This window comes from Coenobita brevimanus, chromosome 105 (genome assembly GCF_032717465.1).
Source record: "Coenobita brevimanus isolate Jiangsu-jjx chromosome 105, ASM3271746v2, whole genome shotgun sequence".
Taxonomy (NCBI): domain Eukaryota; kingdom Metazoa; phylum Arthropoda; class Malacostraca; order Decapoda; family Coenobitidae; genus Coenobita; species Coenobita brevimanus.
This window is the reverse complement of record NC_137058.1, coordinates 5,842,167-5,914,255: the sequence shown is the minus strand read 5'-3', so window position 1 is coordinate 5,914,255 and position 72,089 is coordinate 5,842,167.

Sequence of the window (72,089 nt, the reverse complement as noted above, 5' to 3'; positions counted from 1 at the left end):
CTAGAAAAATTCCGTTTCAGTAAGGAAATCGGTAGAAATTGGTTTGGTAATAGAGTAGTAGACGAATGGAATAAGCTACCTAGTAAAGTAGTTGCTGCCTCTTCCATTGAGAGTTTCAAGCATAGGCTAGATAAGCATATGACAAATAAGGGGTGGATATAGAATAAAGAAAATCTTATAACCAATACTAATTCATAATTTTTTTCTTTTCAGGTTACACTATGGTAGTCTCTATTCTCCTTTCACACTTTCCTGTAAAATGTCCACGCCAGTTTTTCTATACGGCGTGGTGTTCTTTCTGACTTTTTCCTGCCGGCTTCGGCTGGAGGGTTTGGAGGGCGGGGGAGAGCCTTCTTCTTTGCTATCCTTATCTCATTCTAGTACTTCAGTTACTCTTCTAGGAGCTGCCTAGCATGGGCCAACCGGCCTACTGCAGTTATCCTCTCATGTTCTTATATCGTCCCCATATACTGTACAGTATCATAAATACTAATGTAGTGCCAACAGCACAGTCGAAGTCCATCAACGAATATTATTGCTATTAAACGAGATGAATCCAATAACAGTGTCACGGCACCAAAAAAAAAAAAAAAAAAAAAAAAAAAAATATTGGCATGATCTTAAGCCCGGTATTGCAGGGCATGTATACTGGCTATGTTTTGGGTGGTCAGCAGCAGTGGAGTACAGCACACACGTGCACGTTGGGATTTCACGCAACTCATCGAATCTGTCTGACTCCACCTCTAGCAAAACTTAACACACTCTTTCTCAAAGTTGACACGCCTTACCACTCGTACCTCAGCACCCTGGGGCAGTGAAGGAGGAATGTGTGTGTGTGTGTGTGTGTGTGTGTGTTTATGTGTGCTTGTGTGTTTGCACGTGTTTTTGTGTGTGTGTTTGTGTCCTTGTGTGTGTGTTTGTGTATTCGTATTTGCGTGTGTTTGTGTATGTGTATTTCTGTGTTTGTTTTTGGGTGTTTGTGTTTATGGTTTGTATGTTTCTGTGTACATGTGTTTGTGTTTCTGTGTGCTTGTGTGTGTTTGTATTTGTGTTTGTGTTTCCGTGTGTGTTTGTCTTTGGGTGTTTGTGTTTCCGTGTGTGTTTGTCTTTGGGTGTTTGTGTTTGCGTGTGTGTTTGTCTTTGGGTGTTTGTGTTTGTGTCTTTGTGTTTGAGTGTGTGACTGTATTTGCGTGTTTGTGTTTGTGTTTGCGTGTGGGTTTGTGTTTATGTGGGTTTAGGTGTGTTCGTGTTTAAGTTTGCGTGTCTGATAAATTACCAATATGCTGGGAATCGAACCCGGGACTCTCAGGTGAGAGCCAGGCAGCATACCACTACACCACGACCAGGTAAAAGTTAACTCACGTTGTCACAATCTTGTAACCAACGTCCCTCCGCCCCCACTGTGGGCATCAAGAGGATGAGTTAACCCCCTGGCACTCGGGCAAGTAGATGCTTTTAATCTATCCCAAGCACTTACGGCAAGTCAGAATGGTGTAGTGGTATGCTGCCTGACTCTCACCTGAGAGTCCCTGGTTCGATTCCCAGCATGTTGGTAATTTATCAGATGATTTTTCCTGTGTACAGTACAGGTTTCCCTCTTCAAGTTTGCGTGTGTTTGTTTGTGTATGCGTTTTTGTGTTTTTTGTGTGTGATAACTTTACTGCTGTTTGTACGAGTATAACTGTCGTACTGGAGGACAGTGCAACAGAAAATGAGAAGTACGTGAGGTAGTAATACCAGCTGCATGTTGCCACGCCAGGATCCCGCAGACACCTTGCATGATCCTTGCAGTGTACAGCGGATTCTTTGTTATGCACTGATTTCAGGTTTTGCAGTCACTCTATTACACTACAGTATGTGATCCTTTCTCCCGGAAGTAATAAGCTGCAATACATTCCTTAAGCATATAAAGGACTGGCATCCACTTCTTCCTGCTGTTGCTTTTCCATCCGTACCTCCCTGCCAACCTACCTTTCTACTTCCCTGCCTAACTTCATAGCTACTTACTTCTGTGCTGATCTCCCTGTCTACCGTACCTTCCTTCTTGCCTACCCACCTACATACCTACCCACCAATCCGACTCATTACCCGTCTCTCTGTCTACCTCCTTCCCTCCCTCCCTGTCTACCGATCTACCTGCATACCTACCTTTCTACCCACCTCCCTATCTGCTCAGCTACACACCTCTCTGGTAAACCTAACCACCTCCCTACCTACCCTGTATTCATATTTACCTTATTTATAGATCGTTTTCTTCAGTTCCTTAATTCATCATGTATATGTCAACTATGTATCCTCGTCATAGTCCTACTAATTCATTGTCCATTATTCATTTCCTAATTTCCTTTCTAGTAGCATATCACTTTATCAATACAAGGGGAATAGTAACTATAGATTTTCCAAAGCTCTAGAAGGTTCTCTCCACTTGGCGCAATATCCTTTAGTTAGCACTTGTTCCCACGAGTGAAGCTGGTGAAGAAGGCATCCTTGCTTGGGGTGACGTGTGGAGAGGACATATCACACACTATTGTTCCAGCAACATACAGCAGGATCATCCATCCATCCATCATCCAATCCTACGTTGCCCCATGAGGACCGTAGGAGCCCGGGTCTAGGCAGTTGGTCCTAACATTTAAGATGAGAGTGACCAGCCTCACTCATCCCTGAGTGGCATTACGTGAGCGATCAACCTCAACCGTCCCTTGGATATAAACCTTCACCGACTTAATCCGACTGGAGAGCAATAATTACCCACTAAACCACAAGGCATCATAATTTGGTTATATGGTTACCACCCAGCGTAGTAAATGGTTTCCTGGTGTACAGGAAACCATTTGGATTGTCACTCAGTGTAGAGTCACCCATAGGCATAAGGAAGAGGAAAGAATGAAGGAAAGAAAGACGGAAGAGGGAGTGTAAAGACACCCGTAGGCAGAAAGACGAGGAAAGAATGAAGAAAAGAAGGACAGAAGAGGATGGAAGGAAAGAAGGATGGAGGAGAGGAAAGGGCAGACACCCGAGAGCAGCACTACATCGAGTGAGTCGATGGTGATCGCCCCCACCTACCACAAACAGCAAGATCAACAGTACGAAATGTATGGAATCGTGAATATTGTAAAGTATATGTTTCTCAGTGGTCGTATGCTTAACTTTCATGATAAATCTTGACTATTCATTCACAGTGCATAAAAACATCATCATCATCATCATCATCAGGTCTGAATCAGTTCACTGCAAGACAAAGGTCTCTTCTTTTTTTTTTTTTTTTTCTTACTCTGAGCAATTGAGTTAGCCAATTTCATCTCGCCACTCGTCCTCTGTCTGCTTCCTCCCCTCAGTCCATCTCTGAGCTGCCATTCAGTTTCCGTGGTTGTCCACCTGTTATGTTCTACGATGATGCGAAGGACGTGACCTACCACATCCATTTATGCTTTAAATTGTAGAGATATCCCCTACTATCGTCTGTTTCCTTATCCAGGTAGCTCTTTTTTTATCTCTTTAAGTGACTCCCAACATTATCTTTTTCATTCCTCTCTGAGCACTCCAAAGTTTACGTTTCAAGGACTTTGTTAGGCTCCAAGTTTCCAATCCGTATGTTAGAACATGAAGGACAAACTGATTAACTAACCGTTTCCTTTGGCATAATGGTCATTGCTTAACATTCATGTAGTTATTTAGTTTGCCAAAAGCTGTCCATCCCATTCCTGTTCTTCACTTGATTTCATTGTCAAGGAATAAGTCTACCAGATATGCCTGCCCCGGGTATATGTACTCCTTAACACATTATTGTTCTTCATCTCCTATTTTTAATGGACGGGAATAAACATGTCTGTTAAACAGATTCTTCTTTCTCATATCCATTCTCAAGCCTACCTTCAGACTCTCCCTTTTCAGGTTACCTATCATTACTTGTAGTTCCTCTCCTGATTCACTGAAAAGGACCATGTCGTCTGCAAATCTAAGACTGTTCAATCGCTCATCGTTTATGTAAATTACTTTGTCATGCCAGTCGAAATTTCTGAAAATGTCCTCTAGACAGGAAGTATATAACCTTGGTGAAGTTCTTTCTCCTTTTCTAACGCATTTCTTTATTGGTCTTTTCTGGTTATCCCTATGGAGTTTTATGATAGCCGTGGCATCTCTATAATTATCTTCCACTTTAACATTGGTTTCCTCTGCACCTAGTCCCCAATTCACTCTCGTCACTGCAGTTACTTCTACTAATGCAAATGCTTTCCCTTAATCAACAGATACCATTCACAAAGGTTTCTTGTATTACGAAGTTTTCTCAATCACCTGATGGGTAACTTGAATATGGTCGTCCATCGAGTGAAAAGGTAAGGGTGGAGACAGATGCCATGAGGCGGTTAGCCACGGTGCTTATCTCCATAACATGGGACTTTAGGCCTGTTGCGGGTTATTCATCTGGGATACAAGGCCACTGCATCATCCAGGTTACCACAATTACCTCCCCTGGGCATTACTCTAGGTATTCACTTTTCCTACCAAAAAAAATGCTGGATGGACACCTGAGTCGAGTGACGCAAGCTGCCCGCACCAAGATTCCAATCCTGGCGCTAATGGACAGACAACTTACCAATCACCAACGCTGACCACTCAGCCATCGCGGCGAGTGACCACTTCGAAATCCCGCCTGTTCCCTTGGCCGGTTTGCTTCCAAGGTGAGGCTAATTCGATTTCCTAGAAAAAAAAAAATATGCAACAGGGAGAATACTAACCGGACGGTAGTTCTTTAGGTCTTCAATGCCACTTTCTTGAGGCAAAATAATGGACGCATTTTTCCAAGAACTATCTACAGTGTTGACTTATAGACATTTTGTAAATACCTTTGACATTCAGTTTAATGCAAAGTTACCAGTCTTTACAGAATCATCAGTGATACTATCATCACCTCCTGCCTTACCCCTCTTCATCCCACTCAAAGTTTTTTTTTACTTCATTTGATGTCATCCTGGGGACGACTGTGTCTACTACTGTTCTAACCCCAACTGATTCTTCTGTCACGCTGCTGCTATTGTAAAGGATCGTCATCATCATCATCATCTAATCTTGTGTTGCCCCATGAGGAGCGTAGGAGCCCGGAGCTAGACTAGTTGGTCCTTACATTTACGATGAGTGACCAGCCTCACTCATCCCTGAGTGCATTACGTGTGCAATAAACCCCAACCACCCCTTAGATATAAACCTGCACAGGCTCAATCCGATTAGAGCGCCTAAATTACCCACTAAACCACAAGGCATCATAATTTGGTTATATGGTTACCATCCAGTGTAGGAAATATTTTCCTGGAGTAGAGGAAAGAATTTGGCTTGTCACTCAGTGTACAGTCATCCGCTGACAGAAGGAAGAGGCGAGGAAAGACAGATGAGGAAGGAAGGAAAGAAGGAAGGAAGAGAGGAAAGGGCAGTCATCCGAGAGCAGCACTAAATCGACTAAGTGGATGGTAAGCGCCCCCACCTACCACCTACTGTAAATCTTTGCATAAAATTCCGCCATCCTGACCGCGTCATTTCTGATGTATGTTGCTTCTCGCTTACAGGATACATTTTATTTCTTCCTATACCAACCCTCCGTTTGGTTACCTTCAGCCTTCCTCCATTCCTTAATAGTTTTTGCAATCCTGTTCATGATAAAATTTCGAATATCTTGATTTTTTTCTTGATGAATACTTTTTTTTAGTTCAGTTGCATCAGTGTGATCTTATTGTCCTTACAGTCAAGTTACGCCTTTTCAGCAGAAGCTCCTTTGTACTCTCTGAGAGCTTGCTGTTGCTGTTTCCGGGTTACTCACTTCCTATTTCGAGAGCTGCTTCGTTTACTGTTCTCGTGAAGTTTCATTCATTTGTTCTGTGTCGGTATTTACGCCATCCATCAATTGTGAGTATATATTCTGAATTAACAAGCTAAATATTGCTGCCTTCTCCATCACTGCTACAAGGTTAGTCTGTTTCCTTCGAATCAACCTCTTCCTCTCTCTCCGGAGGTCAAGTATTACTTGACGTTTCAGCATTCAGTGGTAGCTTCCTACATTTACTATGTTCAGTGCAGTTATGTTCACTGTACCGGCATGAGATTTGTCAGTGAGGATGAAATCCATTCCATTTTTTGTTTGACTATTTGGTCTCTTCATAGACCACATCCTGCTATGTTTGTTTCTTTTAGAGGAACGTGTTCATCATGCATTATAATGTATATCTATCTATTTATCTATCTATCTATCTATCTATCTATCTATCTATCTATATATATATATATATATATATCTATCTATCTATCTATCTATCTATCTATCTATATATATATATATATATATAATTTCATTCATTCATTATCCAATCCTACGTTGTCCCATGAGGAGCATAGGAGCCCGGGGTTAGGAAAGTTGGTCCTGACATTTAAGATGAGAGTGACCAGCCTCACTAATCCCAGAGTGGCATTACGTGAGCAATCAACCCCAACCACCCCCTGGATATAAACCTTCACCGGCTCAATCCGATTGGAGCGCCCTAATTACCCACTAAACCACCAGGTGCCAAAATCTGGTTATATGGTTACCACCCAGCGTAGTAAATGGTTTCCTGGTGTACAGGAAACCATTTGGCTTGTCACTCAGTGTAGAGTCACACATTGGCAGAAGGAAGAGGAAAGAATGAAGGAAAGAAAGAGAGAAGAGGGAGTGTAAAGACACCCGTAGGCAGAAGGACGAGGAAAGAATGAAGGAAAGAAAGACAGAAGAGGATGGAAGGAAAAAAGGATGGAGGAGAGGAAAGGGCAGACACCCGAGAACAGCACTACAACGAGTGAGTGGATGGTGAGCACCCCCACCTCCACTAATATATATATATATATATATATATATATATATATCCACGTCAGGTATCCAGGTCCTTTAGTCTTCAGTCTCCAGGCCAGGCGATCCTTGATAGTTTAGGATACACACAAATACAACCCCCGTGCCTGTTGTAATAGGAGAACGCAAGACGTAATAGGTTACTGCGTATGATTCGAGACCTGGAAGGCGTAAATTTCTTGGTGAACACTCATCGTGACATGGATTTCATGTACCGGAAATCATCACCTGCCTTGGAGTCAGTGCATCATGTCATCTTGCACACATCCCATGGACCGCACTTCGTTAAGAAGTTGTATGCTTTGATGTAAAAGAAAAGTTGAAGTGTATGCCTATCATGAAATTAATATCTTTCCTAAGTTAGCCGTAACTGAACTAATCTCAAAATTTTATGGATGATATTCTAAAATTGGCCCGGGGTTGGAGGGGGTGGCACCAACCCCCCCCCCCCTCAAAACTTGGAGATCTGCCTGGCTGAAGTAATAAATATCAGTTGTTTGAAAACCGTTTGTGTGTGTGTGTGTGTGTGTGTGTGTGTGTGTGTGTGTGTGTGTGTGTGAAAATAATTTACACTCAAGTTTGGGAATATTGTGAATATTTTAGCTTTACATGCTTAAATTTATTTTGCATTTATCACAACAAAATCTACAGGTATTTACCGATCTTTTTGCCATACAAACTACAGATTTTCCAAAACTTTTAATGGCAACATTGTTCTAAATTCGCATATTCACAGAAATGCTAACAATATTATTTTTCACATTAAGCTCGCAATAAAAAACACAAATAAGGGGAAAAGCTGTTTAAGAATACCTTACAGTAGTGCTGCAAATTGGAGGTTAACACAAGTCTTATGGGATCTCAAAGTATAGCGCTCAGGGGGCGGATGCACTAACGCGTCCCCGTAAGGTTACCGTAAGGGCGCCACTGCTACGGCCCCCCTACGATGGTCGGTGTTTTGGTACTAACATTTCTCCCACCATCGTACGGTGACCGCAAGGCTAAGGGCGGGGAAGAACTCGCTGTATTTTGGGGGAATTTTTCCCCGTTCAGCGGATGATGTCTTTAGCCAATCACAACGCTCAGCCAATCATCGTGTTTGGAAACACTCTCTCAGGTGACGAGAACTCAAAAACAAAACAAGGGACAGGCCCTCTCACTTGTGAATGAAATATATCAAATGTTTATCAGTTTGGAAAGTGCAGAGTGAGCAGAAAACATTACTTACATTATTACCAGCACAACTACTGCTCCATGATGTGCAGCAGTACTGTACATTACTATTACTGTACAACTATACAACGATGTACATTACTTTCAGTGTAGTGTACACACTAAATTTCTCGTATATTTAACATTACAGCTATACAACACTACTACGACATTAATGTGTACATAACTAAACTGACACTACACTGTACACAACACTACGTGACAGTATATGTGGAAAAAATGCCCCTGGTACAGAACCCCCTGGGATAAAAGCTTCAGCAAGGAAAATAAGTTTTGTGTATTATTTCCTGTATTTATTTAACAACAGCCTATCCTGACCTAAAAACCGAAAATAACCTGGCCTAAGGTAAAGGCGTGGCTCGATCGGTAGAGTGGTGGCCTGCAGTCCTAACGGACCCGGGTTCAAATCCCGCTGGGGCAGGGAACAGTTTAAGGATTTGAATTTCATAAAAGTCAGACTTTACTGATCTACAAGAAAACCCTCCGACATGTCGTAAAAATACCCCCGCTAATACCAATACGCCAGCCCTGTATGACACAGCCCTACCATGTATTCAGTATGGAGGGTGGGTGTTAGCGCCAAAGTGGTGACATGTAGAGGTGTGCGGTACGTAGGAGGACTACTGGGCCTTGAAAGTAGGTTGTGAAGCCTATGCCCAGAGTCGGACACATAAAAAAAAAAAAAATAAAAAAAAAACATGCTAAGCTATGCTAACCTACCCTAACCTTAACCGAACCTAACCTTAATCGAACAACCTAACCTTACCTAACTAAATTATCTAACCTAACATAAATAACTTAGCTCAATAAACATAACAACCAGCAGAGCAAGCTAACCTACGCTACCAGAACAAGCTAATCTTAACCTGACATAACAAGCTAAATTATCTTATCAAACCTTAACCTTGGCCAATGACTCGCATACTATTCTTGGTCATTCCCTACTTTTGCCATAAAATACTGTTTGATTACTCTCTAACTCCCTAAGGGGGATGGAATCTCCCCTTGGGAGTTATTTTAAATTAATAAATGATCTAGAGTTAATTCTAAAATTTAATAGCATGGAATTTTGTGGTGTTGTGGAAATTTATAGTATGTTCTGGTATGTTATGAAGATTTTGTACTTTTATGTGGCATGACAATTCTCACTCATCATATATGTCAGGACCAACTTGCTAGCCCTGGGCTCCTACGTTCCTCATGGGGCAACATAGGATTGGATGATGGGTGGACGGATGGACAATTATTTGAGGACCCAAATTCTGTCCTTACTCTTAAAAAGCATAAATTAGAAGCAAAAAAACATCAAATCTAAAACCAACACACATAAAGGCTTTTATGACCATTTTGGCTTTTTCTACTTATTTCCCCCTTGGAATGTGCAGATTCCCCCTGCCCCCTTCCCCTAACTTAAACTAACATAAACTAACTCAACATTACCCTAAACTAAAGTTAGTGTAACTTAACAAATTAAGCTAACGTTAACCTACCCCATCCCCAAAATACACCGACAGTCTAAATAACTCATTTAAAATAATCGAATCTAACCTAAGACTAACCAACGCTTAACCTAACCTAGCCCAATTCTTTAACTAATCTCACCCAACATTAACCCAACCTAAATTAACCTAACCAAAGTTTCACAAAGCTAACCTTACTATAACCCAATCCAAAAATAAATCAACCTAACAAAAATTTACCTAATCTAACCTAAACAAACCTAACCTAATATAATTCTTAAACTAATAAAATCTAACTTAGCACTAAACCTTAAACTGGCCTAAACAAAGTTAAACTTAGCTAGGCTAATCATAACCCAGTCAAAAGATAAACAAACTTAACCTAACAAAAATTTGCCTAATCTAACCTAAACTTAAACTAACCTAATCTAACCTTGATCTTAAATTAACTTACCTTGAAACAGTACCTTAAAAAGGGACTTTTGTTCTAGGCTTGGCGTATTAGGCTATTCTCCCAGGGTATTTCGTCCCGACAGTGTACACTAGGGCGGATCGAAAAGGAACCAACTTAGGGCTGCCAGGCTGAAACATAGTCAGAATGGTGCTCCTTTATAATGACAATAACACGACGAAAAAAATGTTTCGATATATACGTGTCCATTCCAGCAACTTGGATCTAAAAGTAGAGTTTTTTCTCAAAAAAAAATTAGGAACACATGCTATTTTTTCGGATGAACTAAAATGCAGTTTCTGTGTTCAATTTCAGTTTTAAAAATAAAAGTAACATTTGAAATAAATGTATTCAAATCATATAAAAGGCATTACTTCATGAAAAGGAAAAAGAACAGTACAAATGGCATGAACAGCTAAACACATCAAAAGTCTTGTTTACTTTCACGCTTCGGGAACAAGCTGCGAGATCGCTTACACTGGACGAGCATACCATGACGTGATTCATTCCCAAATACTTTACTTGTGGTGGATGTAACGTCCTGGACGCAGCGTTCCACTCCTGGGAATGACAAGGGTACGCGTCCAGTACAATGGGTTGGCTTTCGTCCATTCGGTCCAATCTAGTCTTCAGCAATGGAGGAACTGTGGCAGAAGAAAACTCTACCAGCTCAGTGTGCTTCTTGGCATCGAAGTTTATCTTCAGTGCCGATTTTTCAAATATTCTAACTGAAGCTGGGTCATCATTCTCATTCATCTGTGCTTGTTTCATCAACTTGATCGCCATCGAGCTTACGCCGACATCTTCATCAGCAACAGCCGACAACAGGATGTTCTCTGGGTGACAGAAGTAGATGTTATTGGCAAGCACAGGGCGAATGATCGCCTGATCCTCCAACGGCAGCTTTTGAAGGAGCTCCACCATGAAGAAAAAGTTTTTGGCTCCATCCTTACACGGGCTGTTGGCTTTCACCCTGAACCACACAGGAGCATGGTAGTTCACAATGAATGAAATGAGACGTTTTAGGGTTGGTGACGGTTGCTCCTTTGACAGGTAAAGTCACAGTACGCGATTAGCTTTCGTAAGCCACCTGGCATGATTTAGCGGTCCTGTTTGTGCAGATGGTCCCACACCTTCATTAGTATCTCCACTTGGCAACTGCACTGCCAAACATGCACGGTACGGTACAGGTAGCCGTGATCTTTGCTGATATCATTTACAATTCCTTCTGGTAAAATCCAAGGTTTTCCAGCAGCACGTTCATAACCAACAACTGGAAGATCTTTTGGGTCAAATTCAAGGGACTGACCTACTTCTCCTCTGCAGCCTCGTGGACCTGTTGTCGAACAATCAACTGCCTCGAAATACCTTCGGAAAATCATTTCAACAAGAATGCAACAAACAAACAAGCCACTGTAGTGGTCTGCAAAGCTATGTTTCGAGCTCACGGATCACTCCATTTCTCTTTCCAATATTGACATTTCTCCCAACACAGACAATAGCCTGCAACGAATCTGTTGAATCTGTTTCTCGAATGACAGACGTGACTTCCTTGGCAATATCTGCTGCTCTTCCACTTTCGAAAGAAACATAGTCGATGTAAACGGCGTCAGGAAAAGTAACTGCTGTGTAGGCTACTGATCTTCCTTCATGATTCTCTGGCCATCTGGGGTTTTCTTGAGCGTCTGATCGATTTTTCCATCGAAACCGATGTAAATGATCTCCTTCAAGTCATTTTTATGCTGTTGCAACGTGACACCTCTCCAGTATTTTCTCTGACGGCGGAGTTTACTGGGATTCATATCTTTCAGTGCTGCTTTCACAATGGAGCAGACGTCTGTTTGCTAACTTGACATCGATCAGCAACACGACTCAGCTCAGGATAGACTAATGTGTTCTGACTGTTTACTTCCATCTACTTCTGCAGTATCATCATCAACATACAGTATTGATCATATTGTTCATCACAGGCATCACTTTCGTCAACACATGCTGTCATTATATCTTCATTATTTTGCTTGGTATCTCTAGTGGACTCTTCATAGAGCTTCCTTTTCATCACTCTATTTGCTGCACACTTATTTTGTGCTGTCTTCTTCCGGTGTCTTCCACCAATGTACATTTTTCTGCAAGTATTTTGGTCAACCTAGAAAGGCCACTCCTCAGGTGATATCTTGTCTGCTCTAGCGCATTGACACTCCAACCTCTCACGTGCATTGAAGTTTTTGAAACATTTGCAACACTAATGTCAAATATGGTGTCAAAGCTGGCGAGTTTCTCTATGTAGCTGTTGGAAGTCCTTTTGCTCACTGGATATTTCCTAAGCTCCTGTGCCTTTGCTATCAGGCGTTTCACACGAATAACATTCATTCATTCATCATCCAATCCTGTGTTGCCCCATGAGGAGCGTAGGAGCCCGGGGCTAGGCAAGTTGGTCATGACATTTAAGATGAGAATAACCAGCCTCACTCATCCCTGAGTGGCATTACGTGAGCAATATACCCCAACCACCCCTTGGATATAAACCTGCACAGGCTCAATCCGATTGGAGTACCTTAATTACCCACTAAACCACCAGGCGCCATAATTTGGTTATATGGTTACCACCCAGCGTAGTAAATGGTTTCCTAGCGTACAGGAAGCCATTTGGCTTGTCACTCAGTGTAAAGTCACTCATAGGCAGAAGAAAGAGGAAAGAATGAAGGAAATACAGACAGAAGAGGGAGTGTAAAGTCACCCGTAAGGAGCACTACATTGAGTGAGTGGATGATGAGTGCCCCCACCTACCACATAAAACTGGGGTAATCAATAGTTGAGATGGAAACTTTCTCGTAATTTCCTGCTACTTCAAGTGCAACAGTTTCCGCATAGGCTTGGGTGCTTAATGACGGATTTGTGGATTTATGTTCCAATTATGCCCATATGACATCAGAGCTAGTAGGCAACTGATTTACCAGAAGACTGCGTGATGAGCCGAAAACAGTCTTTTGTCCTTTCTCGTGTGCTGCAGCTGGCCATGATTCCAGTAAAATTCGCAAACTCATACAAAATTCAAAACTGTAAACCAGTACCAGTTCGTGTAGTTGGTAACAGAAATGCAAAACAATGGGATATCATTGGCAGAGTTGCCAGTCACAGGTAATCACTCAATGCTTGGAGCGTCAGTGCCGTAAAAAACAATCTGAAAGTTGCTGGAGTACCACTGACTCATTTTTAAAAATACAGTTAGTTCATGTGAAAACATACTATAGGTCATCAAAATAGCCATGTTTTGTCGATTTTTAAATTTTTGAACCACCCTAGTGTACACTACTGTACAACGTGACACATTATACTACTGTACAACACCACACCTTACAGTATTACACACTAACATTATACTACTGTAGGCTACAACATTAAAGCACACTATTATTTTGTACAACACTAAAGCATACTTTAATACTGTAAAATACTAATGTACACTATAGTACTACACAGCATTAATATACACTAAAATATTGTACAAAACTAATGTACACATGATACAGTAAAGACTAACGTACACTAATACTGAAACAACTAATTTACACTATTGTACAATATACCGCACTGTATAATGTTGTATAGCACTTCTACATACTACCCAATATAGTCAAATAATTCGTTTACATAAGAAAGAATGCTTAATTCAGTTTATTTCCGGGTGAGTGAAAGATACGGGAGACATAAGGGTAGTCGGTCCCACCCACGGCGATCTTAACTCCGGCTCCCCTAAGGTCTGCGAAAGTGTTAGTGCATTCTAACATCCGACGCCGCTCTCGTTTCCCCCCAATCGTAGCGAATTACGGGACCGCGACTGCGATAGTGCATCCTGCCCCAGATTTACTTTTCTCATTTTAAAAAATCTTAATTTTACAACAATCCAAATATAATTAAAAGAACAATACAAATAATTGTTTCTCCAGTTTATCAAATTTTCTCTTAAATTTAATTACACAGACGTTCCGCTAAAATTTAATGAAGCTCGCCCACGCAATGAATTTCCTGGATATGGGTCTGACGCCGAAGTTATTTGTTGCTCACCGGCATTTCTCAGTATGACCGCATTAATGGGCACAGATTTAATTAGGTGAATACCATTTTTAAAAGTAGTTATCTGTCATATTATACTCAGTGTTCAGAACTTGAGGATTTATGAATCACTATAGGAAAAATATAATACCCATTTAGTTCCCGATTTTTTTATATTAAGAGAAAGTGGGTATGAAAAGGTATGGGCATAACAAATAAATGAAAAAAACAAATCGATGTTTATTTGTTTATATTTTTAAAGGACAGCTAACGAGGCGATTAGAGAAAGGGTGAGGGGGTGTTGCGTCATGCGAAGACCCTCCCCCTCTAGCTCTGTTGTCTCATTTCATTTCCTCTTCATCTTTCCCTCCCAGTCTTTCTACTTCCACCCTTCTCTCCTATTCTCTCTCGTTCCATCCTTCTTCCTATCATTCCCTATTCATTTCCACCTATTTTTCCTTTATTCTCATCTTCCTTCTTTCCTGCCATCACCTCTTTCACTTGACTCCTTGATCCCTTCCTCTCTTATTCCCTCCCACTCTCCGTTCCACACTCATTCCCGCCCACACTCTCCCCTTCCTTTCTTCTGATTCACCCTATCCTTTTTAGGCCAGTCAATAGGGGGTTGAATAAGGAAGAAAATCATGGAAAGCTGGAATAAGCTTTATTGTCTTCGTAATAGGGTACTTATTAACATATTAATTTTGCACCCCTCTACCGCACCGGATTTGGTCGCCATCTTGAAAAAATGGCGGCGAAAAAGTTTTTTGCAAATATCTTGCTTGGGACTCACTTTAGCTGAGTGTACAGTTTGCTTTCTGTCTTTCCTTTGCCTGGTTTTAAGATGTATATATTTGTCTTTGATCCATCCAAGGCTGTAAGGATAATATTAAGAGGTCTACATCTTCTCCTACTATTGTTACTGATTCAGCCTTGGTAGACTCTTCAATAGCAGTAGCAACAATCAGTGTGTCTGCATCTTCAGTAGCCTGTTTTACAGTAAAACCCTCATTGATCAATCTAGTGATGAGCATTGTGATAAGCCGGCTCTTATTTCTCTCGTTTGAAAGAAATTTACTTTGGCTTGTTGTTGCTGGCATTGTTTCATCAAACATGTGTCTCTGGTAGAATAAATCATTCGACGAGCACGCTCAGCACATTTTGTACTTTTTTCTGCTAGATTTTCTGGATATCCATGAAATACAACAATGGCATTTCTCTTGTAGTGCTTCTTTACATACTCAGTGTACCTGTTTAGAATTGCTGAAAATATCTCTCCTTTTTGCCAAACAACTCGATGAATCAAAAATCCTCCATCCATAACATAAACTGTATCTCCAACAATTCCTGTGTCACTAAGAGGTGCAAATACTTCATACATCATGGATTTCTTGGTTTTACGCATTCCTAATTCATCAAAAAGTGACATGGGGTATGGGGCTAGTTCATACTCAGAGTTAAGTTTGAATAGTTCGTGTGAGTTCTTGGTGAATGAAATTCTTCTAAATAACATCTCAGGCTCATCTGGACATGCAACATTTCGTATTTTTACTGTCATGGCAGCTCCCAAGGGTTAGACCCTTTTCTTTCGTTCAAGTTCCCTTTTCTTTCGTTCAAACTTGACTTTTGCAAAGTTGCTGCCAACAATATTTGACATTAAACAAACTCCAACATCATACGCATTATGAGGATTTGTTTCTATCTCCTATTACTCCTGTGCTGATCGACATAATGCTATCAAAATCTGGAAATGGTGGGTGGGATGAGAACCACTCTACAAAGTGCTGAAGGTCTTGGTTGTCTCTTAAAATGCGAGCCTTTCTGGCGTCTACATGCTGCTCTCCTGTACTGTAAGCAACATCACAATATTCCTCAATTTTCTCCGTGACCCTCAGATTGACAGGCATTCCAAGAACCCATTTGGTTAGCATCGAGTCCGTCATTCCTCTACCAGGTGTCAGTCCACCAGAACTCTTCATGGACCGCATCAATGTCTGTTCAATGGTCATGTCAGACCAGATCCCGGACCAAAATTTTTCTGACCGCCTTATTGTAAAAAAAAACTTTTTGAACATAATCTTCAAACTCCTTGGGGGTAATGCAGTCCTTTAAGTCAAACATGTCTTGTAAACACAACTGGGCTGATTTTGCATACAAAAAATGACCACTGGCATGAAAGTAGGGTAGCATCTTTTGAATTGTTTCCAGGTGTAGTTTCCAGTTGCCTGAGCGCTCTGCTTCAATAAACTGTTTTACCAGTGTTACCATTTCAAACCAGTGTTACCATTTCAAAGTACTGCACCCAGAGTTTTGCAGTGGCACCTTCACTATTCATCAAACTCAAGGTACCATTGAACTTACAAAGCACATTTTGTAGTACTTCATTGTCAATCAGTGTAGAGTCAATCTCCCGTAAAGCTGCTTCTGTTGTTGACCGTTCATCAGGAGACATCAGTTTCATTCAGAACTAATGTAGCCAGTGCAACATGTGCCAGTATATGTGCCCTGAGTGCTCTTGAATAAGCATGCCCAGTTAACATTTTGTCAACAGATGCACTTGCATAAACAGTACTAAAAAGTTCTTTTATTCCACTTCTATTCATGATGAAACCAATTGCACCCATAAAGGACATCAGTAAGTGGAAACCACCAAGACGTACAATAACATTACTTAGGTGTGAATCTTGACCACATTTTGCAACAATGTCACGAGACTTGATATACGAAGGTTGGTCAAAGGTTACAAAGCAACTTTATTGTTTCAGTTCTTTGCATTTCTCTACAGCTTGGTCAAGTACTGTGTGTATGGTGTCATAATCGGTAGGTGGAGCATTTGTAAAGGGAAGGTATGAGATCTGTGACACATCATATGGCAAGTGTGCAGTACATTTCTCCATGTAACCATTCCAACCTGGACACTCTGTCTTCATTTGCCATTTTCCAAGTAGCCACAGGAGTTCCGTTGTTGTTACTGACACAGTGGTGGAAACTGGATTGATATTTGCTAAAACCCTGACTTTTATATGCAGCGGTCCTCCTGCACTTTTATTTTCAAATGCTTTAATGGGAACACGACCAAACTGTCCAACAGAGGATGCACAGGGGATCTTCTCCAGTCTTGTGATTGGCTGATCTGAAGTAGGATCATTTGGAGAAGGAGTGACACACTGAATCCCTCTCATACTGTGGAAAGTGTTGAATCCATCAATGGTACAGATGTTCACATCAGCGTTGTCGAATACAAACTGTGTAAATGAGTCAGTCTGAGGTTCCCTGGCTGGATGTTGCAAAGCTGATACTTGAAAGAGTGCTGCCTCAGCACAGGAAGCACATAATCCCAAGGTAGAGAGTACATTCAGTAGATGCTTAGAACCATACTTTTGACTGAGAAGAACAGCAAGGCCTATTTGTAGAGGGGATATGAATGAACTTGGTCTAGCTGCTGTTAGGATAGCATGTGAAATTGCTGTACACTTCTTATCCCATTTACTTTTATCTCCTTTCTTGTTCTTCAAGACAATAGTTTTAACAAGGCAGTTGAGGGTATCTGGTATAAGAGAATCCAAGTCAGTTAGGAAATTTTCTGGTGGTGGATACTGATCAGTTTCATACATCTGTGACCTTATATCTTTAGCAATTATTTTGGCGGCTGTATTTACTATCCGAAGCCGCTCTTCTTTCTCGTCATTACTTCTTTGTTTTTCCTACCAAGCATCAGTCAGAATTTTGTTCCCTGTGTCACGGAAACACACCACAGGTTTTCTGTTTTTGTTCACAGAAACAACAATGTCTTGTCCATATCTTTCTTTCAGTTCAGATTTTATTGTTTTTTCAGTTGGTAGCTCACCCTCATATCCCTCAAATATCTCACTTAAAGTAAATTGGCATTCTTCTCGATTTCCCTCCAGGTAGTTAAAAGCATGAGTCATTGCCTCTAAAACTGTAGAACTTTTGGGACGACCACGTTTCATCCCAGAAGATGTTTGGTAGAATTTTTTCATGCAGGTTGAATGGTATCTTGCCTCAGCAGCAACTAAATCAACTACATTACATATGCGAGTACACACTGTTTTGCCCCACTCATCATTTCTCATTTCACCCGCTTTCAAAATAGTGTCCTTAACATGAAGAGTCTCTACACGATGCACAGATTCACGCTCACTTGAAAGTTTTTTGCTTTGTTTTTTCAAAAACTCATATGATGCTTCTTTTCCACAAAAAAGGCAATCATGAAGAAAATCAAAATCTGACACTAGACTTCTCAGAGACGTTGTAGGCACTTGAGAAGTTTCCTGTCTTGACTGGAAAGTTTCAGCACTCCTTTCTTTCGTATACACCTACCTTTTTCTTGCACCTTCACACTTTTCAGTCCTTCTAACTGAGATTGTTTTCCATCTTTCCACTTAATGCTGTAGTCTATCAGTGTCTTCACACCTTTCTCTTTAACTTCTCGAGTCACAACCTCAGAAAGCTGTCCTTCACAAATGAAGCATTTCCTCAATGAAGACATTTTTCCACAATATAGGAATCACTGATAGGTTAACTGTCTCTTTTCATAGTCCTGAAACAAAAGAAAAACTACAATTGACTTAGGAACTTAAAGCACGTTTTAATATTGCATGCAAGAAAAATTACCACGTGATATTCGGGCACTGGGGGTACGAAATAAATAAGCTGCGAACATTTTCGCACCTCTGGCACCAAAACGGTGCAACGTATCACGAAAATGAATAGAGAATTTCATGTAGATTATTTTATGTATCGACACATTTTCCGCTAAAGTGAGTCCCAAGCGAGATATTTGCAAAAAACTTTTTCGACGCCATTTTTTCAAAATGGCGGCCAAATCCGGGGCGGTAGAGGGGTGCAAAATTAATATGTTATTAAGTACCCTATTACGAAGACAATAAAGCTTATTGCAGCTTTCCATGACTTTTTTCCTTTTTCAGCCTTTTTTCCTCCTCTATTGACTGGCCTATTTCCACTCCCTTCAGGCTTCTAACTTTCCCTACCCTCGACCCTCTCACTCTCTTCAAACGTCCCTCCTTCCCTGCTCTCTCTCTCTCTCTCTCTCTCTCTCTCTCTCTCTCTCTCTCTCTCGTTTCATGACGATTCGAGAGAAATAGGTAGAAGAGAACTTCACTACTTGCAGCACATTTTTACCCATTACATAACGTAAAGGCTAGCTGGGCACAAGGTTGATGCGATGTGAACTGCACAGCAGAGGCAAGTGCAAGTATTACTCAGCGTAAACACTGGTCTGAGGAGTCCGGAGAAAACACGAAACCTCAAAATATATTATTTATTCATCTGTGAATGTGTATAGACTGCAGTTTCTGAGTTCACAAATCCCGGGAGTGTTGTATAATATATTCACACGTCTCACTCGAAGTTTTACAACTTGAAATATTCAGTGAAATTGTGGCACAGACTGTTGTGGTCAACCGTTGACTTCCTGGGCATAAATCTAGATTGATCATTACTCAGAATCTTTGAACAATGTCCCTGGATAAAAACTACGAGCACAAGGACACGAGCAAAGCCTTTTCATTTTACTTTAATGACACTCATGAGTTTCCTGTTTTATTACAAATCTACTTTCTAAACATACCTTGATTCAGGAATGGTCAGCGAGCACCCGTACTTTAGGAAAATAATAAGAGCAGAATCACAGCTCTCAAGCTCCAAGCAGTGCAGACAGCAAGTGTTGAGACCGTCGCGTGACGTCTACAATATATCAACGCATGCCCCCTACCACCGAAGTTGCAGCATACCTCCACCATACACGTTGACACTACAGCAGTCATAAGCATTAATGAAATATATATGAATAAAACGCCTATTGTTAATATTATATACTTTTTCTCAAAACCAATGTAAAATTAATTCATTTTTGTTGCAGTTTTAAGGCGAAACATTATTGTTGCCACTTATTACTCGCTCGATCTGTTTCATTCGTGTTCTCACAGAACCGCGCTGGAAGCCGCTATCAGTATGAAAGATAACGAGATGAGATTATTGGGCACGCTGTAAAAAAAAAAAAAAATACATGTACTGGTCACAACTCCACTAAAAAATAAGAATGTATTATTTGTATTAATGCTCACTCGTTATCCAGTTTAACACTACATTCATGCTTGTTTTACACTCTTCATATCATTTATTCTGCTTTCCATCTGCTTCTGTTATTGTGTTCTCACTCTCCCTCAGTACATTTTGTACTTATACTTATCTCCGACAATTGCCTTCAATTCAGTTCATTTGAATAACAGGGTTTGCTTTCATTCATTTATACTCACAGTTTTGAATTGATTGAAATATTGTTGTAAGGTATACGAAATACATATACAATGAAAGAAAAGCATTCGAAAGCTGAATGCTAATCGCCCGCCAGATTATGCTGTTAGCCAAGTTACAATCTACTTTCAAACCAAATGTGAAGACAAATCGCAGAAATCAACGGAATTCAGTCACCGCGTTTCACAAAAGCTAATCCATTTTGGCTAGATGACCTTTGGCAGCCATTTTGGTGACCTTGACCTTGAACCCGAGTGCCCATTTTCGAGCCCATCCAAGCCATATCTTGATACCCTGAAGTTTCATGTTGATAGCTCAAGCCGTTCATGAGATGTTAGGGTGCTAAAGATCGGCAATAAAAACTAGTTGACCTTTAGCTGCCATTTTGGTGACCTTGACCTTGACCCAGAGTGCCCGTTCTCGAACTCGTCCAAGAGTTTGGCCATATCTTGGTACCATGAAGGTTTTGTGTTGATAGCTCAAACCGTTCATGAGATATGATGGTAACACACACACACACACACACACACACACACACACACACACACACACACACACACACACACACACACACACACACACACACACACACCTATAGACTCACAGACGCGGACGAAAACATTATCGCTTCACCGTGCTAAAGGTGGGCGATAACAAAAGGAGATGGTGGGTCTTGACACACACTTTCCTCAGTAAACACAGTTATACGCAGTCAATAGTTATAATTTGTGCATGCAGTTTTGTAACATAGAGGATGGAAGTAATGCGAATATAAGTGGCTGGGGAATGGCTGAGAGAAGGAGGGAGGTGAGAAGACAGGAAGAAATCAGTAGGATAGAAGTTGTGGAAGCAATGAAGAAAGTTAAATCGGGGAAAGCCCCAGGAATTGATGGAGTGTGTGGTGAAATGCTGAAGCATGGAGGAGAGATAGCAGTAGAATGGATGTGGAAGATGTGCAGATTGGCCTGGGAGGAAGGTAGAGTCCCGGAGGATTGGAAGTCAGGTATAATTATTCCCTTGTACAAAGGAAAAGGGGAAAAAGAAGTGTGCGGTAATCATAGGGGCATTTGTCTTCTTAGTATAATAGGAAAAGTGTATGGTAGGATACTTATTGACAGAGTTAGAGAAAGAACAGAGAAATTAGTTGGAGAAGAACAGGGAGGCTTTAGGAAGGGAAGAGGTTGTGTAGATCAGATATTCATTCTTAGATCTTTAGTGGAAAAGTTTCTAGAGAAGGGAAAGAAGTTGTATGTGGCTTTCATGGATTTGGAGAAAGCATATGACAGGGTGGATAGACAAGGATTGTGGAAAGTGTTAAGAATATATGGAATAGATGGGAAGTTGTTGAATGCTGTGAAGAGTATGTACGATGGTGCGAAGGCTGCAGTGCGTGTGGATGGTGAACTAAGTGAATTTTTCTCTTTGAAAGTTGGGTTGAAACAGGGATGTGTCATGTCTTCATGGTTGTTCAAAAATAAACATGGATGGGGTATTAAAAGAGGTACAAGGGAGGGTAGTGGATGTTGGAGTGACCCTGGTGAGAGAAGATAGTGTTTGGAAACTCACTGTACTGTTGTTTGCAGATGATACTGTGTTGTTGAGTGAAGACGAAGGGGAGCTGCAAGGCTTGGTGGATGAGTTTGGGAGAGTGTAAGAAACGGAATCTAAAGGTGAATGTAGGGAAGAGTAAAGTGATGGTCTTTGAGAGAGGTGAAGTCAGTGAATGTACAGCGAGGTTGGATGGTGAGGAATTGGAAAATGTGAGTACGTTTAAGTACTTGAGTAGTGTGATGAGTAAGGATGGAGGTTTGGAGGGTGAAGTGCTTGAAAGGGTACAGCAGGGAAGAAAGGTTGCTGGTTCTTTGAAAGCAGTGATAAGAAACAGGGAAGTGAGCATGGAAGTGAAAAAGTTACTACATGACAGTATTGTGATACAAACTCTAACGTACGGAAGTGAAGCTTGGACGTTGTTGGAAGGACACAAGTCAAGAGTGAGAGCAGTGGAAATGAGTTATTTAAGAGGAGCCTGTGGAGTCACATGGAGAGACAGGCTGACGAATGAGGATATAAAGGAGCGTTGTGGTGTGGATGTGGATGTGATAGGAAGCGTTATGAGGAACACACTGAGGTGGTTTGGCCATGTGGAGAGGATGGAGGGTGAAAGACTGACGAAGAGAGTGTATGTGAGTGAGGTGGAGAGGGGAAGAGGGAGGGGGAGGCCGAGGATGAGATGGAGGGATGGGGTGGAGAGGTATATGAGAGAGGGGGGTGTGAGTTGGGAGCAGGGCAGTGAGATGGCGGGGGATAGGGCGACTTGGAGGCGATTTGTTTGTGGCCACCCCAAACGGGATTGAGGCGTCTGGCAATAGATAGATAGATAGTTTTGTAAAAAATGGTGGGTCTTGCACGCACTCCTTCAGTAGATAGAGATCAAGTGACATACACGTAGTAGATACAGTGTATACTATAAAATGCAAAGGAATTTATGTCACATACAATAAAGAAGAGTTGCACTAGATCAGCATAGAAGCACAAGCATAACAGTACTTGCCACAGCCTGGGACGATGACATCACACCGCCTTATCATTGGGTCTTATCGGGTCGGTGAATGATGACAAAAACAACCACCTATACACCACCTCTCTCTCTCTCTCTCTCTCTCTCTCTCTCTCTCTCTCTCTACCCCACCGCATTTAATTTCATATTACATATCCATCACTGGTACATTAAGTACTTACTCTTACAGTGGCTACAGTAGTATATTCGTTAGCGACTCTGGCTAGGCTGTATGAGATGTAGTCTGTGACGTAAAAATGTAATAAATATATGTACCGTACCGAGAAACGTAATCAATGTGGCAATTGCCGAAAAATGTAAGAGACTGAGGAGTAGCAACTAGTTGCCTATGTAACTGTACATGTTATGCATGCAATGCTTTCTAATACCTTGGTACAAATTCAGGAATTCACGGAGAATAGAAATTAACACATTCTTATTGATTAACCACGAGATTTGCTCAGTCAGTATAATAAGTAGTGGATTCCTACATTTCTCAGTAAGAGGACATTGCATAATATAGTGATTCAATGTGTGTGCTGCTGGTTCCCCGCAAACTGCATATAGTACGAGGTCATTTCTGGTGAATTCCCAATAATATTTATAACCAAGTCTCAGCCTCATGACAACATCGTCATAAAGTTCACCTTTTTGGCCATATGTTACCTGAGCGTTATGAGACACGTCCACATAGTGCTAGAATGAAGCTGTCTGGTAATATTTTGACTAACTAGAGAGTTGATTGTACTTTTGACAGAAGTATAGCTGTATTCAGCATGAATATCAGGTGAGTCCAAAAGCAGAGCTTTATGTGCTAAACAATCAGCCTTTTCATTGAAGGGTATTCGAACATGGGATGGAATCCATGTGAAGTGGACTTCATGAACTGTGCTTTTAATACACCGGATGGTTGATAGACATCTACCGACTATATCAGAATCTGTAGGAGTAGTAGACAATAATTCATATACAGCTCCCTCACTGTCAACAAAGAAATAAACATCCTTAGATAAAGGTACTACACAACCAAGTCGCTCTTCTATAGAATATAGTTCTGCCCTTCTATAAGAAAGTCAGTCAAGAAGTCTTTTTGTAATTCACGTATCCACGTACAGTGTGGGAGATTCATAATCCCTAATGAATATCCCATATCCAGACTCGGTGCCACCAACAGACCCGTCACAGTATATGTGTACAGACTGGTGACGACTGATTGTCTCCAACTTTTCCACGAGGAGAGATTTTAGTTCACAAGGAATCCAGGGATCCTTGGCCTTCGACAGATTCTATGTATCAATACTCACTCAACGAAGACTCCAGGTGGCACAACCTGGTGTTTGTATTAAATTGTACAAGACGTAAGTATATTATTATGGCACAAGAGTTTGTACATAGAACAAAGGTACGTGTTTGGAGGTGAACGATTATTGTTATGAAAGTGCAGCAAGGAGTGTCCTATGTGTTCAGATCCGTAATTAATCATTCTGACGCAATCATACGTGACGCAGCTTCATGTATCCTGGTTACAATACTTGGTATATCCAGTTCATCCTGCATTACCTCAGTTCTTATTGTCTTGGGACAACCTAGTACAGTCCTCAGAGACTTATTTTGTACAATTTCCAACTTGTTAACGTGACTTTGACTATGTTGTACCAAGACAGAGGCTGCGTAATCAATCAAAGGTCTAACACTAGTAATATACATCATTCTGAGAACTAGGATGCCAACTCCTCTTCTCTAGTTAGCCAAGACTCGCAATGGCGCAAGTCTTGGGAGACAAACTCTAGGTTACAAACATAATCAATGCATTTTGGGCTATTATGATGACTAAAGTTGGACCCCAAGATACTTACAGGTACGGACTCTAGTTTAACAGGATTTATACCAGGTAATTGTAGGTGGAGGCGACCATCATCCACTCACTTGATAGTGTACTTCTTGCTTCACCTTTACTTATTTTTTTATTTTTTTTTCAGTGTCTGCCCTCCTCTTTTCATAATGTTCCTATCTTCCCTCTCACTTTCTATGACTGTTCTTTCCTTTCAGTGGCTTGACATTGAGTAAGAAGTTTAATGGTTTCCTGTAAGCCAAGGATGCATCTACAGCACTAGGTAGTTACCATATTATTAAACCATACGTGCTCCCTACGTGTAAACAAGTGGGTTGGCTAAGGGTTAGTGTCCCTCCCCGTAAAACATCTAACACAAAGACAAACGGTCACCCCTTATAGGATTATGGTGTCTGGCTATAGGTGGATAGAAAGATAGATTGTTTGCATCTCTTATCCAGTAGCTGAAATTTCGTTCTCGATTAACTAATAACGAGTCCCAAATACTCACACAGTCTCCAACTGTTGCAGGGCTTTACATGAAATGGAAGAGGATTCGCACTGCTGTAAGATGTCATCAGTACGTATAATTAGCTCCGTACCTGGAGGGAAATTGTGCAATGCTATTTTGTCCATTAGCATTTTGAACAGCATAGGACTGAGAACCCCAGCTCGTGGATGCCCAGTTTTATTTCCCTTTCATCAGAAAACTATCCCTGGAGCAAAATTCGTGCAGCCCAGTGACAGAGATAAGACCTTATCCACCCAAGCAATTTCCCTTTAACCACTTTGGCAACCAGTTCGTCCAAAATTACTTCCCTATTTGCTTTATGAAATGCCCCTTTCAAGTCAATTAAGACCCAGCACGTGCCTCTTGTATTACTGAGACACTTTACAAAATAATCACTCGTTGACTCCCTTAAAAAAAAAAAAAAAAATGCAAGTTAGGAGATAGTTGATCCCATTCTTGTACAACAGCCAATTGAGAATGACTCTTTCCATCATTTTACAGATACAGCTAACTAGGGAAATGGGACAATAACCGCCACAACCTTTTGGAATTGGAATTATGACTGAACTTTTCCAGGAAGTGGGCAAGTCACTGCTCACGTATGACATATTGAACTAATCCAATAAGAGAACATCATGAGGCAAAGAGAGCATTGATAATGTCATAAGTTATAACATTCTTGCCTGGAGCGGTCGATTTTCCTTTCTTCACACCACAAAGTAATTCATCACTCGTTACGGGAAGACAGGTGTCATCCTCACATTAGTATTTACATCAACCAGAGAATTTCTGAAAAGCCTGTGGTGGTCAAAGCTCTTTCTGTGACTGGCAGGTAGGCATCTTTTTTTTTATGCAATGAAGAAGGAGCCAAAGTCCAAGGGCCTGCAAACTGCTTCCTCCAAGAAAAAAAATCAAATTCAAATTCAAATTCAGCGTTTTATTTAGCTCAGACAATTTATAAATTCATAAATAAAAAGAAAACACAGCCGAGTCCGCTACCTTGAGTTATCAAGCAGACTACACATTATCTAATCAAAGTCGGTTGGTGTTAGTTATAAAAGAAAGCAAGTTATAAATACACTAATATATATACATTTACAACATTGACATAAAATATTTATAACAGGAGAAAAAATAGAAAAAAAAAAAAAAAAGGCTTCATGCCACTCCATTGAAATTGTTGTAGAAACAAGAATATTACATTTTTCTTAAAACTGTACAGGGAAGAAGCTTCTTTCAATTCAGTTGGCAGTAAATTCCAAAGCTGACAACTGTCATAATGGAATGAAAGCTGTGCTTGTTTCGAGATCACTCGGGGTATCTGTAGCAAATTTTGATTTCTTAACAGATAATGGTTGTTTACTGTTTGAAAAGAAATTTCAAAAAATATTAAGCTATTCCTAATTTTATAAACAAATAAAGCCAAACAATAGTTGACTGTGTCATTAAAATCAAGAGATTTTAGTTCTTTAAACAAAGGTTGAGTATGTGAAAATCTATTATTAAAAGTCATGATTTGTACAAGTTTCTTTTGCATTAATTCAATAAGGTGAAGAACATTTCTGTAAGTAGACCACAAAATATTTCCATACAGAAGATGAGGGAAAATAAGGCTAAAATATAGGAGACGTAGTGCATGTTGGGTACGCTTACCACGTAACATGTAAATAATCCCCATAAGGCGAGATAATTTACTTCTTAAGCAATTTACATGCAATTTCCAAACTAGTTTATGATCAATAATTATCAGTCCTAAAAATTCAAAGTCATATACTTGCTCAGCTTCGGAAGTATTTATTATCACTGGTTCGCAGTCACAATTAAAAGTTTTCCTTTTAAAAAGCATTCACTGGTTTTATCATTTACAGTTAATTTATTTGACATAAACCATGTATTGAGTCTAAATAACTCATTATTTACTACGGTTTTGACATTATAATTAAAACCAGAAAAATAAAAAGTAGTGTCATTAGCATATAATAGCACCTGTCCTCTAGTAACAGCACTGAAAACATCATTCATGTAAAGTATACAGAGTAGAGGACCCAAAGTTGACCATTGAAGTACGCCTGTGTTTATGACATGAAAATTTGATTTACACTCTTTAAATGACACACTGTAAACAATTGGAAAGATAACTGCATAGTCAGTTGTGTTCAGTATTCATTATCCCATATCTTCTCAACTTGCTTTTCAAAATGTTGTGGTCCACACAATCAAATACTCGACTTAAATCCAGAAGCACTGCTAAAGTCAAGTTACCTTGGTCAAAATTATGTAGAATATCTGAATAAAGCTTAACTACACATCTCTGTATTACGGCTGGACCTAAAGCCATATTGATTATTATGCAAAAGGTCATTTTACTCCAAATAATTTGTCAAACGTTGAAATACAAACTTTTCAATAATCTTACCGCATTTAACACCGAAACTGGTCTATAGTTTGCCAACATTTGTGGATCTTTACTCTTATGCAATATAGTTACCTTTGCTATCTTGTGGATTTTTGGGAAAATTCCTGTTGAAAGTGATAAATTGCAGACATGACACAGAACATCCTTTAACACATCAATATTCTTTCGTAGTACTGCCATGGGCAAACCATATCCTGGGCTTGTATCTTTGAAACTGTTCACATTTTTTTTCTTCTTCAGGGGTTGAAAGATCAAAAGTAATAGTAGTATTTAATTAATTTGGCAAAAATTGTTCAAAAGCAGTACCTGGCATTTTCGGAAGCTTCCTGTTATATTCAGCAGGCACGGAAGAGAAATATTCATTAAAAGCATTCCCTATGACAGATGGTTAGGTAGTTTGCCTGTCACCACCCACATTTGTTTCACTGGAATTAGTCTTGTTTCTGTTCATTAACGTATTCAAGATTTTCCAAGCTTCATTTCCGTCACCAGCTGGATATTGTAAGTTTTGTTTTATAATATTCCCTTTCTGCATTTTTTATTACTTTATTCAGTGTATTTCTATATATTCTGTATTCTTCTCCATAAGTGATGGGGTTTTTCAAGAATTTCTTCTATAACATTCTTCGTTTTACCGAATTTATAATGACATCTGTGATCCAAGGTTTGTATAAGTACTTGCTTTTAACCTTTCTTTCCACAACTGGATGGCACTCATCACGTATTTTTGCACAATATATCATTCAGTTATTCAAAGGATTCGCTACAAGATCTTTCCAATATCACTGATTCCCAATTTGTTTCGCTCAGCAAGCGACAGAATATAGCATCGTTTTCACTACCTTAAACCAGTACAGTACATTAAAATGGTATTACACACTCGTTTTTGTATTTTCATGGACATAGTAACGGGAAAGTGATCGGTGACATCAGTCATGAGTATATTTGCCTTACTGACTGTCTGGTGCGTTACACCAAATATTATCAATAAGAGAGGCAGCACTGCCAAACACTCAAGTTGGTTTGGTGATAAAGAGGGCGAGGCCATGCATGTAGAACAGACTAAGATGTATCGTAGGATGTCAACATTAAAATCCCCCATAATAATACATGGCATCTTTTCAGATTTTTTTTTTTCCAAAACACCTTCAAAATCATTTAAAAACAGATGAAACTCTAAATCCCTTCTATAAACCATACCAGAAATTATCTAACTGCCATTACATTCAGCTTCTATAAAGTTGGTTTCTAAAATGCTCCAAATAAAACATAAATCATATCTCACACGAAACAACAAAAAACAGAGAGCCAAATTCATGATCCACTCATATCGAGACTTGACAATGAAGAGGCACTGTCCCACTGGGTGATCAAAGCTTGGGCTTTGTTACCTGGGTTTCGTACACAGTCATGTTCCTCTTTTTCCCTCTTATCCTGTTTTCATGGTACCACACTCCCTAGAGGGACTTGGTCCTTCCAATGGAATTGAGGAAATTATCACAGTGTCGTTTTCTGACCTTCTGACGTAGTTCAGTCAGGTACTGTGCAACTGCCACCATACTATCACACACTTCTTTGTCAATAAGATTATTTTACCAGCGCCTCTGTAAGCTAGCCAGTGTCTTCTGCCATCCTAATGTAGGTGGTTCAGTAGAATATAATAGGCTTACTGGTCACTATTTTGAGTAGCTTAGTTGAATTGTTTTGCAAATTTTTCAGCAGCCGCAACAAGATCTTCATAGAAAGTGTTAACATACAAAAATTACCCCCGTTGCAACGATACCAGTCCTGGATCTAGCAGAAAAGCTTAGGCAACTGTACACTCAGAATGACAAACCTTTTCCTTGGGGTTGTAATAATTAGATCATAAAGCTATCGTCTTTTCAAAAGCAAAATGGTCACTGTACGTACATACCAAAATACACGAGGTTCAGCAGGACTTACTTCGAAGTTAAACAAAACTGCATAGCCGAGTCTGCCTCCCTGAACATGAGTAGGAACAGTATCACCTGTAAGTACTGCGGTATCAACAGCATCAGGACAAATATTCCAATGCACATCCTTAACATCTAAGGTTTTAACGCTGGCCAGGTCTGTAAGCCTGGCATTAAGGTCTCCTAGCAAAATTGTTCTCTCCGAAAATACGAGCAGGAAGTGAAACAGTATGAAAGCAACTAGCATGAACATAATCATTCACATTATAAACAAGAATATTATAAAGATCTAAGCACACAATTATATATTCAACTCCATTAAGAACATCTTTTTCAAGAAATGTAACAGGGAGATTTGACTTAACATTGCCAAATCCTTTGAGCTACATTCTTCCTGAGGAAGAGTGAAAACACTATAACCTCTCGGGTGGGGCACATCACATCCCACCTCCTGTAAGGCGACCAAGTCCAGCTTATATACCATAACCTTAGATAGTAGGTCAGTAAATCGAGTCCGTAAGCCATTGACACTCCAGGTCAAAAAGGTATAAGTGGAGTTAACCGCTGGACAGCAGTTTTTCCGTTAACTGATCCAGCTTCTCCTCAGCCTACCCCAGCACAGTTACAAGTTCTGCCAGCTCTCGGTGCATGTCATTAAACCTCCCTTGAACAAACTCTCCAACCCCTCCATGTTCATGTGTTTATCTACCGGTTCCTGTCCGCCACCATGACCTGGAAGAGTGGAAGCTTTAGACGTATCGCACGTAGCTGCAGGAGCTTAAATTTCTGTCAGGCTCGGCAAAGTAGTCTTCCTGTGGCTGCAAACGCATCTCAACTCGCTGGAGTCTCTGGGATACGTCTTACACTACCAAATGGAGATCCCTAATAGCATCTCGTAGACTGTATTCGTGCTGACTGGAAGAGAGATCTGGAGGTTGGCTTGCCGAGATTCAGCAGGATGTACTGGTAGCTGACTGTGCACAGGTGCAGCAGTAGTTGCTTTCTCCAGCTGTGAGAAAATTGAGACCTATAAACGGGCCTCCCAAAAACTGGTTGGTGGAGGCGGTGGTAGTTGTGCTACCCGGGTCTGAGCTGCAGCGAGTCGTGATGCCAGGGTCGTGTGTGGTTTCCTGGGACAAAGAGATGAATGGGCATTGTGTCCCCTCCACAGTTGCAGCACTTGGTTGTGAAGAGTTCACCTCTTAATCTTTTTCCAGACAAGTGTTAGCATCGTGCCTGCCAAGACAAAAACGACACCTGTATGCTGCACCACACTTCCATGCCAGATGCCCCCACCTGTTACAGCGGTAGCAGAGGTCAGGCTCCGAAACACAGCGTGCACCCTCCTGAATCCCTGTGTCCTGATGAATATTGTCTCTGGAATCTTCTCCTCTAACAGAGCGATAAGCTGTGGTCTCGGATCTTTCCCAAATATTCTTCTCTTCGTCCACAGGACAGTTTTTAAAGCTTCAAGATCCTTCACGCCCAATAGACAGGAACATTATGAATAATTATCCTGGTTTAGGGAAGATCGATAACTGCTTCCAAAACACCGCAATTAAATCCATCTTTAGCCAATAATCCACAGCATGGCCACTTTTCGTTGTCACATACGGATGTGTCTTACCTTCTGTGAACAGTATATCAGTTTCAGGAAAATGTATTGTCAGAGAAAGAGTCCACTTAGATTTTTGTCAGAGGGATAGCTCACAGTCCGAGACGAATTTCAGCTTCATTCTAGCATCACAATTTTGCTCCAATTCACCACATTCCATCACATTCTAAGCAGCTGGTGCAATGCTGTCCTCACCCATCCATTGGCGTTTGCTGACATTGCGTTCTGTATCATTCATGACACATAGTGCTACCTGCGCCGCATCACCAGCACTGTACTGTCGGTTTCTCATGTGGGGGATTGTTACTGCCCTTCCCCGTCACTCTCCAAGGACGAGACTATCACAGACACAGTCTGTCCCCTGCTACTCTAAGTGTCTTCAGAGGGGCGAGGCCCTCAGCGTTTGCGGTGACGGTGATGGCCACGTGTGGGCATGGCAACTAGAACACAGACACCTGCTCTCTACAATCAACTGGGAGGCGCTGCTACAAGAAGATTAGGTATTGGGGATGACATCACTGATATTTGTCGTTTAGGTGTTGGTAGTTCAGTTACGATGCCATACACAAATAACTGGCTATATGCATGCAGTACTACGAGCCAAAAACATACGGTAAGTTAGACATTCGAGAGGAGTCGACTAAAATCCAAAGCGCAGAAACATAGCTTGACCCAAACAGAAACCTTTTGAGGGTAACCGGTAACAAGGCAACGTACACTAAGACTGGATCTCCAACTGGTAAGACCAGTATGTTATGCTGATGTCACAGGTCAAAGGTAATTTGAAAAAGGCAATGTGTCTGCACTGGTTGGTAGAAAGAATTATGCTGTGTACTAAACCAAGTTTTCTTACAATGACTTATGGCAATGTAATTGGTGTCACAGTCTTCAATAAATCGTCCAAGGACACACTTTGTTATCTATACACACCACAGTAAATATTTTTTACAGTATTTTCATTATTGGACCCTAACTACCGGTCAGATTCTGACCGGTTGTTATGTCCATGTTCTGACCGTCAGAACATGGACATAACTAGCAGTTGGGTTAGGGCTGCCGGGGAAGGTGGTGAGACGAGGAGCCAGTGATCGGGATGGTCCACAGTTTGTGCTGGCCCAGGCAAAGACGGCGCGCACTGTTTTGAGTTCAGGTCCAGTATCTCAGCAGTTTTACACTTTTTCGCATATCCACGTAAAATTACAAAGGGGGCACTATTTTGTGGGGGATAAGCCCTGAAGTTCAAAATCACACTATATATCTGTCTGACTCTCTCTCTCTCTCTCTCTCTCTCTCTCTCTCTCTCTCTCTCTCTCTCTCTATATATATATATATATATATATATATATTATATATGTATATATATATATATATATATATATATTTGTTACGGAACAGAGAAAGATAACGTACACTTTAAGTGAGAATACTAAGAGTCACTACTGTCCCGTAAAGTTCCAGGTTCAAAACAAAAGAGTTAGGTAAAATTACAAGTTAAAGTTTAATGCTCAAACTAACAACAAAACATTCAGGACTCATAAGGATAATGTAATGGCAAAAACAGGTTAAATATATGGTTAACTGCAATAGCCTCTATTAACACGAAATTAGCAAGAATAAATTTATCTAAGTCAGCCCTGATAAAATGAGATACCAGATAATACTCAGTGAATGCCAGATAAATAATTACAGATACAAACTATTATCAAAAATGACTGACACAAAGAACCCTACACGAATTACAAAAACTTCACTAGGCCTACAAATTAAACTCATGCTACACAGTACAAGAAAAAATGCAACGACAGTTATACTCAAATTACACACAGCTGCTAGATGGTTGGAGACTTCTTGAGCACTCACAATAATAATATCTGTACAGGGGAGGACAGAGATGTGAACAAAATGAGGAGCAGATCTAAGTGGCAATGATGCAGAGACTGAGCTCATTATATAGGGGCCAGGAGAGCTTGATACAACTTGTAATAAGGACGCGCAAATGAAGCCATGGGGACAAAAAGATGACAATCCCGCACTGAATAACAGAAATGTCGACTTACTCTACTATAACGGTAGAAGGGGGGGACTGAGGCAGAACACGCTCGTGATCAAACATGCAGCAACTGTGCGTTAAAATTGCACAAAGGATGATGAAATCATAGGCTATGTAACAATATATATATATATATATCATCAGCTGTTTGAGTATCCACTGCAGGACCGGCCTATCCCGACCGAAGACGGGACGATACAGCCAATGTATCTCTACCAAGTGGCTTAGGCTGTCTGGTAGAGATTGTATGTAGGGTGAGAAGTGCTTATAACTGTAATTGTAGTGTTGGAGTGGCTTTGGATGTGTGTGTAGTCTGTGAACCAAGTGTAATCGGCCCGCGCATGCTGACTGGGTGGAAACATACTTTACCATAAGCGACACTGGTTCAACCACAGCACCTTTTGTGTCCGCCAATGCAGTACGTGGCTGGGTGAACATTCCCAAAGTTTATTACCCTGGCGGGGCGCGAATCCTGGTCCACCCGTGTACGAAACGCACACTCTGCCACTGTACCATAGAGGCTCCATATATCCCCTATATATATATATATATATATATATATATATATATATATATATATATATATATATATATATATATATATATATATATATATATGTATATCATTAGCCATTACAAGTCCACTGCTGAACAAAGGCTTCCCCCAACCTTTTCCACGAATTCCTTGACTGAGCCAATCTTTGCCACGTTTTCCCTGCAAATTTCTCTATCTCATCTCTCCACCTCCTGTCTGGCCTTTTTCTGTTACGCTTACAATCTCTTGGTGTTCAGTCAGTCAGCCTTTTGCTCCATCGGTTATCCTTTATTCTTGCTACATGGCCTACCCATCTCCATTTCTGTTCTTTTATAACTTGTATAATATCTTTGACTTTAGTCTGCTCTCTCACCCAAGTTGATCTTTTCCTTTCTCTTGAAGATATTCCCAACATTGACCTTTCCATTGTTGTCCGAGAACTGATTAATTTACTTTCCATCGATTTTGTCAGTTTCCAGGACTCACAACCATACGTCATAGCTGGAATTATTCGTTATATACTTTTCGTTTCATACAAACTGGCAAGCTACTTTTCATAGTGTCTCTATGTTTACCGAAAGCCTTGCATCCAACAGTAATGCGTCTTTTTATTTCGATATCATGGTCTTTCGTTAATTTTAATATTTGACCCAAGTAGTTGTACTACTCAACTTCGTCAAGAATTTCTTCACTTATTCTTATGACGCTGTTTGGTGTTTGTGGATTAAACATTAGTTTTACTCCGGCTCATCTTTAACCCTAATTTCGGACTTTCTCTGTTCAGGTCATTTAACATTTCTTGCAATGTCTCTGCTGTTCCTGAGATTAGGACAATGTCATTTGCAAATCTTAAATGGTTTAGCTTTTCTCCATCTATGTTCACTCCTTTGTTTTCCAAGTCTAGCTTTCTGAAAATACTTTCTAGGCATGCTGTAAATAATTTTGGTGAAATTGTATCTCCCTGACGCACGCCTTTCTCAATTTTACTTTTTTCCGAGTCCTTATGTAATTTAACTGTAGCAGTTCCCTCTTTATATATGTTTTCGAGCAGTTTTACAATGTTCTCATTCACTCCTTGTTCTCGCAGTGAATTTATAATTGCTATGTGCTCCACTGAGTCGAAAGCCTTTTCGTAATCAACAAAACCCAAGTACAGTGGTTTATTATATTTTGTAGTTTTCTCAGTTAGCTGATTCATTGTATGTAGATGATCAGTGGTCGAATACCCGCTTCGGAATCCTGCCTGTTCATGAGGTTGGTTTTCCTCCAAATTTGTTGTTATTCTGTTCGTAAGGACTTTAGTGAAGAGTTTGTAAATGACTGATAATAAGCTAATGGATCGATAGTTCCTAAGATTTTTTGAGTCACCTTTTTTGTAGAGTAAAATAACTTTTGCATTACACAATGTCTGGGGAATTTTCTTCTGTTTTATACAGTAGGTAAATAAGTGAGCAAGCCTATTTTGTACATCAAACTGCATCCAACAGTAAATCTGTTACTATTCCATCTTCTCCCGGAGCCTTCCCTCTTTTCATATTTTAAAGAGAAATATTTACTTTGTCTGGTGTTACCTCAGGTATTTCACTTGTGTCAACTGAAAAGTTAGCTATTGGTACTACTGTCTTTGATGCATACAGTTCTTTGTAAAATTCTTCAACTCTCTTCACCATCTTATCTCTGCATTTAATGATTTCACCGTTTTTTTCTTTCAGTGATGTAATTTGTTGCTTTTCTAGTGCCATTTTACTGCGGACCTGTTTCAGACTTTTTCCATTTTTGATGGTTTCTTTGATCTGATCCATGTTTCTCTTTCTTTTTTCTTCTCTTTGTCTCTTGTTGATAAGCTTATTTAATTCCGCTCGTTCTGTTTCATTTTTCTTTGTTTTCACTTTCATTTCCTTCCGTTTTTTCATAAGCTCGAGTGTCCTTTCTGAATATATCTTGGCTTTGGTTGTATTAGGTTTTCCTACTACCTCTGCTGATTCTCTTAGCACTTTTGTTAGTCTGTCATTCAGCTCATCAATGTCACATTCAGCATTACTTAGTGCCTGAAATTCTGTTCCTTATTTTCAACTGAAAGGCAGCTTTGTTTTCCTTTACTTCTATTGGGCTTATCTTTTTATCTTTAATCATCTTCTTTCGTTCACTTCTGAAATTGAATCTGGCTGTGCAACCCACCATTCTATGATTACTTCCTAAATTCACTTTGTTGATAACTGTGACATTTGTGATTGTGTTATTCTTATCTTCTATAATGAAGTCGATTTCATTCTTTGTTTCTCCATTTGGGCTTCTCCAGGTCCACTTTCTTCCTGTCCTTTTGTGAAAAAATGTGTTCATTATTCTCATTATATATATATATATATATATATATATATATATATATATATATATATATATATATATATATATATATATATATATATATATATATATAAAGCAGTGATAAGAAACAGAGAAGTGGGCATGGAAGTGAAAAAGCTGCTAAATGACAGTATTGTGATACCAACTCTAACGTATGGAAGTGAAGTTTGGACCTTGTTGGAGGGACAAAAGTCAAGAGTGAGAGCAGTGGAAATAAGTTATCTGAGAGGAGCATGTGGAGTCACATGGAGAGACAGACTGACAAATGAGGAAGAGAAGGAACGTTGTAGTGTGGATGTGAATGTAATAGAAAGCGTTAAGAGAAAAACACTGAGGTGGTTTGGACATGTGGAGAGGATGGAGAGTGAGAAACTGACGAGGAGACTATATGCGAGTAAGGTGGAGGGGGGGAGAGGGAGGGGGAGGCCAAGGATGAGATGGAGGGATGGAGGGGAGAGATATATGAGAGAGGGGGGGTGAGCTGGGAGCGGGGGAGTGAAGTGGCGGGGAACAGGGCAACGTGGAGGCGATTTGTTTGTGGCCACCCCTTGCAGGATTGAGGCGTCTGGCAATATATATGCATGGAAAAGTTTGAAAGGAATAAGAGAATGTTTTTGACTGGATATATGAATGGAAAAGTAAGGATTGTGAAGGTGGATGGAGTAGTTGGTGAGTGGGGTGTGCCTGCAGAGGTGGATGAGTATGGCAGTGCTCTAGTGGACATTTGTGCTGGGAGGGGGTTGGTGATAGCTAATACCCTCTTCAAGCACAAAATGATCCATAGGTGTACATTGCGAGTGATGAGAAGGGTGGGTGGTGAACTGAGTGAACGGAACGTAATGATTGATTATATGTGAGGGGATGAAAGGATGACAAAGTGTGTAATGAATGTAGGAGTATATAAAGGTTGGGGGAGTGGACTTTTATCAAAGTCCAAATGAAATGGAGAAATAGAATGAGGGAAGGACAGGAGGAAGTAGTTCATACAAGGAGGGTAGCAAAGTTACAAGAGGATGGAAAAACGGCAGAATATAAGAGGGAAGTAAAGTAGAAGTGCGATTGGGTAAATATAGATTGGAGCTGATGGGGGATGTTGAAGGTGTGTGCAAGACATTCACAGAAGAAATCTGTGCAGCATGTGAGGTGGTGTGTGGGCCATGGGGTGAAGAGAAGACGAAAGGGGATGCAAGGAACAGCATTAACAAAGGAGTAAATAGGAAAGCAAACAGCAACAGACCTTATGGTCTTTTCGAGGCTGTTTGTTACAGAGTAGACTATGACTACGAGATCTAACTCTACATGCTGAAGGATAAGGATAGTAAAGCAAGAAGGCTCCCCCGGCCTCCAAACCTTCCAGTTAAAACTGGCAAGAAAAAAGTGAGAAAAACCACCATGCAGCATGGAAAAACTGACATGGAAATTTCATAGGAAAGACTGAAAAGGAAAAGCTACATTCCATCATACATTATCTATAAGCTACCAGTATGAATAACCTGAAAGAGAAAGTAGTAAAGTAAAATGAATAATCGAATATATAAATAGCTAATCCATGACACTATGTACGGGTACATTGAGTTAACACGGCGTCTGTGGACACAGCGAGGAATTTGCACAGTGCACAGTGTGGATGTTCAGGGGTGGTGCTGCAGCCTTGCCTGGCGCTACTAAGATAGGCAGCAGTCAATCAGGCCCCAGCTCCGTTCATTCCACTGAGACTAGGAACTTTCCCATGCGGGACAAGCACACAAGTCACCTTCTGAAGCAGCGACCCCTGGTACATTAAAAAAATCCCGATGGTGGCCACTTAACTAACAGGGACCCTCAGTGATCCACAGCCTATCACAGGTCGAAAGTATGAGTAGTGACCGTTAACTCAGGGCTATCTGTGCAGATCCTAGTCTGTGCATATACGGTACTATATTTGCATTTAATAAATCAATCCAGGCTCTAATAAAATAAAATACAAAATTATACATACACAAGTGCTTTATTCAGAAGTAAACATATTAAGTTGGGGGTTAGACGACAAATACTTATCCAGGCGACCTTTAATGGTTTGTACTGTATTACACTTACCACATTGGAGGGCAATTTATTCCATATATTTACAACTCTATTTAAGAAGAAATGCTTAGCTTCATGTGACTGAAATCGTTTGCCAATTATTTTATGCCCATTGCCTCTAGTATAATTCGAGTGATCAACTGTGAAGTATTTATCGACGTGCCCTTTAAATATTTTGAATACTTGACTTAAATCTCCTCGTATCCTCCGTTTAGTTAGGGTAAAGAGATTCAGGGCTTCTAAACGTTCTTCATACGGTTTATTTCTTAATCTAGGTATCATCTTTGTCATTCTTCTCTGCACTCTTTCAAGCTTTTCCATATCCTTTTTATATTACGGTGACCAAAACTGAACGCAATACTCCATGTGCGGGCATACTAAGGAATTTTACAAAGTGAGGACAATATTCTCGGATTTATATTCAAATGCTCTGCTTATAAATCCAATCAATTTAATGGCTTTTTTTTCACAGCTTCTGTACATTGTTTGCTTGGTTTCAAATCGTTTGTTATTATAACTCCTAAGTCTTTTTCATGGTTTACCCTATCAAGTTGAACATTATTCATGCTATAACTAGCTCTTACATTTTTTCTGCCAATGTTTAGCACTTTGCATTTATTAATATTGAAATCCATTTGCCAGACTTGAGCCCAGTTCAACAGTTGATCAAGATCCCTCTGAATTGCCTGCCTTTGCAGTGCAGTATCTGCTCTGTTCCCTATTTTAGTATCATCAGCAATTTTTGAAATCTTACAACACAATTCTTCGTCACTATCATTTACATATATTAAGAAAAGAATGGGACCTAACACTGAACCCTGCGGCACTCCACTTGTAACGTTTATCCAGTCTGACTCTTTTCCATTTATTTCAACTCATTGCATTCGTCTGGTGGGCCAGTCTACTACCCACTCGAGAACACTGTCGCTGAAACCATGTGCCTTTAGCTTTTGAAGGAGTCTTATGTGTGGAACTTTGTCAAAAGCCTTTTGAAAATCGAGGTAGACCACATCAACAGATTTAGTCTCGTCGTACATGTTCAGTATATCATTGAAAAAGTCAAGCAGATTCGTGAGGCAAGAGCGATTATTACGAAAACCATGTTGCGTATCTTTGATGAGATTGTTTGTTTCTAAGTGTTTCACAAACTTGTCTGTGATAATAGTTTCGAGCAATTTGCAAACCACCGATGTTAAACTAATTGGGCAGTAGTTTTCTGGTTGGGCTCTGTTGCCCTTTTTGAATATTGGGGTTATGTTAGCAAGCTTCCATTCATATGGCACCTTACTGCTCTTAAGTGATAAGTTAAAAAGTTCAGATAAAGGCTTTTATATTTCATTCTGTAGTTCCTTCAACACACGTGGAGATATTTTGTCCGGTCCTGGTGTTTTATTCTCTTTAATTTGTTTATTGCATGGAGTACGTCACAATCGCTAACTGTAATGTCAGTGATTTTGTTGCCCCCTTCTATGGGAATGGGGGAAACAGTAGGAATCATATATATATTTTCAGTTGTAAATACTGACGCGAAGAAAGTATTAAGAATTTTCGCCATCGTAGTATTGTCATCAGTGTGCTCTCCGTTATCTGTGATTAAGGGACCGATTGATGGAGTTATTACCTTTTTGCTTGTTATGTAACTGAAAAATTCTTTGGGATTTGATTTACTGATACTTGCAATATGTGCCTCAAGGTTTTTCTTACTGCATTTAATTAATTTTTTGGCTTTTCGTTGAAGGGCATCGTATTCATTTTTGTCACTTTAACTCTTTGTGGTATTATAATTCTTATATGCAGGATTTTTTGCTCCTAGACAATGTTTAATGTCGGAGTTCCACCATTTGGGTTTAGAATTTTTGGCAGGCCTTCTGTTCTGCATTGGAATACATAACCTGACGGCACTGTTGAGAGTTTCTGTAAAAAAATTCCATGCCTCATTGATATCTAAAGTTTCGACAATGGAATGCCAGTCACCTGCACCTACAATTGCCTATAATTTCTTAAAATTTGCTCTCTTAAAGTCAGGCACTTTCTCGCAACTGGCCCGGACACTGTCTTCATTGAATTTAATGTTAAATGTAACTATGCAATGATCACTTGTACTAAATTCTTCTCCTACAATAACGTTACTCACTACATTTTCTGATGTAGCTAAGACAAGATCTAGGATGTTAGATCCACGTGTCGGATAATTTACAAAAAGATACAAAGAACTTTCCTGCAAGTTTGTATACAGGTCTAACCCTATGTGTGAGGATAGGGCTTCTCTCCATTTTGGAACTGGTAAATTAAAATCACCAAATATTACAGTGCACTGCATACAAGATAGTTCAGCAACTTGATTGTAGATTTCATTATCGATGCTGAGTGGCTGACCGGGTGGACGATAAATTAACCCAAGAGTGATTTTGTGACAAGAGTCATTTCTAAGCTGAATTTAAATAGTGTCAATGTGTTCAATACATGGCTTGGTAATTTCAACTGGATGAAATCTTGATTTAATATATGACAGCTCACCGCCCCCTGCTCGATTCTTCCTGTCACTACTGAAAATGTGATAGCCTGGTAAATTAAACTCTGCTAGAATATCTCTCTGCCCAGTATCTAGCCACGATTCTGTTATACCAATTACATCATAATCTTCGGTAAATACAAGGTCCTCTAAATCAGAAAGTTTATTACGTAGACTACGCGCATTTACAAGAATAGCATTAATGTGTTTTCTTTTCCGATGTTGGGAGCTTTCATTACCTACTGATTTGTCAGATTGTATGACATCTATGTTTGCCTCATGTGATGCTTGTTTTTTCTCCAGAAAAAACTTATGGCATCATTAAGCAAACGACCGAGACGGGCAGAACCAATGGCATTCAAGTGCAGTCCATCATTCGCAAATAGTGTTCGCTTCTCGTAAAACTGGTTCCAAGTATCGATGAACTCAACTCCTTCCTGCAAGCAGAGTGACTTGACTCTGTTATTTATACTAAATGCTCTGCTGTAGAAGGCATTCCCTGCATTAATCCTTGGTAGTATGCCTGAAATTAAAATCTGGATAGTTTTCTCCTTGTAGCGTCGGATCATCTTCCTGTACTTCTCCATCAGCTCCTCTGATCGGGTTAACATGACATCGTTGGTACCTGTATGAATGATAACAAGGCTGTCATTTACCGCATTCTCAAAAACGTCATCCACAGCCTCTGTTATGTCATCTACTCCTGCACCTGGAATACAAAAACCCTTTCGTTTAGAGGGTGCCCTGCCACAGAATTCCACCAGCTGACCACGGATGATGGAGTCCCCCACAACCCGTGTCTCGTGGGGCTCTTCCTCTACTTCTGTGAGAATCTGAAATTTAATGTAAGTGGTTACTGGAATGATGCTCCTTTTCCTCACAAGCCTGGCACCATTCTGCACTGGCTGGAACTCGTTCTGTCCTGTGGGGGGAGAAGTAAATACAGTGGGAGGAGGATGGTCAATCTGGACAGCGGTTGGCCGAGCACTGGGGCTTGCAATGAACTCCTCCAGCACATCAGCTTTGTAGGTCAGGCTGTTAATTTTATTTGTGGCTTCGGTCAGCTTGTCTTCCAAGCTCTGACGTAGTTTGCACATCCTGCAATGAGTGAATGTAGGGGTGAGACAGGCTGTGGCACAATAGAAGAAAGCTTATAGTGAGTGTATGAGAAACAGAGGTGTGGAGGAAGTTGAGAGAGGGAAGAGAGAGTTATGTGTAGAGAGGAAGAGAGAGGTGAAAAGATTAGTAAGTGAGAGTGAGAAGATCGTGGATGAGGAATATGGAATTAACTTCAGTGTAAAGTGGAGTGAATGTAAGAAAATGTTCAGGAAAGAGGGAAAGAGTGTTAGAGAAGTTGCCAAAGAAATTAGTTGGGGAGTGAAAGATAAAAATGGTAGATTACTAGTGGAGAAGGGAGAAAAAGTGAGCAGATGAAGAGAACACTTTAAGGAATTGTTGAACATAGAGAATGAAAGAAATGCGAGTGTAAGTGGCTGGAGAATGGCTGGAAGACGGAGGGATGTGAGAAGAAAGGAAGAAAACAGTAGGATGGAAGTTATGGAAGCAATGAAGAAAGTTAAAATGGGGAAAGCCCTACGAATTGATGGAGTGTGTGGTGAAACACTGAAGCATGGGAGAGAGACAGTAGTAGAATATCTGTGAAAGATGTGCAGACTGGCCTGGGAGGAAGGTAGTGTCCCGGAGGATTGGAAGTTAGGTATGATTATTCCCTTGTACAAAGGAAAAGGGGAAAAAGAAGTATGTGGTAATCATAAGGGCATTTGCCTTTTTAGTGTAACAGGAAAAGTATATGGTACGATACTTATTGACAGAGTTAGGGAAATAACAGAGGAATTAGTTGGAGAAGAACAGGGAGGTTTTAGGAAGGGAAGAGGTTGTGTAGATCATATATTCATTTTTAGATCCTTAGTGGAAAAGTTCTTAGACAAGGGAAAGAAGTTGTATGCGGCCTTCATGGATTTAGAGAACGCATATGACAGGGTGGATAGACAAGGATTGTGGAAAGTATTAAGTGTATATGGAGTACATGGCAAATTGTTGAATGCCGTGAAGAGTATGTATGAGGGTGCTAAGGCGTGTGGATAGTGACCTGAGTAAATTCTTCTATTTGAAGGTTGGATTGAAACAGGGATGTGTCATGTCTCCATGGTTGTTCAATCTGTACATGGATGGGGTTATAAAAGAGATACAATGTAGGGTAGTGGATGTTGGAGCGGTCCTAGTGAGAGAGGGCAGTGTTTGAAAACTCCATGTACTGTTGTTTGCAGATGATACACTGTTGTTAAGTGAAGACGAGGGGAGCTGCAAGGCTTGGTGGATGAGTTTGGGAGAGTTTGTAAGAAACGGAATCTAAAGGTGAATGTAGGAAAGAGTAAAGTTATGGCCTTCGAGAGAAGTGAATTCACTGAATGCACTGTGAGGTTGGATTAGGAGGAAATGGAAAATGTGAGTGCATTTAAGTACATGGGTAGTGTGATGAGTAAAGATGGAAGTTTAGAGGGTGAAGTGCTTGAAAGCGTACAACAAGGAGGAAATGTTGCTGGTTCCTTGAAAGCAGTGATAAGAAACAGGGAAGTGAACACGGAAGTGAAAAGGCACTACATTACAGTATTGTGAAGCCTGGACTTTGTTGGAGGGACAGAAGTCAAGAGTGAGAGCAGTGAAAATGAGTTATTTGAGAGGTGCATGTGGAGTTACATTGAGAGACAGACTGACAAATGAGGAAGTGAAGGAGCGTTGTTGTGTGGATGTGGATGTGATAGGAAGCGTTAGGAGAAATACGCTGAGGTGGTTTGGCCATGTGGAGAGGATGGAGAGCGAGAGACTGACGAGAAGAGTGCATGTGACTGAGGTGGAGGGGGAGAGAGGGAGGGGGAGACCAAGGATGAGATGGAGGGATTGAGTGGAGAGGTATATGAGAGAGGGAGGTGTGAGCTGGAGGAGCAGGGCAGTGAAATGGCGGGGGACAGAGCGAATCGGAGGTGACTTGTTTGTGGCCATCCCTTACGGACAATAGACAGATAGATAGTAACTTATTTTTCCATTGATTGAGTGGCCATATGTTGAGGGCAAACTTGATTTATTAATTTTGTACTACATTGAGCAATATTTCAATTTTTTGAAATTATACTTTAATGCAAATTTAAGTGTATTTACTTATATACACATATATATACACATATAGTGTACTGTTTACTAAACTTCCCCTGTGTAATGCTAAATAAGTTACAGAATGACAAGGTATGGTGGTGAGGATACAGTTGAAATAATGATAGGAAACTGGTGTAAAATGCTGGAAGAGTGGAGAAAGGCCATGATATACTCTTCACTTTAACTAGGCGTAGTACTGTACTGTCAAATCTCCATCTTGAATACTAAGCTATAAAGAAGTTAATGCTAGAATATGGCGCCAATCATGAAGTGCTATGGGGAAAAAAATCCATTTTATCCTGCCACTGAAATATGGGTAGTAAAGTTGTAAAAAGACAAAATTCTCCATTTAGTTAAAGTGAATTTACTATGGCTGGGATGTCAAGAAGTCTGTATTGAGGGCAAACGGAAACCTGCTTACCATATCAAGGAGGGTATATAGTATAGTGCAAAAAGACAATATAATAAGAGAAGGTGGCTATGCTTATATGGACACAACCTGGCCGCACTATGGGGTGGTACTACTACTCTGCGGCCAGGTTGTGTTAGGAAGAATACTGCCACCGTATTCCCTGCGTGTCGTAAAAGGCGACTAAAAGGGGCGGGGTGAGGGGACTAGGGACCCCCTCCTCTGTTTTTTAGTTCCTAAAAAGAGACAGGCCAGAGAAAGGGATGGGGGATGGAGTTATCCCCGTACCCTGAAGATTGGGTCTATGAATGTGCGTGGATGTAGTACAATTGAGGCTAAAAGGGAGGAGATTGGGAGAATGTTTGTGAGAAGAAAGTTGGATGTGTTAGCTTTGAGTGAGATGAAGATGAAAGGGAAGGGGGAATCTATGTTTGGAAGTGTGAATGGAAGATTGTCAGGTGTTGATAGAGGAAGGGCAAGAGAAGGTGTGGCCTTGTTAGTGAGTCCGGAAGTACAGCAGTGTGTGATTGAATGGAAGGAGGTGTCATCGAGACTGATGTGGGTGAAAGCGAAATTTGAACGTGAGTTGTGGGTGTTTGTGAGTGCATATGGGCCTGGTAGTGAAAGGGATGAACAAGAGAGGGAGTCTTTCTGGAATGATGTTGATGAGTGTCTGCAGAGTTTTGGAGCGAATGTGAATGTGGTAATGATGGGAGATCTGAATGCTAGAGTGGGAAATGTAGTAGTTGAAGGCGTAGTTGGTATGCATGGTGTGCCTGGAAGAAATGAAAATGGGGAACGAATGATAGCGATGTGTGTTGAGCGAGAGATGGTGATTGGGAATACGCTGTTTGAGAAGAAAGATATTTATAAGTATACATGGGTGAGACAGGAGGGTGGAAGGGTTGTTGATAGAGCCTTGATGGACTATGTGGTTGTGTCTAGGAATGTAATAGGAAGATTGTTGGATGTGAGAGTTCTGAGAGGGGAGGGTGGAGGTATGTCTGACCACTACCTGGTGGAGGGAAAGTTAAGAGTAGGTAAGAGATGGGTGAGAGCTAGGAGGGTTAGGTGTGGCAGGGAGGTTTTGAAAGTGGGTGAGTTGGATAAAAGAGAGAAAAAGATAGAGTATCAGGAAAAATTGAAAGATGAGTGGAACGCAGTGAAAGATCGGGAAAATGGCAGCGTGGAGGAGGAATGGCAGTTGTTTAAGAGTGCTGTGGTGGGGCATGCAGAAGAGGTGTGTGGTGTGAGACGTGTGGGTGGTGGTGTAAGAAAAGGAAGTGAATGGTGGTGCGAGGAAGTAAGTATGGCTGTGGCTGAGAAGAGACGTGCATATGAAGTGTGGCTGCAGAGGAAGGATGAGATGTCATATGAAAGGTATAAGGAAAAGAGGAATAGAGCGAGAAGGGCTGTGCGTGATGCTAAAGTGGCAGCAGATGAGAGGTGGGGTAGGCGGCTGACAGAGAATTTTCAACAGAATAAGAAAATGTTTTGGAAGGAGGTGAAAAGGGTGCGAAAGGGAGAGTCTGGGAAGGAAGAACGAGTAAAAGCAGAGGATGGAAGGATGTTAATTGAGATGGATGCAGTAAGGAAGAGATGGGCAGAGTATTTTGAAAGATTGTTAAATGTAGAGGAGGAAAGGGTGGCTGAGATTGTGGCAGATAGAAGAGTGTAAGGAATAAATGTGTTGGGAGAGTTGAATGATTCTTTGATCACGAAGGAGGAAGTGGAGAAGGCAGTAAAGGAGATGAAAACAGGGAAAGCTGCAGGAATGGATGGGTGTGCTGTGGAATGCCTGAAGGGTGGTGGAGTGACTATTGTTGACTGGTTAGTAAGATTATTGAATGTGTGCTTTGAGAAAGGTATGGTGCCAATTGACTGGGCAAGTGCTTGTGTGGTCCCGTTGTATAAAGGCAAGGGTGATAAGTATGAATGTACTAGCTTTAGGGGTATAAGTCTGTTGAGTGTTGTAGGTAAAGTGTATGGTAGAGTGTTAATTATGAGAGTTAGAGAGGGTACAGAGGGAGTGATTAGTGATGAGCAGTGTGGCTTTAGGAGAGGGAGGGGATGCGTTGATCAGGTGTTTGCTGTGAGACAAGTGTGTGAAAAGTATTTAGCGAAAGGCAAGGATGTGATTTGGGCATTTATGGATTTAGAGAAAGCGTATGATAGAATTGATAGGGAGGCTTTGTGGACTGTTTTAAGATTGTATGGACTTGATGGTAGGTTACTAAAAGGGGTGAAAAGTTTTTATGTAAATAGTAGAGCGTGTGTAAGAGTGGGAAATGCTGTGAGTGATTGGTTTCCCGGGAGAGTGGGGCTGCGACAGGGATGTGTGATGTCGCCTTGGTTGTTTAATATTTACATGGATGGTGTTGTAAGGGAGGTGAATGCAAGAGTTTTAGGTGGTCTGAGTCTGGTAAATGTTGATGGAGGAGAGTGGAATCTGAAGCAGCTGCTGTTTGCAGATGATACTGCACTGGTGACTGATTCAGAGGAGAGATTGAGACAGTTGGTAGAGGAGTTTGGAAGGGTGTGTGAAAGGAGGAAATTGAAAGTAAATGAGAATAAGAGTAGTGATGAAGTGTACGAGGTTGATAGATGGTAGAGGGATGAATATAGTTTTGAATGGTGAGTTGCTTGAGGAGGTAGAGTGTTTTAAATATCTAGGGTCACATGTTGCTGTGGATGGAAGAATAGATGCAGAAGTGAAGTTTAGAATAAATGAAGTAGGAAAAGTGCTGGGAGGAATGAAAAAAGTGTTTAAATGTCGTTCGCTTAGAATGGATGTAAAGAGAAGGCTGTATGAGGGTGTTGTGGTACCGACTGCATTATATGGGGCTGAAACATGGAATATGGGTGTAGCAGAGAGGAAAAGTTTGAATGTAATGGAGATGAGATGTCTGAGGAGTATGTGTGGAGTGACACGTATGGATCGAGTGCGAAATGATGAAGTGCAAAGGAGAACTGGAGTTGTTCGGGAGATGGCTGGTAGAGTTGAGCAGAGGGTGTTGCGATGGTTTGGGCATATGGAGAGAATGGATAATGAGCAATTGGTGAAAAAGATAACTAGATCTGATGTGAGAGGTGTAAGGCTGAGAGGAAGACCACGAATAGGATGGATGGACAGTGTGAAGAGAGCGCTGGATGCGAGAGGGATGTCTGTTGAGCAAGGAAGAGTGGCTGTGCGTGACAGAAATAAATGGAGAGAAATTGTGAATGAATAAGTGATGACGCAGCCCTGAGGGGATATTCTCCCGCATTTGGTCTGATCAGCTACTCAGGTCAGGTGCGGGTAAGGGGATGGGTCTGTTATGATGTGGCAGGGGTAAACCAGTTCTGCTGTCGGGCCCTGCTGTGGATGTCACTGATTGCATTGCGCAGTTGACCCTTGTGCGGTGTGATGCGGTGAGGATCTGTCCGTTCTCCCCTTTGGGGCTAAGATGCGAATGAATATGTTTGAATGGATGAGTAAATGGAGAGTGAGTCGTCCTGTCTCGGCTACCTCCCTTTCCTTGGGGGAAGCAGCCTAAGTATATAGATAGATAGATAGATAGATAGACTGGTTGTCCAAAACTAGCTCCTGTAAGACTGTCACTGGACTACAGAAATAAGAAAAAAATAGTAAAGAAGGCTCTCACCAATCCTTCCACCTGAAACTGGCATGAAAAACTGGAATAAATTACAGTACGGAAGAGAAGATGGTTGAAGAACAGGGAGTGTTTACAAACGGTATTGGGTGTAAAGGCAGATATCTTTTATAATCTTGGCAAAGAAATATACTGCAACAAATATTAAAGTGCTTACCACAAAGATTCAACACATTAAACAATATAAAAGAGGAGAGGACATGGATGGGTTTATCAAGGGTAAGTCAGATAGCTATGATAATATTGTTAGTGAGATAAATTGCAAGGAATATAAGCTGTTTGGTACATTCATGAGTTTTAAGAATACAGAGGGTGGAGAAAGTATAAGTCAGAGATCTATATATACTGGATGCAGAAATACACTGTAAGGGATAAGAAGTTGCTTGCCATATTTATGACTTTGGTTATGATGCGAGTTGATTGGGAAGGATTAAGGAAGGCTGAACTGAGTCAGGGAAGGGTTTGTAGGGTGCAAAAACAATCTTTGGCAGGTAGATATGTGTGAAGATAGGGGAAAACTTCAGAGATATCATCAGTATCCTAACCTAGGCTATTCACTATATACTGTAACTGTGGATAAATTAATGACTACAGAGGAGGACAGAGGATGTAGGAGCCAGAGTGCATCTAATGTATGGAATCTATTGTGTATAAAATGAAGAGGTGTTGGGTACTGATCGTAGATCTAAATGTATTACTTGCATTTAACATAAGAACTATTAACTGTGAGTAAGTGTTGTGTTCTGACCTTAGATCTAGAGGTATTACTAGAGACCTGGTGTAGAAGGGAGCAGGGTGGAGGAGTGCTATCAGATGAACCCTTCTGACCCATGTTACATTTTTTTTTTTCTGGCCTATCAACCATTGGGGCCAAAGCCTCTGGTCATATATATATATATATATATATATATATATTTTTATATATATATATATATATATATATATATATATATATATATTATATATATATATATATATATATATATATATATATATATATATATATATATATATATATATATATATATATATATATATATATATATATATATTGTTACATAGCCTATGATTTCATCATCCTTTGTGTAATTCTAACGTACAGTATGCTGCATGTTTGATCACGAGCGTGTTCTACCTCACTCCCCCCGTCCTCCCTTATAGTAAAGTCGTTCTTTCTGTTGCTCAGAGCAGGAGTGTCAACTCTTTGTCCCCTCTGGCTTCATTTGCGCGTCCTTCTTACAAGTTGTATCAAGCTCTGCCGGCCCCTATATAATGAGCTCAGTCTCTGCATTAATTGCCACTTAGATCTACTCCTCATTTTGTTCACATCTCTGTCCTCCCCTGTACAGTTGTTATTATTGTGAATGCTCAGGAAGTCTCCAACCATCTAGCAGCTGTGTAAATTGAGTATAACTGTTATTGCATTTTTTTCTTGTACTGTATAGCATAAGGTGTTAATTCGTGGGCCTAGTGAGGTTTTTGTGATTCATGTGTTTTTGGTGTCAGCCATTAATAATACTTATTTTGTATCTGTAATAATATATCTTGCATTCACTGAGTATTATCTGGTTTTTCATTTTATCAGGGCCGACTTAGATAAATTTACTCTTGCTAATTTCGTGTTAATAGAGCTATTGCAGTTAACCATATATTTAACCTTTTTTGAGATTACATTATCCTTATGAGTCCTGAATGTTTTGTTGTTAGTTTGAGCATTAAACTTTAACTTGTAATTTTACCTAACTCTTTTGTTTTGAACCTGGAACTTTACGGGACAATAGTGAATTTTAGTATTCTCACTTAAAGTGTACATTATCTTTCTCTGTTCCGTAACATAAATTTGGCGACCTCTTATCAGGATATTCAGGATATTATCATAAGGATATTGCTTGATATTTTGTGACTGTGATTTATTCATGATGTCTACTATTACTACGCTTGATGAAGCCAAAGATTTTTTGTCAAATGTGCAAACAGTGCGTGATGTAGAAAACAGAACAAAGAATGAACTTAAGCTTGTTGCTCAACAATTGGGAATTGCTGTTCGCTCTCATCATTCTAAAGATCAAATTGTTGACATGATTAATGAAAGCTTGTTTAATGTAACTCCTCGAAATGAGCAAACGCAGATTGAATTAGCTAAGTTACAGCTAGCCCTGCAGGAGGCTCGTGCTAAGGAGGCTGAATTTCAGGTAAATGCTAAGGAGGCTGAGTTTCAGGCTCGTGCTAAGGAGGCTGAGTTTCACGCACAAGTTGAACTTGCTAGGATTCAGGGAGACCATGAGTATTGCATGAAACAAGGTGGAACTGGATCATCTAGCTCTGATGATTTTGATGTGGCTAAAAATGTTAAACTTGTCCCTCCTTTTAATGAATCTGATTTAACAAAGTATTTTCAGTTGTTTGAGAGGGTAGCTACAGGTTTTCATTGGCCCAAAAAGTATTGGCCAGTACTCCTTCAAACTGTTCTCACCGGTAAAGCTCAAGTAACTTATGCATCTTTGCCTCAGGATCAATGTGATAATTATGATGTAGTTAAGGGCTTGATTCTTAAGGCCTATGAGCTTGTTCCTGAAGCCTATAGAGTAAAATTTAGGACAACTTATAAGCAAGATAAGCAATCCCATGTTGAGTATGCAAAAATCAAAGAAGATCTGTTAGAGCAGTGGTTAAATTCTAAGAATGTGGATTCTGATTTTGACAAATTTAAGCAGATGATTTTGCTGGAGGACTTCAAAAGGTGTATTAGTAAACATGTAAGCCTATATCTTGATGAGAAAAGAATAGATAATTTGTCTGATGCTGCAGTTTTAGCTGATGAATATTTTCTCACTCACAAGAGATATTCTAAAGAAAAAGGGAAAGCTGAGAGTAAGTACGTTGCCTCTACTCAGAGTACAGGTAACAGGAAAGAGAATAAAGATGATGTTTCTCAGGAAGTAAATACCAGCTTCACCTCTAGATTTCAGAAAGGTAAATGTACTTATTGTAGTAAGCTTGGTCATACTACGGAGAAATGTTTCAGGAGACAGCGTGATGTGAACAAAAAAGAGTCTTTAAATATTCAGTCAATTGGTCTAGTGTCCACCCTTGAGAGTTCCCAGAATTCTTTAACTGAGTTAACTGAACCTGCTTTGAGGGGTAAATTAAATCCTCATGATGAAGCTCCTCTTTTGAGCAGTAACGTGGGTGACACTCTCAAGAGTTCATGTGCTAATTTCCGGTCTGATGGTTTTGTCAGTCCTCTGGACAGTAATGACAGGAAGTCAGTTAAAATATATCGTGATACAGGTGCTTGCCAATCCCTTATGCTGACCAGTGTTCTAGGCTCTAATGTTAATTCCTCTGATGAAACTAATCTTACAAGGTGTAGGGAATAATTACTTCTCTGTCCCTCTGTGCAGAGTGAATCTAGAGTCTGGTTTTGTTAATGGTTCCGTTATGGTTGGGTTGGTTGAGACACTCCCAATGTCAGGTGTAACTTTCTTACTTGGAAATGATATTGGTGGAAGTCAAGTGTGTCCAGCTCCTCAGTTGTCTAGTGAGCCAGTGGCTGCGGCCCAGGATTGTGATGTCCCTGATGTGTTCCCTGCATGTGCTGTCACTAGGGCTAAGTCTAAAGTTACTGGTGACTTAGAGGATAATGATGATGATGATGTTATCCTAGCTGACACTTTTCTTGCTAATTTGGACCACTCACCGGATGAGGCAGTACCGCGTAGTGTTGATAATTTGTCTCATCAAGAGTTGGTTGAGTTGCACGTTGCTGACCCTGAGTTGAAAGGTCTAGCTAACTCTCCTTGCAGTGAGGAAGAGTCAGCCGGTGCTTCTACTTGTTATTATATAAAGTCAGGAGTACTTATGAGGAAGTGGAGACCCCCAACAGCATCAGCCGACTGTGAGTGGGAGGTTGTACATCAAGTTGTCATCCCTCGTGTTTGTAGGCAGGATATCATTAGAGTGGCTCATGATTCCAGTATGGCAGGACACCTTGGAGTGAGGAAGACTATGGCACGCATTTTGAAACACTTCTACTGGCCAGGTATCTTTAGGGATGTTTCCTGGTATTGTAAGTCTTGTCACACCTGTCAAGTTGTGGGGAAGTGTAATCAGACCGAAAAGGTTGCACCTCTAGTTCCCATTCCTCCTTTTGAGGCGCCATTCACCCATGTGTTGGTGGATATTGTGGGCCCTCTTCCTAAGACTTCTTCAGGATTTTCTTATGTGTTGACCATGATTGATATGGCTACTCGTTATCCTGAAGCCATTCCACTTAGAAATATCTCAGCAAAGAACGTGGTTAAGGAAATGCTAGGGTTCTTCACAAAGTTTGGTCTGCCCAAGGAGGTACAGTCAGACCGGGGAAGTAATTTCATGTCAAATGTTTTCAAGCAGTCTCTGAAAGAGTTGGGCATCACCCAGATCACGTCTTCAGCTTACCATCCCCAGACCCAAGGAGCGTTGGAGAGATATCATCAAACACTCAAATCGATGCTCAAGAAATACTGTTTGGAACATCAGAAAGACTAGGATAAAGGTCTTCCATTCGTTGTGTTTGCCGCAAGAGAATCTCCAAATGAATCACTGGGCTTCTCATCCTTTGAACTACTGTTTGGCCATGAAGTAAGAGGACCCCTTAAGCTACTCAAGGAATGCTGGCTGTCAGAGGAAGATGACGTCAACCTGCTGGTGTATGTGATGAAGTTCAAAGGACGGCTGTCCACTGCTTTACAGCTGGTGAGAGAGATTTCAGGAGCTGCTCAGGAGAAGATGAAGACTTGGTATGATAAGAAGTCCAGGTTACGCCACTTTCAGCCAGGAGATCAGGTTTTGATTCTGCTACCAGTGCATAGGCAACGTCTTCAAGCCAAGTTTAGTGGTCCTTATTTCGTGGAGAAGAAACTCAGTGATGTCAACTATGTCATTACCACACCAGATCATAGAAAGAACAAACAACTTTGTCACATCAACATGCTAAAGTTATATCACAGGCGGGACGAAAATAACCCAGTCTGCTCTGTAGCTGTTCCACCCGAGTCTGCAAGTGAAGTTCTCCCATGCAGCATGAGCCTGAGTGATAGTTTGGGGAAGAATCCTGATATCATGAATGATCTCCAGACTAAGCTTTCTCATCTACCTCCCGAGGAAAGGCAGGAGTTTTACTGCAGGAGTACCCGCAAGTGTTTCGTGCCACTCCAGGAAGAACCACTGTGTTGATGCATGATGTCGATGTTGGAGATGCAAAGCCAATTAAATTGCCTCCTTACCGTGTGAACCCAGTGAAAGTTCCTCTCATCGAGAAGGAGCTTGGCTACCTGTTGGACCACAAGATGATTGAGCCCTGTCAGAGCGAGTGGAGTTCTCCTGTCACTCTAGTCCCTAAGCCAGGTGGGTCACAGCGGCTTTGCATCGACTACAGACGTGTTAATCAGATAACCAAAACAGACACTTACCCTCTCCCTCGCGTGGAAGATTGCATAGACAAGCTCGGAAAGGCTAGGTAAATAAGTAAGTTTGATTTGTTAAAGGGATACTGTCAAGTACCTATGACTGAACGTGCTAGGGACAGCTCATGTTTTGTAATACTAGGAAAGACTTTTGCATGTTCTGTAATGCCATATGGTATGAAGAATGCACCAGCCACATTTCAGAAGCTCATGAATGTTGTAACAGAGGGTTTGGCAGGGTGTGTTGTTTATATTGATGATGTATTAATCTTCAGTGACAACTGGAAAGATCACCTATGCCATGTCAGTAAATTTCTTGAGCGTTTAGTTCAGGCTAATCTTGTAGCTAATTTATCAGAGTGTGAGTTTGGTCAAGCTAAAGTTCAGTACCTTGGGTACGTAATTGGTGATGGACATGTTGCACCACCAGGAGCTAAGGTTCAGGTTATAAGTGATCTTCCCAGACCTAAAAGTAGGAAAGAGCTACAAAGATTTTTGGGAATGGTAGGTTATTACCGGAGATTTGTTCTGAACTTTTTAACTCTTATATCACCACTTACAGACCTACTGAAAAAGGGAGTTAAATTTGTCTGGACCGATAACTGTGAATCCTCTTTCAGCAAACTTAAAGCTATCCTATTAAGTCAGCCAGTGCTCGCTACTCCAAATTTTGCTAAGCCTTTTAAGATGGCTGTTGACGCAAGTGAAACAGGAGCTGGGGTTGTTTTGCTGCAAGAAGATGATCAGGGTATTGAACATCCTGTATCTTATTACGGTAAGAAGTTCACTCCACCTCAAAAGAACTACTCAACTATTGAGAAAGAGCTTTTGGCCTTGATTTTGGGTTTACAGCATTTTTCATTTTATTTGTGTTCTGGTTTTGACCCCATAGTCATTTATACCGATCATAACCCACTGAAATTCCTTAGTAAGTTTAAAGATAAAAATCAGAGATTGACAAGATGGAGTCTACTTCTTCAAGAGTATTCATTAGACATACAACATGTCAAGGGGAAAGAAAATGTTATTGCAGATTGCTTATCTAGACTTTAGACAGATTGTTTTAGAGTAATAAGAAATTTCCTTTGTAAATTTCTTTTTCTTTGTCGGGAGGTGTTACATAGCCTATGATTTCATCATCCTTTGTGTAATTCTAACGTACAGTATGCTGCATGTTTGATCACGAGCGTGTTCTACCTCACTCCCCCCGTCCTCCCTTATAGTAAAGTCGTTCTTTCTGTTGCTCAGAGCAGGAGTGTCAACTCTTTGTCCCCTCTGGCTTCATTTGCGCGTCCTTCTTACAAGTTGTATCAAGCTCTGCCGGCCCCTATATAATGAGCTCAGTCTCTGCATTAATTGCCACTTAGATCTACTCCTCATTTTGTTCACATCTCTGTCCTCCCCTGTACAGTTGTTATTATTGTGAGTGCTCAGGAAGTCTCCAGCCATCTAGCAGCTGTGTAAGTTGAGTATAACTGTTATTGCATTTTTTTCTTGTACTGTATAGCATAAGGTGTTAATTCGTGGGCCTAGTGAGGTTTTTGTGATTCATGTGTTTTTGGTGTCAGCCATTAATAATAATATTTTGTATCTGTAATAATATATCTTGCATTCACTGAGTATTATCTGGTTTTTCATTTTATCAGGGCCGACTTAGATAAATTTACTCTTGCTAATTTCGTGTTAATAGAGGCTATTGCAGTTAACCATATATTTAACCTTTTTTGACATTACATTATCCTTATGAGTCCTGAATGTTTTGTTGTTAGTTTGAGCATTAAACTTTAACTTGTAATTTTACCTAACTCTTTTGTTTTGAACCTGGAACTTTACGGGACAGTAGTGATTTTTAGTATTCTCACTTAAAGTGTACATTATCTTTCTCTGTTCCGTAACAATATATATATATATATATATATATATATATATATATATATATATATATATATATATATATATATATATATATATATATATATATATATATATATATATATATATATATATATATATATATATACAGATATACATATACTGTATATATATATATATATATATATATATATATATATATATATATATATATTGCAGAGACTTCACTTCACCGTGAAGATATGTATGCAAACTATAGTAGCCGCAGCGAGAAATGAACGCTGTGGTGGGGCAGCCGGGATGACCTGGGATTCCCCCACTGTAGCCATATCCACATGTCACCGACCATAGAGGTAGGATGTCACCGACCATCAGCCACCGCTGCAGCCCCGCTCCATGATCCTTACCCTGTGTTTCTGGCTTTCTCTTTCTCTCTCGGTTTCTATATAAACTGCTGTATTTTCGAAACTAATTATGAAATTATTATGACTTTTGTTCCACACCACCACTGAGGTAAAAATCAAGGAGAGTTTTCTGTATAAAGGTTTACCCCCCCTTGTCTGAGGGCAGGTCAGTTCTGGCGAGTGTATAATTATAGGTCAGGCGGAGGTATCGGCAAGGCCGCACTCCCCCGCTCATATGCCACATTTAGGAGGGGGGGGGAAACCTTTATACAGAAAACTCTCCTTGATTTTTACCTCAGTGGTGGTGTGGAACAAAAGTCATAATAATTTCATAATTAGTTTCGGAAATACAGCAGTTTATATAGAAACCGAGAGAGAAAGAGAAAGCCAGAGACACAGGGTAAGGATCATGGAGCGGGGCTGCAGCGGTGGCCGATGGTCGGTGACATGTGGATATGGCTACAGTGGGGGAATACCCGGTCATCCCGGCTGCCCCACCACAGCGTTCATTTCTCGCTGCGGCTACTATAACCACAGGAGAAATGAAAGGAGCGCCAGTGAGTACTTTTGTATATTACATCTTCAGACAGAGTGAGACAAATGTAAAGGGTAGAGGTCTTTTATGCACACCTTCTAGGTTTTAACTTAAGGAGCAGTATTTATCCCCTCCTCCCTCCCCTCTCTCCCCTTCCCCCTTCCCCTCCTCCCCTCCCCCTTCCCCCTCCCTCCCACTCCCCTCCTACTCCTTCCTCCTTTGTCACGTGCATTTTTAGATTCAAGTCATCCTTTGTTGTGTTCCACTCCCTGCTGAAGGTGACCATAAGTTAAGCCGCAGGTAAAAATTCAGGTCGTCCATTGTTCTGTGTGCCACTACCTATTGTGGGTGTTCATCAAAGACCTCTACCCTTTACATTTGTCTCACTCTGTCTGAAGATGTAATATACGAAAGTATGCACTGTCGCTCCTTTCATTTCTCCTGTGGTTAGTTTGCATACATATCTTCACGGTGAAGTGAAGTCTCTGCAATATATATATATATATATATATATATATATATATATATATATATATATATATATATATATTTTTGTATTTTTTTAATTTTTTCTTGGTTTTATATTTTTTAGATCTTATAAAGAAAAAACTAATCTAAAGACCCTAAAACTAATCACCTAACAGACAAATCGCTAACCTATACTAAATCCTAAGAGACAAATAGCTAGACCTACATTAATGGTAAAAAAGCCTCGACTAACAGAACACCATCGACTGCATATATGTAATGCCTTTCTACATTACACACCTGCACTCATCACCTGGTGACTGTCAGTCAAGGCACAACCTAATAAAGGGGACATCAATATATGAAAGAGAACCAGACGAGTCAGGAACATTTCCATATACGTCAGCTGTCGGCCCTAATTGGAACAACTTAAACAAGGTGGTATAAGGTAATTACATAATATGTACAAAAAGTGAAGGACCTCGCCCAACAGACCACCATCAATTGCAAATGCCCAATACTTTTCTATATTGCACACTTGCACTCATCAGCGGGTGACTGTCAGTCGAGGAACGAGGTTTAACGTAGGGGACTTCAATATTAGAAATAGATCAGTGGGAGGGAGGAACTATTTCAAATATGTCAACCGTCAACCCTAATTAATAGCACAATATATACATAATTACAAATATAATAAGAAAGTCACATCGCTCTGATCAGTCCGGTCTCTCTCAGGAAAGCCATCAATTTATCAGTCATAACAATATCCCCATCACCCAGAATGGCGGAAAGGGTGAAGGGGACGTCTGCTGTGCCGCAGTAATTTATAAGTGAAGCGCGTTCACGAATAAATCGCCGACAGCACAGGATGATATGACTGATAGACAACACCGCATCACAGATGTCGCAGTGCGGTGAGAATCGTTTTTCCATATAAGGTTTCATGTGCGTTAACATGGTGGAATTAAGCCGTAATTGAGCCAACACTTTTTCTTCCAGGCGATTGGGACGGTTAGCAGTGTCCCAGTCACCCAAGTACGGCTTACACGTTCGAATATTTAGTCTGGTCCACTGACCTTGCCACAGAAGATTTATTGATTTCTTTCCGAGAGAGAGACTTGACCATAGATCACGAGGAACGTCCCAAGTCTCCTCGAGCTCTACAGCCGACTTTGCAAGTAAGTCAGCCTGCTCATTGCCGTAGGTACATCAATGACCAGGCACCCAGATCAGCGTGAATGACTTGTTGCATGAATGCAGCTTATTAACGATGTGGCCCTGGATCTCGTGAAAGCCTGTAGTACAAGATGCAATTGCCTGAAGGGCTGATTTTGAATCCGAAAATATGACAAATGAGTCATGCCTAGAATTGAGAGCATAGTCTATGGCTTTGTCAATAACAAAAAGTTCAGAGGTAAACACAGATGTATGAGTCGGCAAGCGATACCTGAGGGCACATTCAGTCGACCATACACTTGCACCCACACATTCACTCGACTTGGAACCGTTGGTGCACAATTGGTGGGACCCCAAGTGACGCATGATGATGTTACGAAACAAGTTGTGGACCTCCGCCTCCGGCTCCTTGGCCTTTGGTGCTGGGAGTCATGATACGTCAACGGTAAAGCCAGGTGGCTCCCAAGGCGCTATGTTTTTTACACCAACTTGTCACAGTCACTGAGGTCCACATGAAGCTCCTGAGTCAGTAAGTGAAGGCGAACGGCAAGTGGCCGACGCACCTCCCGCATAAGGTGGTGGTATTGACGTGGGGGGGTACAGGCCACATTGCCGATGTTACTTTTCCTCGATGTTCTGAGTCCATAGGACCAAACCAGGTGGTCACGGCAAATACGGAGGGGAGGCACATTCGCCTCCACTTCCATACGAGCTACACGGGTAAACCGGACGGCTCCAGGACACATTCGCAAACATTTATTCTGCAACACATCCAATCCTTTCAGTATGGCATCGGATGCCGAGCCATTCACCTGTGCCCCATAGTCTAGCTTTGAACGAATAAGGGACATATACACCATTAATAGATTTTCTGTCGGCACCCCATGTAGTACCCGCTAGGTACTTGAGGACATTTAAAGGTTTATCACAACGAGCAAGCAAATTATTAACATGAATTTTGAAGTTCAAACGACGATCAAAATGTATTCCCAAAAACTTTACAAAATTTTGAAAAGGTACTGCCCGATTATCCTAAGCTAAGTACAAATTAGGTACGTTACGAGTCGTACAAACTACAGCGGCACACTTAGGGATGGAAAACTTAAATCCCCACTGCAAGGCCCATTGGTGGACAGACTCAAGGGCTGCTTGAATCCGCCCAGCCGAAAATTGTGCATTATGGGAAGAGTGCCATATTGCACAATCGTCAGCAGAGAACGAGTATTTAAGATTCCTCGGAATGGGAGCTGATGACAGAATATCATTGATCATAATACTAAATAAAGTAGGACTAAGCACACTTCCCTGCGGCACCCCGTTTTCCTGGATAAATATATCACGATGTTACGTTACGGGGCAATTTGACAGAGAAAGTCCTGTCCCTTAAGAAATTTGAAATAAAAATAGGCAAAGTTCCTCTTAAACTATAAGCATAGAGCTTCATTAGTATACCGTGTCGCCATGTCATGTCAGGTTTTGTGGATGTCCAAGAACACCCCCATCATGAATTCTTTATTGGGAAATGCCTCTGCAATACAATGCTCCAAATTCATTAAATGATCTGGTGAACTTCTGTATTTACGGAAGCCACATTGTTGATCATTTAACAAATTCTTCAACTCTAAAACAAAAAGAAGCCTATTATTAACCATACATTCCATAACCTTACATAGACAAGAAGTCAACACAATAGGACAAAATGAAGTGGGATTCATAAGACGACCAGCCTCTTTGGGTATCGGTATGATGTGTGCAAAGTGACATGAGTTTGGGAACGTTCGAGACGCCCAAATCTCATTGTACAATGCTAACATCTTAATCAGGTTGTCCTGATTAAGATGCTGGATCATACCGTACGTGATGGTGTCTGGTCCAGGGTTGGTGTCTTTACAGGATTTAAGGGCAAGGAGCAGTTCATCTAGTGTAAACTCTTGGTTGTACGGGGAGTCTACGTCTTCTGTGGCATAGTCTATGATCTGTAGCTCAGCCGTGCGTTTATGGTGTTGAAAACGCTGGTCGTTTTACATGAGAAAAACTCCTGGCGAGGATGTTAGCAACGTCCACGGGCTCGTCATAGATGGTGTCATTCATCTGCAGGGTGGTGACAGGGAAGTATGGGCCTTTATTATTTAATATTCTTATGGTGGACCAGACTTTACGTAATGGTGTAGTACGAGTCACCATGGACACAAAGGACCGCCAGGAGTCACGTTTGGCCCTTCTTATTATTCTCCTTGCCTCAGCCCGTGCCTGTTTGTATGCAATAATATTTTCCTCAGTGGGCTGACTATCAAAAATCCAGTATCTCCTATTGTGTTTCCTTAATGCTTGTCGGCAATCCGGTGTCCACCAATGTGCTCTGTGCTTCGTATGAACTGTAGAAGTCTTGGGAATAGCAGCCTCAGCTGTGTGTAATATGGAAGTAGTTACATTTTCAACCTTAACATCTATGGTCTCCCCAGATATATCTAAATTGGCGATCCTTGAGAAGGATCCCCAATCTGCTTTCTTATAGTTAAATTTTGGAGGTGGAGGGGCCGAAACGATGTCGCGTGAATAAGAAAGACAGATGGGTAAATGATCATTTCCCAAGGAATCGTCATAAGGATCCCATGAGAAATCTTGATGTATACCAGGGGAGGCCAAAGATAAGTCAATGGCCGAAAAGTTACCAGTACGATCATCTACATGAGTCACTCTACCATCGTTCAGAAGACAATGGTTGGACTGCAGTATTAGGTCGGCTACTTGCTCCCCACGACCATCGATCCTCACGCTACCCCATTGATAGTGATGGGCATTAAAGTTGCCCAACACTAACTTATTCCCAGGTAGATGTTCAAATAGTGAATTTAAAGCATCACTATCAATGGGGTCGTGTGGAGGACAGTAAAGAGAGCAAATAGACAGATACGTGTTATTAAATTTTACTCTGCACGTGACAGCTTCCAGAGTAGAATTTAGAATCACCTCCGTTTGTGGGTGTGCTTTGTGTGTGTATATGGCAACTCCGTGACCTTCATATCTTCTATACGAGTGGTATTGTTGGAACTGTGGAGGATCAGGATGATTCTCCAGGTGCATCTCCTGTAAACAAACAACGTCTGGCCTGTGTATTGACATCAAGATTGCTATATTTTGTAACTTATTCCCAATACCTCTTCAATTCCACTGTAATAGAGTGAATGCAGCGGTTTAAGCTTTACGAGGGTGGCCAGTATGCTTAGTTTTTTATGCCCCCGGCGACCAGGCGAGTGGCTACCGGGGGACCCCTCTCTTGCTCGTGGAGATCTCCATATTCTCGTCAATAACAAGGCTCCCAGACTCCACCGAGGAAGAGCTATTCTTTCTCTCCCTCGCTGGACCAGGAGCGGGAAAGACATAAGGACGTGCCGGCTTTGTGAGGCATGGTCAAATTAATTTTATCTGACTTGTCAGACTTCTGTTTTGGCCGCACTGACTGCAAAGGAGCAGCGGCAGCCTGAGAGTACGAAGTAGCAACAGGGATGTCCGTCAGAGAGTTGGAGCATACAGGAGGCTTAGACTGAGAGGTAGGGCGTGGGGCATGAGGAGCGAATGTCAGGTCAGTCTGTGTTTCCACGGTGCACATCACGGGACGGGACACAACCGCCGATGCATAGGAGATATTAGGCTTGGGAGTTGCATACAACTCCTTCACCTTCTTCCTTGCATCGTAAAAGGAAATGCCCTCAGTTGCCTTCACTGTGCAGACCTCCTTCTCCTCCTTCCATTTGGGACAAACCCTCTAGGAAATGGAGTGAGCGCCCTGGCAATGAAAGCAACATTCAGTCTCTGATGTACAGTTGTTAGCAGAGTGGCCTACAGCCGCACACTTGCCACACACCACGTTCGAAGCTCGACAGGTCTTTTCGTGATGTCCATAGATCTGACATTTTGCGCAACGAAGGGGGCTCGGGATGTATGGTCTGACATTGACAATTTCGTATCCAACTTTCACATTAGCTGGAAGATATACTTTTCCAAAAGTCAAGATAACTGTTGTGGTCTTCGTCCCTCTTCCTTCCGAAAATCTTGTAATGAATCTCGCCTCTGTTACATCTTGCTGAGCAAGGTCCTGTACGATTTCTTCCTCCTCCATAAGCACAAGATCCCTGCAGGTGATAACACCCGTGCGGGAATTAATGGAGTGGGGGATCGTTGTCTGGACATCGTAACAGTGGAACTTCCTTAGTTTCAGCAAATCTTTTACCTGGGAAGAATTTATCGTCTTTACCAAGAGGTCTCCACTTGCAAGTTTTTTCACATATTCTACTTCACCTGCACACTCATCAATCACCTTCTTGATGATGAAGGGATTGAGGCTGGACAGAGGAGTAGAACCAACCGCATGGATTAAAACAAACGATGCATTATGTACTTGGATATCGAGAGATCTTGTCTGGGGCCGTTCAGTCGGGGGACAGTCCGTTCGTTGATCAGTCGGGGGTCGGTCAGGACTACCTCCCCCCTTGAAGGGGGAGGAGGCAACAGAGGCGTCCGTCATAGGAACCACGGGGGAAGTGGGAAGAAAGAGAAACCCGACCAAGGGACAAATTACCCGGGGAAAACACACCTAGTCTGAGATTACCCTCTCAAACCACTCTTGGGAGGACGCGCCTGTGTATATCTCACACCCCAGAGCGATCAGTGGGGGGTACACTCCAGAGGCGAGTAAGCAAAGGTAAGCTCAGTAAACAGATATAGACACCTACTATATCTCTATTAAGGACAGGGAGGAAAATTGGGACTAGCTAACCTTACTTTTATTAACGCTATGTACAAAACTAATGCTGGTGAGGCAGCCCTAGAATGCTAGAGAAGAGATCAACGAATACACGTCTGCCCTCTCCACGACCATCCATCAGTGTCCCTTCCATGTTACACAGACCTAAGGCCTGAAATGTGATGCTGGTGTGTACCTGGCAGTGTCAGCGAACTATCTATCTATCTATCTATCTATAGCCCGACGCCCTAATCCCGCAAAGGGTGGCCGCAGACAAAACGCCTCCAAGTCACTCTGTCACCCACCATTTGACTCCCCTCCCCCCAACTCACCCCCCCCTCCCTCATAAAAAAAAAACATGAAAGTGAATAAATAAAAAGGAAAGATATTGGTGTTTGAAAGTAAATAGTGACTAGTTTATTTTACTATTTTTTTTTTTAACTAAGTAGCAGTAACGGTTAGTAGTAGTAGTAGCTGCAGTCCTAAGCTCACCTGAAGCGTGAACCCAGTAGACTGCATGTTCAAGTTACCATTCTGCAGTTCACCATCTTCCTTCCTGGGGATAAGGAAGTAGCTGAGATCTTTATATACCTAGACTGTTGAGCTGCCTGGTTACTTTGGTGCCACCACATGAAGGCAACCCTATCAAGCACCAGGGAAAGCAGAGTTAAGAGGTGCTCGAGGAGGTGGACAACTTTGTATAGCTTACTTGGAAAATGGCTTCGTGAAATGGATTATGGGTTTTAGATCAGTTTATTTATGAAGAAAAAACATTACTGAAAAACTGAACAGTAATAACCTGGGAATGAGAAAAATGTATTAATTCATCAGCTGACTGACTAATTATGAAGCTATAGCTGGAAGGTGTGCCTATGAGATGGAGGTGGGATCCTGGGGCTTGAATGGTAGGCGAATGAGTGTGTGACCCATTTCATATGACAAGTTCTTATTTCAACTACTATTTTTTCATTTCATTTCCGTCTTTTCTTGACCCTACCTCAACCTGGATAGAAAAAGGGGAGGGGGGTGGCGGCAAGATACTGATGCTGAAGCAACTTTATATGAGGGTGACCTATATACTGGAGTTATGCTTTGTGGGTTCTGATCTGAAAGGCAGCTAATTCCCCACATCAATCAGTATATCAGGCAGCCCACCAGAGGTACTAATATACTATACTGTATTTGGTTTTATCTAATAAAGAAAACGTCATTAGTGATATAGAAGTTGGTGGACGACTAGGTAATGGTGATCATGAAGAAATTATTATTTGGGATGTCTGTTCTACTGAAAACCCCTAGACCGTTCCTAATTTTCGCCTACGAGATCTTGATGGATTAAGAGCTCATTTTAGAGCCATATTCCATGGGGAGACTAGTTACTTTAGGGAGAGTGAGGTCACTGGGGAAACACAGGTCATTGGCAAGAGGCATGGAATGGCAGGGAATGTACGCCAGGCCACTAGGGAAGCTCATAGGTGAGGGACAGGCATAGGTGGGAGTGTAGTTCAGGTGACGGAGATTAACTCAGGCCCGGTACCAAGCAGCCGTTCGGCCAATGAGAAATATAATACACAGAGGCAAAGATAGATATATCCCTTCAAAACAATTTAGAACGAATAATTCAGAACCGATATGGTTAAACAAGAGATTAGTATCTCTTATAGAACAAAGGAAAGGAATATAATTATAGAAAAACATAAAGCGGAAAGGAACACTTACGTAACAGGTACGCGATTTTGAATAGGAAAGTAAAGAGGGAGATATGGAAAGCAAAGCGATGTTATGAAATTAATGTTGCTAGTGAACTGAAAGAAAACCCCAAGGGTTTTTATCAACTGTACCGTACGAAAAATAAAGATAGGATAGGACCTCTCAGAACAGAACCAGATAATGTTACCAGTGAAGATAAAGAAATGTGCTCTATCCCAAATAATTATTCGTATCAGTATATACCAAGGAAAACCTAGACCTCATCCCTCAAGCAGCAAGTATTTACGATGTTAATATATACAGTATTCATAGAACAATAACCATTAGTAAGGAGGACGTACTGAATGAAATTAATAAGTTAAAGCCTGAGAAATCTCCATGCATGGACGATATATATGCAAAAATTATAAAGGAAAACAGGGAAGAATAATGTCAGCCAATTACAACGTTATTCAACAAGTTATTAAGTTCAGGAGAAGTTCCAGAGGCGTGAAAGACCACAAACGTAGTGCCCATGTAAAAAGGGTGATAAGTCAGATGCGTCGAATTATCGTCCGATAAGTCTAACGTTAATAGTAGGAAAAATGCCGGAATCTATTTTATCAAATACAATTAGAGAGCACCTAAAAAGGGTTAATCTTATAAATGAAAGTCGGCACGGATTCAGGCAAGGACGATTACTATTCGGTAGATAAAGCTGCATCACACCTTGAATAACAGCGTCACATAACAAGCTTTAGATAGGTGGTGATATCAAGGACTGGCTCGTGAGAAAAATATACTGACATCAAACATTTGTGCGGAGCCAGATATTTGTTTTTATCCGTGTATTTTGACTTCAGGCGCAGAATGGATTCTAGATGGCTTTGATTTCCGTAATGTTTGTGTAAGAAACGTCCTGTACCCTTACATGTAATTAATTTTTGGAACTAAAAATAATATACAACCTTTGACATGGCTGTGTCCACAGTAAATATGATCACCCCCAAGGTATTCACTCCCTCTTTAGTCACCATCATGTCAGTTCAGTGATTATTTAATGACATCCCTATATGAAAAGGCTATTTAAAATAATTGTGCATAAAAGGTAAATAAATTTGACGTCTGTGCTCATGGGTGGATATGGTAACGGTATCTCTCATAATCTGTTAGAGGGAAAATGAAACAAATCCTACCCAAACTCCCAGAATATATCTATGTCAATGTTTACCGACACTGGTCAAGCCAAAACAACCAGGAACGCCTTAGTAAGTAGTCCAGTGGCCTCATGCCATAAAAACCTCATGCAGGCGTCGCGGCACCGAGGAAGCAATGTTGTTGATGGTTTGCTGGTTTCGTTTGAACAGCTCTAACTCGTTTTTGGTGTGCTGGAGGAGGCGGGCCCGTGTCCTCTCGTTCTCTGGCTTCCACGCGTAAGGTGACCAGATTTATTGGAACTATAAGCGGGACATTGTCACGTGTGTGTGTGTGTGTGTGTGTGTGTGTGTGTGTGTGTGTGTGGAGAGAGAGAGAGAGAGAGAGAGAGAGAGAGAGAGAGAGAGAGAGAGAGAGAGAGAGAGAGAGAGAAATACAGTGAGTGACAGCAGCGGATGCTACCCAACACCCCACCCTGAGGCTGCTATAGTTAAACACTATAACGTCTCAAACGAACTCCAGTGACCAATATACAGTAAAGTACAGTGAATGGGCAGACCAAAGTTACCAATTAGTATTACAGATTTTATATTGAGAAATTGGTAATTCATTTGGTTTGGATTATTCATAATATGACAAATTCGTCATAATTTCATAAAAGGTCATGTTATATCTAATGTAATAGTAATTTTCTAAAAGCAGGACATTTTAGATGATTTACACAAAAAGCAGGACATTTTAGTTACAATTAAAAAAGTGGGACAGATGTAAAAAACAGCAGGACTCCTGCCTAAAAACGGGACTCTGGTAGCCTTATCCACGATTTGACAATCTGGACCCACACAGTCTCGATGGCTGTGCACTAATATTTGATCTGTCACGTCAGTATACTTCTCTCACGAGCCAGTCCTTGATATCACCACCTATCTAAACCTTGTTATCTGACGCCGCAATACAAGGTGTAATGCGGTATTACCTACTGAATAGTAACTCCTTTATATCATGTCCTGAATGAAAGAAAACAAATTATGTGGCCACGACTTCGCATTTAATTCTCCCTTCCCTACCTCCCCTCCCTCACTCCACCCCAGAACCATCGCTCGTTCCCCCACCCACCTTCCCTTCTCTCTCTGGCCCCTCCCTCTCAGCCCCTCTTACTCCAGTGTGACTTGCCGCGCGTAAAGAAGCCAGCCTGAGGCACAGGGTACAGGAGGATAGGTGATTATTTATGGTCACGACTGTACTTAAAATGAGCATACAGTCATGATAGAACCAGAAGTAGTGGTTTCAAACTAGATAAATTCCGTTTTAGTAAGGAAATAGAAATTGGTTTGACAACATAATAGTAGACGAATGGAATAAGCTACTTAGTAATGTAGTTGCTGCCACTTCCATTGAGAGTTTTAAGCATAGGCTACATAAGCATATAACAAACAAGGGGTGGGTATGGAAAAAAATCTTATAACCAATACCAATTCACTCATTTTCCTTTTCAGGTACCACTATCATAGTCTCTTTTCTCCATTTGCACTTTCCTATACAATGTCCACTCCAGTTTTTTCTATACTGAGTGGTGTTTCTTCTGACTTTTTCTTGCCGGCATCGGCTGGAGGATTCGGAGGGTGGGGGAAACCCTTCTTCTTTGCTATACTTGTCTTATGTAGTTTATTTGCTTTTGTAGGAGCTGCCTAGCATGGGCCAACTGGCCTACTGTAGTTATCCTCCCTCTTCTTACGTTCTTACAAAATCGCGTACCGGTTACGTAAGTATTCCTCGACTCTTTATTATTTCTATATATTTTTTCTCTTAGGCCTATGAGAAATTTTCATTTGTTTTTTAACCATCTCGGTTCTGAATTGTTCGTTCTAAATGCTTTTAAAGGGATATTTCTATCCTGGCCTCTGTTTATTATATTTACTAAATCAATATATTTCTTACACACAGAATGGCCGCGTGGAACCTGCCCTGAATTAATATCCGTGACCCTCGTACTATGACCTGAGCTGCACCAGTGATCGCATTGACCTGACGCATCCTCACACCTAAATCCTATATTTGAACTTAGTTTCTTTATGGTCACTTTTACCAAGTCGTCCGCCAACTTCTATATCACTAATAATGTTTTCTCTATTGGATAAAACCAAGTTTAGCATATTATCACCTCTAGTGGGCTTACTGATATACTGATAAAGGAAATTATCCCTCACTGCTTCTAGAAATTCTTCTGACTCTGCATCCCCTGTCAGATTCTGCCAGTCTATCCTGGGTATGTTAAAGTCCCCTACGATAATTACTGAGCTGGATTGTGCTGCTTTCTTAATCTCCTCCCAGAGGTATTTGCTGTCTTCTCTGCTTAATTTTGGAGGTCTGTATATAGTCCTAAGACTAATTTCTCCTTGTTATTATTTATTTCAACCCAGACACTTTCATTTTCCCGACTGACTTTAATATTTGCTTTACTGTAACAATTTCAAGGATTTTTACGTAAATGGCAACCCCTCCCCCCTTTCTTCCAATGCGGTTAGACTGAAAAATGCTATACCCCTGGATCTGATACTCCGCCAAAATATTGCAAATCTCTGCATTCATCCGCCTTCCACTAATAACAACAGTCTCTGTTTTCTCCGTTCTAACTATAGCCATTAGTTCGTCCATTTTGCTACGTAAGCTACTGTTGATATAATACACTTTTAAATTATTACCAGCACTTAAGCTATAAAATTGGGAAGTTCTTGTTTCGTATGACAGTGCTACGGCCCTACATCCTCTCCATAGCACTTTTTCGTTACTAGCATCATAATCTGTCGTAGATCTCTTGCTATAGCTCAGCATTCAAGATGGAGACACCGGAATTTTTCGCCCACTTAAAGTGAAAGGCTGACTTTAGCTCGAAACTGAACTCTTGAAGCTTTGACTTAACAGACGAGTTTGTTCAGCTTTGGAAGGATATGTAATTATTAATATTATAAAGTCTGACACCTTAATACCGGAAGCATTTTTTTTTTGTGTGTGTGGGGGGGGCGTTATAAGTGTTCATGCAGTCATACTGGCAAGGTCGGATCAAGTGCCTCGGGGAAAGACTTGGCACCGTCGCACCTTCGTCATCCCCTCAAACAAAATAAGGTATTATGGCAGGTTAACGTTAGGTTAGGCCTAAGTTGGTTAGGTATAGGTTGGTTTAATGTCAAAACACGGCTTTTCTGATGATTATTTGGTTTGATCAGCCGAATTGTTTCACCTGTTCCCGAGCAAGGGTGCGACAATGTCTAATCATTTCTTGCTGAACTCGCTCCGACTATGCCAATATTACTGGATGACACGTATCCTGAAAGGGGTGGCCACAAACGAATTCCCTCCATGACACCCTGTCCTCCACTGTCAGGTTGCCCTCTCACGCACCTACAGCTGGGGTGAGGTAGGGCCCATAAAGCAGGGAGAAGTGAAAAAATATGATAATGGGAGAACTAATCAACAGCATGCGCAATATAATTGTCCACGCAAACATTCCTTCACCATTCAGGCCCCCGGAATCCTTGTTATACATTTTGGCACTTGTGTCAAGGGAGAGGGAGACCCATGACGAGATGAAGGGATGGGCTGTAGAGAAGGTGAGGGTAACATAAGTTTCGTTTGTAGCCATCCCTTCCAGGATCATGGCTTGCCGATAGAGATAAGACATATTCTTTTTGATAGGATAGGACCTCTCAGAACAGAGTCAGGTCACATTAGCAGCGAAGATAAAGAAATGTGCTCCATCCTAGATCAATATTTCATATCAGTATTTATCAAGGAAAATCTTGACCTGGTCCCTCAAACAGCAAATATTTATGATGATAATGCGGACAATATTCTTAGTAAAACAACCTATAGGAAGGAGGTCAGACTGAAGGAAATTAATAGGTTAAAACCTGAAAAATCGCCAGGTCCGGTCGATATATATGCAAAAATTATAAAAGAAACCAAAGAAGAGTTATTTCAGCCACTTTTAACGTTATTTAATGACTCATTAATTTCAGGGAAGTTCCAGAGGCGTGGAAGACGTAATGCCAGATTGATAAATCAGCTACATCGAATTATTGTCCTATAAGCCTAACGTCAATAGTAGGAAAAATGATAGTGTCAATTTTGACAAATGAAATTAGAGAACACTAAGAAAAATTTAATCTTATAAATGAAAGTCAGCACGGATTCAGGCAAGGACGATCCTGCCTCACAAACTTGTCATTGTTCCCGGAGGTCTATGAGGCAGTACATAGCGATAAAGCTTACGATATTATTTATCTGGACTGTAGTAAAGCTTTTGATAGGGTCCCACACGAAAGGTTAGTTAGAAAGGCTCGAGCACACGGTATAGACGGCGATATCTTAAAATCGACAGAATCCTGGCTGAAGGGACGAAGGCAGAGAGTATTAATAAATGGAATTAAGTCGGATTGGGGAACTAGCGGTGTGCCACAGGGATCAGTACTCGGTCCCTTATTAGTTATCATATGTAATCATGTATATCATCTATATCATATATAAATTTATCATATATAAGTAATCTAGACTTAGGAATCACCAGCAGTATTAGCAAATTTGCCGATGACACAAAAATAGGACGTATCATTAACTCGACTGATGATTGTCATGACTTACAAAAGGACCTCGCTATATTGTCCAAATGGTCTCAAGACTGCCAAATGGAATTTAGCGTTAAAAAATATAAAGTACTTAACGTAGGCAAGACCATTGGAGATACTAAATAGAACTTAGATAGCAAAGAAATTAGTAAATCGATTTTTTTTTTTTTAATGCGAGGAAGAAGGAACCAAAGGCCATGAGCCCGTAGTAACAGTTCCCTCCAAGAGAAAAACAAAATACAATAGAGAGCCAAATTCAAGATCCGATCATTTTGAGATGCCTGGACACTGCGTTTGAAAGACTGGAGATCATAGGCAGCAGGATATACAGACTGAGGGAGACAGTTCCAGAGCTGACCCGTTGCATAAATGAAAGACTGGTAGTAACGGTTAACTCTTGCATTAGAGAGTTGGACAGAAAAGGGATGAGAGTTTGCTGCCAGACGGGTGCTACGCGCCCGTCGTAGAGGTGGAGGAATGCAAGCAGACAGTTCAGAGGAGCAGTGACCATTAAAGTAGCGATAGAAAAGAGATAAAGATGCAACAGTGCGGCAAAGAGACAGAGGTTGAAGGGAGTCAGTAAGAGGAGGAGAGTTAATGAGACGAAAAGCCTTTGACTCCACCCTATTGAGAAGAGCTGTATGTGGGGAGCCTCCCCACACATGAGAGTTGCACTCCACACAGGGGCGGATAAAACCCCTGTATAGAGTCAACAATTGTGCAGGGGTAAAGAAAGAGTGGAGTCGGCTTAGCACACCCAATCTCTTGGAAGCAGATTTTACAAGAGATGTAATATGATCTTTCCAAGATAAGTCCCGAGTAAATGAAACCCCAAGCATGTTCAAGGATGATGCAGGATTAAGCTGAATATTATTAAACATTAGTGGGTATACCTGTGGAAGATTTTGTCGGGTTGATAGGTGTAGGAATTGAGTCTTAGATGCATTAAAAACAACCATATATTTTTACCCCAGTCAGTGATACGAGCCAAGTCAGACATTAGGTGTGCCATAGCCTCATCCCTTGTTTGTTGAAGTAACTGTTGAGATGGGCGTTGCTGGAACCGAATGGAAAGGTCAAGGGTGGAGTCATCAGCGTATGAGTGGATAGGGTTAGATGTACAACTTAGATCATTGATGAATAAAAGGAAGAGAGTTGGTGATAGGACAGAGCCCTGAGGAACACCACTGTTGATAGATCTAGGAGAAGAACGATGGCCGTCTACAACAGCGGCTATAGAACGACCAGAAAGGAAGCTAGCGATGAAGGCACAGATAGAAGGATAGAAACCGTAGGAGGGCAGTTTGGAAATTAAAGATTTATGCCAGACTCGATCGAAAGCCTTTGAGATGTCAAGTGCAATGGCAAAGCTTTCGCCAAAGTCCCGAAAGGAGGATGACCAGGAGTCTGAAAGGTAGGTGAGAAGATCGCCAGTGGAGCGTCCCTGACGGAATCCGTACTGACGATCGGAAAGAAGGTTGTGATAGGAAAGATGCCTTAAAATTTTTCCATTGACAATTGACTCAAAAACTTTTGAAATACAGGACGTTAAAGCAACTGGACGATAGTTGGAGGGTTGGGAGTGGTCACCCTTCTTTGAGACTGGCTGAATGAGAGCAAACTTCCAGCAAGAATGAAAGGTACAAGTTGACAGACAAAGGCGAAAGAGTTTGCCTAGGCAGGGCGTAAGCACAGAAGTTGGCGGACGACTTAGGAAAAGTGACAATCAAAAAGCTAAGTTAAAATTTAGTTAACATAAGGCGAGAAGATTACTGCAATGGGACAGTTGGCTCATGCTAAGCAACCCCTACGATATTAAATAAACAACTTAAATGAGATAATGATAGTGAAGAAGAAGGCTCTCCCCCACCCACCAAACCCTTAAGCCGATGATTAGAGGAATAAATCAGAAGGAGCACCAGAGAGTATAGAAAAACTGGCGTGGACATTTTATAGGAAAGTGTGACTGGAGAAAAGAGATTATCATAGC